The sequence below is a fragment of the Impatiens glandulifera genome, chromosome 5, assembly GCF_907164915.1.
Source record: "Impatiens glandulifera chromosome 5, dImpGla2.1, whole genome shotgun sequence".
NCBI lineage: Eukaryota > Viridiplantae > Streptophyta > Magnoliopsida > Ericales > Balsaminaceae > Impatiens > Impatiens glandulifera.
In genome coordinates this window covers 38,501,549-38,573,637 of record NC_061866.1, presented here as the reverse complement: position 1 = coordinate 38,573,637, position 72,089 = coordinate 38,501,549, and the positions used below count along the sequence as shown (strand labels likewise).

General features: G+C 32.0%; 4 protein-coding genes across 4 annotated transcripts; 3 read left to right on the top strand and 1 right to left on the bottom strand.

Annotated features, from left to right (window-relative positions):
* Positions 1–15,248: 15,248 nt before the first annotated feature.
* LOC124940739 (protein PTST, chloroplastic) lies at positions 15,249–21,911 on the top strand. Its single transcript, XM_047481274.1, has 9 exons — positions 15,249–15,346; positions 16,489–16,531; positions 17,480–17,774; positions 18,418–18,507; positions 18,777–18,845; positions 18,912–19,017; positions 20,803–20,891; positions 21,117–21,229; positions 21,597–21,911. Exons 2-9 carry the CDS (start codon positions 16,515–16,517, stop codon positions 21,697–21,699), a joined length of 882 nt encoding a protein of 293 aa, XP_047337230.1. The 5' UTR covers positions 15,249–15,346; positions 16,489–16,514; the 3' UTR covers positions 21,700–21,911.
* A 9,848-nt stretch (positions 21,912–31,759) lies between these two features.
* LOC124938433 (trafficking protein particle complex subunit 3-like) lies at positions 31,760–36,167 on the top strand. Its single transcript, XM_047478873.1, has 6 exons — positions 31,760–31,910; positions 32,946–33,036; positions 33,202–33,299; positions 33,404–33,503; positions 34,566–34,748; positions 35,869–36,167. Exons 2-6 carry the CDS (start codon positions 32,977–32,979, stop codon positions 35,989–35,991), a joined length of 564 nt encoding a protein of 187 aa, XP_047334829.1. The 5' UTR covers positions 31,760–31,910; positions 32,946–32,976; the 3' UTR covers positions 35,992–36,167.
* A 3,316-nt stretch (positions 36,168–39,483) lies between these two features.
* On the top strand, positions 39,484–41,895 carry LOC124938359 (pirin-like protein). The gene is made up of 7 exons (XM_047478782.1): positions 39,484–39,718; positions 39,796–39,845; positions 39,921–39,959; positions 40,036–40,064; positions 40,156–40,218; positions 40,344–40,447; positions 41,403–41,895. Exons 1-7 carry the CDS (start codon positions 39,516–39,518, stop codon positions 41,890–41,892), a joined length of 978 nt encoding a protein of 325 aa, XP_047334738.1. The 5' UTR covers positions 39,484–39,515; the 3' UTR covers positions 41,893–41,895.
* A 12,818-nt stretch (positions 41,896–54,713) lies between these two features.
* Positions 54,714–62,582, bottom strand: LOC124940397 (transcription factor bHLH128-like). Its single transcript, XM_047480910.1, has 6 exons — positions 62,125–62,582; positions 55,607–55,935; positions 55,381–55,527; positions 55,245–55,310; positions 55,093–55,161; positions 54,714–54,992 (listed from the first exon to the last, which is right to left on the bottom strand). Exons 1-6 carry the CDS (start codon positions 62,474–62,476, stop codon positions 54,948–54,950), a joined length of 1,008 nt encoding a protein of 335 aa, XP_047336866.1. The 5' UTR covers positions 62,477–62,582; the 3' UTR covers positions 54,714–54,947.
* Positions 62,583–72,089: the final 9,507 nt, after the last annotated feature.

Below are 72,089 nucleotides of genomic sequence, written 5' to 3'. Positions count from 1 at the left end.
CCTCACAAAATCCAATACCATTCATGAGGTACAATGCCGAACTGGCCTGCTGATACCGAGAAGCCAGCTTCGACAGATACGAAGGCGTATCAGAAAGATTAAGGAAGAGTATGCCGAGGAGGGATCGGTGTCTACCGTAGCACCGTTAGTATTAGAAAAGCTCGAAAAGGGCAAATTGGAGTTACACCAAGAGATAGCGCGGTTAGAAGCAATCTGCGTTCAGAAACAAGTTCCAGTGTATACCGCTCCGGTCGTCGAAGATTTTCAGATGGACTGGGCATCAACTTCAAGGGAAGACACCGCGACGCCAAGGGACTTTGAGACTCCGATGACAGATGATGATGAGGTACCAAGAACTGATGAGGTACCGTCTCCAAGAACCGATGAGGTACCGACCCCGAGAACTGATGAGGTACCGACTTCAAAGACTGTTGAGGTACAATCTTTAGAGGATATCGAGGTACCGATCCGAGAAAATGCGGCACTGGCCTTGGAGGAGACGGTCACATCAGCTGCTCCTACTGAGGTTGTTGAAATACTGGACTCCGATGTTGAGAGAACCGACCCTAATCAGACCGAGCAGTCCGCTCCCCCTCCTCCACCGGCAACCACCGTCTTCGTTCCTCCTAAGGAATGGATTGATGACCTATTTCAAAAATTTGAAGTGGTTGTTTCAAAGCGGATTGAGGACCGACTCCGGCAATTTGAAGCATCAACATCAGAGAAGATTGATGACCGAATAACTGAACACAACGTCTCCAAGCTTCAACCGCTCAAGGACAGATGCGAGAACGCATTCGATTCGGCCAAGCAGTTCGCCGATGTGACAAAGGACGTTGTGGATTACCATCAAAAGCGCCTGGAGCAACTTACCACCGGACTATGGGAAGAATCCGGTGAGCGAGCAAATTGTGCTCAACATATTGTAGCTCTGGAGGGTCTCACTTCGGAATTAAAGAAGGATTTCGAACGGGTCGACCCAACAATTGAACGAGTCTCGGCACTGGAAAAGAAGAACGAAGATCTCGAGGCCGAGGTAAAGGCACTTACTGCACAGATGGCCGAGATCCTGAAAGCTAAGGAAGCCGCGGATGCCGCGGCTATAGAGGCCGATGCTCTGGTTGCTAAGAGAGTCCAGGAAAGGCTGGACGCCGAGGTTGGCAGAGACAAAGAGGCGCCACGAGCGACTCAGCTGACCGAAGACGAAATAGAGGCCGAGAGAATACAAAGGGCTGAAATCATGTATCCAGGGTTTGCTGAGAAAGTGGCAAGACAGGTTGCGGCGGATGCCGAACGATTAGAAACGGAGCAACAAAGGCTGACGGGCTTTGCAAAAGAAAATGAGAAAAAGAAGAAGGCAGCCGCTTCCGTTTCAGCACCAGCAACTTCCGTCTCCGCACCGGCAGCCTCGGCTTCGGCATCCAAGAAAAGAAAGCGGCCGGCTAGTAAGAAAGTTCGAATTCTCGAGACGCTCAACACAATCTCTGAACCGGCAGAAACGGACCCCTCGCAGCAAGAAGACCTAATCGAGGAAGAGGTTGTAGAACAGTTGCGGTCTCGATCAAAAAGGCCACAATCCTCTCAACCGCAACCGCCACCACCACCGAAGAGAAAGAAGAGCGCCTACGAATTCACGGACTCAGAATAGGGACTCTCCTTCCTTTCTTACTTGTCTTAAGTTTTTAGGCTTTGTCTTTTTCGGTTCGCTATAAATATATATAAAGTTATTTTTGAATACCGGCCTTATTTTGCATTACTACTTGATTTTGATAATTTTAAATAAAATAATCAAAAAGGGAGAAATTGTTAGATAAACGATAGAGATTCTTACCAAACCTCTCCCTCAAAATTTTTGAAAATTCTCTAAGTCTTTTTCAAAAATCGGCCAAACAAAACAACCGGCCTACGGTTGCAAACTTACAAAATTTTGATAATTTTAAATAAAATAATCAAAAAGGGAGAAATTGTTAGATAAATTCATACCGGTTCAAATAAACCTAACTTAAACAAACTTCCTATGCAGGAACGAGGAACCGGACCGGATGAATAAGAAAACCAAGTGAAGTAACCGAACCGGTCAAGCTATCAAACCGATCAAGCACATTCGGTACGTGACCGAACAGAGGAAGGATCGGCCAAAGCCTAAAAGCCAGATCCATCAAATAGCCGATCAATCCTCAAGACAAACATAACCGGAATAAGCCCGGTCACCTCACTATCAAAAGATACTCGGCCAAGTCAAGTGGCCAACCTAGGCCAAATCAAGAGGCCGACAAGTACAAGAAGACACTTTGGGTATCTGTTGAGAACGATACCAAAGGAGCAGACTGAATACTTCCATATCCATGCAAGTCTGAGGAAAGACTGCAGGCTGCAGAAAATAGTACTACCGGATCCTTCTACTTCGGGATAAGCCAGAGAGGAGATCTTCAAAGTACAGACAACTGTCCAAGCAGACAGTGCCTACATTGAGTAAAAGACAAACCCGGCAGGTTTGCTTTACAGACCGGCAGGTCTGAAACAGGATGCCAGGTCTGAGATTGACTGTCAGGTCTGAGGAGAAGACCGGCAGGTCTGAAACACTGAATCACTGCACCACTGACCAGCCAATCAGATTCAAGGAAGTGAAATATGACCGTTGGCATATTTCACCTATAAAAGGAGGCAGTTGCAGAAGAGTAAATGCGCGACATTAAGAGACATTAAGCCAGACAAGTGAAGCGTTGAGAGCATTTACTACAAGTAATAACAGTGTGGTATTCTAAGAAAGCCTAAGTGCTAAATTCTAAGTGTGTTCTACAATTTCGGTGTGAATTGTAAGAGTGTTATCGAGCAGAAAATAAGTCTCGATCGGATTGTATTTGTATTCCTTAGTGAATATCCTTCTCGCGGTTTCGAGAGGAAGGGGTGACGTAGGAGTTTTATCTCCGAACATCCATAAAATCTGTTGTGTCATTTACTTTCTGTTGGCTTCATTACATAACCGACTAACCTAACAACATCGCTCAAAACCGAATCTCTACTTACCATACCGAATATCCAGATAACCGAAACCGACCCACCATTCTTCAAATCTCCATCATCCGAAACCGACTTCGCCTATCATACACGTGTACCGCTTCAACCTGAAAGCAAACCTCTTCCGCGCTTGAACCTAGTTCAAGGGTTTGTGACAGGTTGTGTAGTATTGAAACCCCGGTGTTAATCTCTAACCGGATTAACCACCACCCTACGAGTGAGAACCGCTAACCGGTCCAACCCCCGGTCCACCAGCGGCGACCTAGATCCTAACAATAAGATGTCGATGAAATTGGTGATTAGTTTTCCTAGGGATAAGAGAGTTGTGTGAATGTGTGAGCAATTATGATGAGTGGTTGGTTTGACAAAATATAAGAGACCAATGAAAATGTGATGTCCACGAGATAGATATGTTAATTGAGATAGATAGGTGGTTGGTGTGACAAGAGATAAAAAATGTGTGAAAGTAACGAAGTCACGCGATGAGAGGTCAATTCGAATTGGTGGTGGTTAAAAGAAATATTTATATATATTTTTTTTATTTTACTTTTTTATCTATACTATAATAATATATATATATTATACTTTTTAAAATAATTATGTTTTTCTTCATTTATTAATTTTTATATTTATATGTAGATATAATATAATAATGTAAGATCATAAAATATATAAAATTGATTTTTATATTTTTATATATTTTCTTCTTATTTTTTCACTTATTTTTATTACATTTGTCATATTTCACTAAAATTGATTGATAAGAGATATTATTAATATAATTACTTAGTTTAAAATTATAGTTCATTATAAATTTAACTTTATTTATAAGAGTTTTAAACTAGGATGTCACACCTAACAATAAAAAAAGTATGGCCTTTAGATTAATTTTTAATAAAAGTGTTTAATTCTCTAATTAGAGATAATATATATTAATTAAATGATATTTGTTTTTTTACCTATGTACAAGTAATATAATTTCTTGAGTTTGTGGCCAATGTTTTGAAAAGTATTTTATCCTTAAATTAAAAACAATAAGTTTGAGGTTAATGTTATTTCATTTACAAATAATTGATATAATTCTAAACTACATAGTTATTTAGGGTTAAAAATATATTTTATACTTACATCAAGTAGTATAAAATGGGAGATGGTCCCGAAGGAAATTCTTAACCTAATTAGGTCGGCCTCTGCCGTCTTCTTCTCATATTTGTTTTCTCTCTTGCTCGGCCGCCGCCCTCCTTCTCATATCTGTTTTTCTCTCTTGCCCATTCTTCCCATTTCAAAGACGATTAAGATTCCGGTGATTCAATCATCTATGGTGGTCAAGGATTTCAAGACGACGACCTTCGGTTCTAATCCAAAGAAGATGTCTTTGATGGTTTATATAGGGTCAGACTGTATTAATTTTTCTAGTTGTTGCATTTTTTAGCGTCTGTTATTACTCTCTTTTCTTCAATGTCTTCTGTATGTCTAGAGCGTAGATCATATAACAAGATCTTTCTAGTCACAATAGAAATAGAGTCATAAAAGATCAGGTAGATGTAATGTCAATGAACGGAGATTTGGTGATGGAGGAACACAAGAGAAGAAGCAAAGAGTTAGATTAGAAATTAGTTTTCTCTTTGTATAAGATAAATGTGTTACTTATTGCTGTAAAATGATTGATATTGAGATGAAATGAAATGAGTTGGTATTGAATTGAAATGTGTTCTTTAATGCTTTGTTATTGTTTTGGATGAATGATGTAATAATTCAACTTATATTTGTTCTTTTGTATGGATTGCAAGTTTAATATTGAATCAGGGTTGTATGAAGTAGATGGAAATTGTGTTCTTTAAGGCTTTGTTATTGATTTGGATGAATGGTGTAGTAGCCTTAAACAACCTGAATGTGTTATGTTTATTTTATTTTTTATTTTTAATTTAAGGTCATTTTCAGAACATGACAATTTTTTTTAATTTATTATTTCTTTAGTATAATTTTTTTATATTTCTTTTCCTGCACAAGTGACAGACAAAGCATGGTTATGTTTATTTTCATTCATTCCCCCAAGTATTATTGATAAATAATATATTTTGGCATAAAAAATTAATATCAACCATATATTAGATTTTGAAAATAAACAAAAACTATATATATATATATATATTATATTTTAATATTAAATTTTAAAATTTATTTAGGTAATAATTTGTTTATTTAATTAAATTTTTTTATTAAATAAATAAATTAAAAAAAGTATTATTATTTTAATTATAAAAGAACCGTTTAATATAATTATAAATAAAAAAATAGATATAATATTATAATTATGAGAGAAATCTAGCGTGAGAGAGTCAATCACACAGGAATATGATTCATGTCTCTCTATTTAGAGAGAAATGAATGATTCCTAGTATTTCCTAGTATTCTGTAATGTGATGGTAATGTGCTGGATCTTTCTCATTTCTGAATAAAAAAAACCACGTACTAAATTTCAATGGAATAAATGTCAATTAATTTTTATAAGTTGATTAAAGCTGATTTCAATTTTAAAATATTTGAGATATTGAATTTTATTTAAATAAAACAGTTTTTCAAAAAAAAATTGGTTCTAATTTGAATTTCAAATATTTGTGGTTTTAACTTTATAATTGTGTAAATTTAATATTATTAAATCTAAACAAATTTGGACTCAAAACAAATTGTTTTTGATGTGCAACAAATTCTAGAATTTCTGAAAAAGTAAAAAAAAAAATGTTAGTTTACTTATTTTTGATAGTATTGAGATTTTCAATTAACAATGCATCCTTTTTCCTCATATGATTTCTTTTGTATTTGTAAATGGATGGAGATGTCAATTGAGATTGCGATATGGTGGTTGATTTATTAAAGTAGGGTAAAAGAGGTCGCGATAAGAGTAAAAATGTTGAAATAAATTTGTGATTGATTTATTGAAATTGGTTGTTGATTTATTGAAGTGGGGTAAAAGAGGTCACGATAAAAGTAAAAATGATGAGATGAGGGGTGTGATATGTGGTTGATTTGTCGGAAAAGAGGTGAAAGTGTGAGGTCACGAAATGGAGATGTCGATTAAAATTGAAATTTGTTGTTGATTTATTGAAGTGAGGGTAAAAGAGGTCGCGAAAAGAGTGTAGATGATAAGACGAGAGGTTGGATAATAAATGAGATATTAGTTGTTAAAAAAATATATGAATGAGATATTGATTGATCGAAGTGTAAAAGTGTGTGAGGTCACGCAGTTAGAGCTCAACTAAGATTGATGGGTGATTTACTGAGGGGATAAAGAGTTATATGAAAATAATGTGAGTTAGAAGATGATAGTAGATTGGAGGATTGATTAGTGGTTGGTTTTTGATGAGGGATAAGAGGTATGTGAAAGTGTGTGAGGTCACAAAATGAGATGTCGATTTGGGGGATTTTGTGGTTTGTTTTCCGAAATGGGAATAAATATAAGAGGTTGTTAAAAAATTAGATATTAGTGGTTAAAAATATATGAATGAGATGTTGATCGAACGAAGTGGTCAATTGTGAATGGTTGTTAATTTGTTAAAGTGGGGTAAAGAGGTCGCGATAAGAGTAAAAATGATGAGATGCGATGTGAGATTTGTGGTTGATTTCTCGGGATAAGAGGTCGGTAATAAAAGAAGATATCGATGGTTAAAAATATATAAATGAGATGTTGATTGACCAAAGTGTAAAAGTCGATGAGATCACGAGATTAGAGATCAAAATTATGATTAATGGTTGATTTGCCAAGGGGATAAAGAATCATATGAAAAAGTGTAAGTCACAAGATGAGAGGTCAATTGAAAATTGGTGTTTGGTTTAATGATTGATAAGAGGTGTGTGAAAGTGTGTGACGTCACAAAATGAGACGTCGATTGGAATTTGGTTGTTGGTTTATCGAAGTGGGGATAAAAAATAAGTCACAATAATATATAAGAGGACGGTAACAAATGAGATATTGTGGTTAAAATATATGAATGAGATGTTGATTGATCGAAGTATAAAAATGTGTGAGGTCATGTGATTACAGGTCGATTGTGATTGATGAGTGGTTTGTCATTGGGATAAAAAGACATATAAAAATGTGTGATGAGGTCGATTTGGGGGATTAGTGGTTGGTTTGACGAGGGATAAGAGGTGTGTGAAAGTATGTGAGGTCACAATATAAGATGTCGATGGGATTTGGTGGTTGATTTGCCGAAGTGGGGTAAAAATGGTCGATAATATAAAAGAGGATGGTAACAAATGAGATAATAGTTATTAAAATATATGAATGAGAGGTCACAATAATGGTTAAAATGATGACATGAGAGGTCACAATAATGGTTAAAATGATGACATGAGAGGTGGGATTTGTAGTAAATTTGTCAGGATAAGAGGCCGATAATAAATGAAATATTGGTGGTTAAAAATATATGAATGAAATTTTGTTTGACCAAAGTGTAAAAATGTGTGAGCTCATGATATTAAAAGTTGATTGAGATTGTTGGTTGGTCTGTCGAGAGAGATAAAAGGCGTGTGAAAAAAGTGTGAGATCACGTGGTGAGATGTCGATCGAAATTGTTGGTTGGTTTAGTGAAGATAACCGTGTGTGTAAAAATATGTGAGGTCATAATATAAGATTTGAATTATGTGACTTGAGGTGTATAAATACTTTAGTTCATCATAAATATTTTATGACCCTTATTATGGGCATGAATTATTAATATTAAATTCCAGATAGTCTTTATATATGCCTAAGCTTGCACGAGTGTAACCTCTTTAAAGTTCATAATTCACGTAAATTTTGGTGTCATACACATTCTTCAACTTTATGTCTCTTTAAATTGCATCTAGAATGGTGATTTCACTTTATAGCAAGGTTTTAAAAACCATTTCGGTCAATATTTCGTTTTTTTTTCAAATTTGGTATGACCGTTCTAACCGGATGAACCACTAGTCAAACCGATTTTTAATTTTTAATACTTTGTACATATTTCACTAAGTTAATAAAAACCGAGCTAGTGTTAATTGAAACTTTTGGAGTTATGCTCTTGAAAGTCCCAAATCTTAAGGTCCCATCCTCATTAAAGATGATTATATGATTAAAGATATTCACGTGTTAAGCTAAATCTAAACCTTCGTGCATCTTTAGCTCATATAACATATGCTTCAGATACAACTTGGTCATCAACGATCTAGACATAGGGGTGTTCAATATTTGGTATGAACTGAATATCTGATTGAATTCGAATAAATCAAATTTGAATTTCATTTCGGTTTTCGAATCGAATTTCTAACCAATTCGAATTCAAATACGGTTTTTGAATTAGTTTCGTGTTAGGGTTTCAACTCAAAAATCAAACCGAAAACCGAATTCAATTTTATTATTTATTTTATTATATATTATTTATAATAAATAATTCCTCCATCATCTCATCTATATTCTTTTAACCTAATTTCCTAGCTGTCCACCTCATTTATATTTTCTAAACTTAATCCTCAACCGACACCTCATCTATATTCTCCTTTAACCTAATAAATAATCTCTAGCATCCCTCATCTCTATTCTTTTAACCTAATTCTTCAGTCGTCACCTTCCTCTTTTATCTTTATTCTCATATGAAAGAGACTCCAGTTGCCCACCTCCCGTCCAACCGCCACCTCAGAAATGAGACTATTGAAAATCTCATCATCTCTTCCCTTTGGAGCCTATCTCACTATTTTTGGAGCTTCTTCTATGTCAAGACTCTTAAGTCTTGATCTATCTCCGCCGTTCAACACCTATTTTGAACTCAAGATCTATCTCCGTCGTCTAATATCTATCTTCACCGTTTAACATCTTAATTCAAATTTTGTTTTGAAATTTAATATTTTAAGAAAAAAGGAAAACAATTTCGGTTCGAATTTGAATTATTCGAAATTAAAACTGAATTCAGTTCGAATTTGAATTATTCGAAATTAAAACTGAACTTGGTTCGAATTCGAATAATTTTTTGAAAATCGAACCGAATATCAAATTCCAATTCAGTTTAGTTTTATTAGAAATTATTCGAATTCAGTTTGGTTTTTAAATTGGCTAAAAAATAAAAATTTGAAAAATCCGAATAGAGAAACTCGAATAACCTAAAAACCGAACCGATGAACACCCTTTGACATAAACTGACCTTCTAACCTTTTTCCATATCTCAACTGGAGATTGTAGATTCATCACATGATACATGATTTCATCTACCAAACAGATTTATATGATCCTCGATGACCGTTGTTACAACTCTTCCCAATCTCCGTCCTCTGTTCTTATTGACTTTTCAGCACGCAATGCTTTCAATATTCTTTGTTGTCAACAAATCTTTAACTCTTGTTTTCCACAAACCAAAAGTATCTGTTCCATTGAATTTTCTAACTTCAAACCTGGTACTAAAAGACATCTCAACAAACTCCAATAAAAATCAAACAAGTTCAAAACCAAAGCTAAACATAGCTTCAAGAACTTGTTGAAATCTGGAATCAAATAAGGCTTTTGCTTATTTTGACAAATAAATAGGACATAAATCAACGAAGGCCCTAAGTTTTTTGATTTGTTTCTCTCTCATGCCGCTAAAATCTTCTCTCTCATTTTAAAAAAAAAGTATATCTTCATATCTCTATTTTTCTACAGATTAAAAAATCAGATATGAAAATCTTCTTATTTCCGTCAAATTCTGATACATTTCCAGTAACAAAGAGAAACCAACAACTTTTTTTTCAGCTTTTCACCGATTAACAAAGAAGAGACTTACTTCTTGTTACCGATGTTGAAATTCGTCTTCGTCTAAAAGCTTCGACAAGTCAAGCAAACTTCACCTCTCTTCTCCACCACCGTTGTCGATCTTATCTAAGAATCATAACTCGAATGCAGAACACAACATTTTCCTCTCAATTAGTTTAGGTTATATCTCAACGACGTTCTGATACAAAATGTTGATTCGAGTAACCATGTAAGCTAATAACAATATAGAAAGTAAAAGAAAGAACACAAGATATAACGAGGTCAGCCAAACTACCTACATCATCGGGAGTCTTGTCAAATATACTCCCTCCGTTCCATTCAAAGCTTTACACTTTTCCATTTTGGGCGTCCCACTCAACGCTTACCTTTCCAAAAATGAAAATCATGATCCCTACTTACTTATTACAACTATCCTCACTTTTTACTTATATTACACCATATGTCACTCAATTAACACACACTAATCCTACACAACTCTATTAACACGTCCCATCTATACCCTGTAACTCATTCACTCAATTAAAATTCTCTAATTCTTCCATTATGAAACCCTAATTCTATTCTCTACCTCTCTTTGTCTCTCTATTCTCTCGACGTTGTCTCTCTCTTCTCACAATAGTCGACCCTCCACCTCTTGCCTCTCTATCCGATTATGTCCTTCCTATTGTTCGATTTTCGGATAGAAATGAGCCGTAATCGGTAGATTTTTTGAAGGATTCATGGGTCCCTGAATCGATGCCAGATTTTTGGGAGCTGGTGTGGCCGGATTCGACTCTAAAAGGGTTCGAAAGGCTATTTTCACCATCGGTGGACTCCTTGGTGGCCGAAATGTTGCCACCGGAGGTCGAGAAGACGAAGAACGAGACAGCGTCTGAAATGGAGAGGAGAGCCGAGTTTTTTGCTATGCTTTCTATTCTCTGCCCTCTTGCAATGACACTTCCTAAATTTCAACAGGTGCTATTGTTTTTATTTTTATTTTTATTTTTGGCGATGCATCTATTATTTATGGTTACTTAAATTTGAATGAAATTGTACAAATTAAAGCATTTAGTCACCACATATTAAAATGTTAGGAGACTTAGACTTCAAATACTTTATGATGATCATTTTCTAATAGTTGGAACCCTTAATTACATTAGAAGTTAGGCCATGTTTACTGCATAAACAAACTCCCTACTATGGAGATGTTTAGTAGTAGTAAACATACAAAAACTGACCTAAATATCTCTATCTTCATCAACAAAAACTGACATATTCTTCCTTTCAACACAAAAACTGACATATTCTTCCCGCCAACACAAAAACTAACATATTCTTCCCGCCAACACAAAAACTAACATATTCTTCCCGCTAACACAAAAACTAACATATTCTTCCATTCAACACAAAAACTAACATTTGCCACCTTTAATAGTCTCCTTCTAGTTGATTCATCTCTATTATCAACTCCTCAAGTCCATCAGCTTCATTTAATTCCACCAAGTAATCTATACACTCATTCACTAAGTACTTATCCACTACTAGAACATGTGGTAAAGTGCATGCCTTGAGTTGAGCTTCTTTTTTCATATGTGGGGTCTTGTAGTTGTTATGCCCTTTTGTCTTGAGTCTTTCAACCATGCATCCTTATAGGCTTAGAAAGACAAAGTTTAATGTTGTGTGTGATAAATCCTCAAAGTTTGATTCCACTACCCTTAGCAATGCATCAACTGTATATGATGATGTCTTAACCTGCAATGATTGTAATGCTCTAAACCATCTCAAATCATTAATGTTAGTGTCTAGGCTGTTTGGTGGTTGAAATTCAAGATGAATGTTAAACCCATCACTACTGGCAACATGTCTAAATTCTATATCATTATTTGCTATGTGAGATTTAACATTGTCCTTTTAAATTGTGATATCCTTACTTGTAAAATTTGTCCATTTAACCTTTATTGCTGGGATAACTTGTAATAATATCACCAAATAAGACTTGTTATAATTACTCTATGATGACATTTAATGTCTGAGAGGATTGAAATTTGTTACCTTGTTGATCAAACATTGTTTTGTGATCTCTCTAGTGACTGATTATAGTGTTTTTATTTCCATTGTACCTGTTGGCTTATTTTTTTATTTTCTTTGAACTTGTACATATTGTATGAATGGAAATATCCCAATCTTACCATTAATCCCATATACGGGCCTTGTCACTACACAAAGGAACATAACCTTGGTTATGAACCTTTTGCTTTGACAAGTCATATATGGTTCTTCTTCCCAGGGACAAGATAATATCTCTCATTGATTCTTGTAAGATTGAACCACTTCTCATCAATATGAACTGTTAGTTGTATACTTTTAAACTTGATGATTTTCTGATCATTATCAACTTTTAATGATAATAGGCCAAACTTCAGTTTATTGTACCAATTTTTATCAGTTAATGTTGACTTGATTGTATTTGTATGAGTCTTGATCAGTCCCTCTTTGAACCACCTCCCAATAGTACTTTTGCTCACCTCCATCTCCTTGGCTATGCTTCTAAATATTCCTCTTTTTGATACTTGAACTTGTTTTGTTTTTTCTAGGTCAAATGCTATTCTATTTTATTGTGTTCTAACTATTTTCCTATTGATGACATTAATGAGATTACCTGATTGAATTTGAATCACTACTATCTTCCATATAACACTAAATACTTGACGGCTGTAGTCGAACTTTCTTGCTGCCTCTGTGAGTTTTCCTTTAGGTGGTGCACCATTAATGCAACTCTCAAGAATATACTGTGCAACAAAATTTCTTTGAGCATCACTAATGTTAAGTTTTTTATTTGACATTGTTTAGGTGGTTGAATGTGTAGTAAATGTCTTGTAATGGAGTATTTAAAGCATTGTAGAAGGAGAGGAATATTGTACTGTTGTAAATTTTGATGTAAAAGTTGGAGGGAAATATTGTACTATTGTAAATTTCCCTCACTGACCATTTTCTGTAAACAACACTATAACAGTCTGATTTTAATTACAGAAGTTAATTGCCTTTATTTACTTTTTATAAGCATACAAGACTTAGGGGTATTGCAGTATTTTTTTTTTTATCTTTTCTTACACATTCCAACTACCCACTACACATATAATACATTATTTCTTAATCAATGTGAAAATAGTAACTGTAAAGCTTTGAATGGAACGGAGGGAGTATTATTCCACTTTTAGGGTTAAACCTTGTGGTTGTATTACATGGTATTTATAGAGTAGTACATTAGGTCACAAAGACTAAACTACTCTAGGTACAATCCATTAACTCTAAACTTAATTAACATGTGTATATAAGCCACATACACAACATATAGGAGCTCTACTTCACTCGCCCATTTGATTGCACATTCACCTTCTTCTAAAAACAACTCTATCATCCCTATTATGCTATGTGGATCAAAAGCACACTCTTATTGAGATAAATATTATAATTTGTTAATTATAATTTTATACTAAACAATTTGTGAGTTAATCTGTGCAGATTATAAAGTTTAAAGATAATTAATTAGTATAATAAGTTTAATACCTTACTTAAATAGAAAGTAATATTTTGAGGACTAATTTATATTTTGTTGTAACTGAAACAAGAATCGGGCAAATGACCCTTGTTATGTATCAAACATTGGTGTTAATTACCTCTTACTTTTCCTCAATAATATTTTTGACTTTCTACCATTCTTGATCTTGATTCATCAAATCCATCAAGTCTTATTATGGTATTAGAGCACAAGGGGAGACAATCTACAAAAGATTTACCAATCTACAATCCGTTCGATTATGATAACAACGATCTTCTAGACGAACCGAAAGAAGATCTGAGCCCTAATTCTAAGGTACATCACTTAACTATTAAAGAATCTGATTCAAGAATTCATCAAGACTCAAGTGTCGACGAATAACTAGTGGAGGATCAAAACCCTAACACAGCTGTAGAAGAAATTGTTCAAGATCCATCTCCTCTTTGCTTTCAAATGGAAGAAAAAAAGCATGATCGTACTGATCCTCTATATCTACATGGAGGAGAATCTTTTTCAACGGTTCTTACATCGACTAGTCTTACAAGGCTTAACTACTTTTAGTGGAGCACGAGCGTTCAATTAGGACTTCTAGCCAAGATGAATACATGTTTTATAGATGATTCTTGTAAGATGTCGAGTGATAACAAAGAAGCTATACTTTGGAGGATGGTCGACGCAACTGTAAGAACTTAGATTATGAATACTATTCATAAGAAGAATAAAGTTCATTTTCAGAGCACTCTTACTTCACAACAATTATGGGACGAAATCAAAGCACGTTATGAAGGAAATAATGGGCCAACGCAGTATCAATTGAGGAAGAACATCTACACAATTCAATAATGTAACTTATACCTAGAAGAGTACTATTCGAAAACTAGGCTTCATGGACTTCTGCATTTACAACCACACAAAAACTTCACTTGTGATAGAAGTAACATAGACACATGATGGGCCTTGGTGATTCATTTGAGAACATCAAGGATTCTATATTCATGATGGGCCCTCTACCAATTGTTTACAAAGCCTTCACCATGCTACTAAATGTTGAGAAAAAAGATAGATTAATATTCAAAATTATAGCATCATTTGGTCATGTTCGTGAATTCAAATGAAGGACCTATGAAGAAGACAAGGAGACCTGATGATGGAAGGAAGAATAACAAGAATACATTGTGTAATCACTGTAGGATGAGAGGGCATAGCAAAGAACAATGTTTTATAATTTTGGGTTATCCTGAATGGTGGAAAATCTAAAGAAAAGAAATGCAGTATATGCAACAAACACTCTATTTTCTAATGATGAAGATGCACTAGTTGAAATCTATGAATGAGAATTTAAAGCAATTCAGAGGTTGTTTAAAGAAATGAGGATAAATGTAAATGGAGCAGAAACTTCAAATAGAGCATGAACTTCAAATGGAGTGGGAAAATTAAAAGGAAAGAGCATAAACTGTAAAGCAGGTAAGTGTAATAACTCTTATATTTTATAGATATTGAATTAAGCATGAGTCTAACCTAAATTATTTAGATTAAATTATTTAGAGAAAAAAAAAGAATACGTGGCTGATAGTCTCAGGTGTTAGGTGTTAGTAGTCACATATGCAATAATAAGAATCTTTAAAAAAATAATACATAATAATATATAATATACATTATCTAAAATTAATATTTAGTGATCAAACCGAACAAATAAATATTTGAAAAAACTAAAACCAAACCATTACTAATTTAAAGAAAAGAAATAAGCCCTTGAAATTTGCTATAGTTCCAAATAAACTAATAAATTTAAAAGAATAAGATAATTAAAAATTGTGCAAAAGAAAAAGAATTTTATATTTTGATTAGAAATTCACCTGATCTGTTTTCGGAAGTTCTCTTTTCTCAATTATTATTATTATTTCTGGATTTCCAAACTCTTATGGGGAACCTGAATTGAAGTGGTGAGTCCTCTTCATACTAAATCTCCGCAGTCTCTCTCTCTAGCAAAACCGCTAAGAGCAATTACTGTGTTGTAATTGCCTGTTGTAAGTTATCAAAACATGTTTGCATTTTCACTCACTAACTTCTTCTTTCATATATATATATACTTGCATTTGATGTTCTCTCTTTTCTGTTTTCTTCTGTTTCGATTGTCATAATTGATAGTTTTCCTTTCCCTGAAATACCACCCATGTGTTCGATTAAATGTCTCAGTGATAGTTTCTTTTGTTTTGGCTCACATTGGAGGGTTATTTACTGGGTAATCTGGATTGTGCTGTGCTGGTCTCCTTTTCATGCTTTAGTTAGTGGTTGGAGACATGTTCTAACTAAAACCCAAAACCCACATTTCTTTCTCTTGACAAATTGTATTCTGATGAGAACTGAATTCAAAACAAGGCCTTATTTTTGTAAAGGTTTTCATGGGTTGAAATCTTACTAGTATCAAAATAATAAAAGAAAGTTTGATAGAGCCATTTTCTTTTCTTCTGCAAAGATGCCCTTTTTGAAGACTTTTTGTTGAAGAAGGGACATCATTCTTGTTAAATTTCTTTATGCTTGACTCTTATCTCCAACCAATAAACTTAGGCCTTATTTGTTTTTGTGAGTGAGAGGGAGTTTTAGTTATTTTTTCAGCTAGAAAAAGCACCATCATTAATACTTTTTCTTTACCTCTATCTTCCCATTTGATCCTGTCTTTTTCTTTAAAATGAAGGAAAAGCAAGTTCTGGTTGGAATCCATTGAGTTTCAACTAAAAGTGGATACCTGTAGCAAAAAAAAACTAGGGAGTGGATTCCAAACAAGGCCTTAGTCTTGGGTTCATTCTTGACTCTAAACTAAAATAAACATCTCTAGACATTCTTAGATTATCATCGAAATGCTGTTAAAGTTGGTTTATCATTTTGATGTCAATTTAATAACTCTCTAATTGGTTGTATCTCCTTTCTTTACTTCGATTATTCTGTTTCCTTGTTGCTTTAGTAGATTGTTGATGCTGCAATGCCCATTTTGTTGTCTCCCTTATTTTAGTTGTCCTGTTTGTTTAGGCTGGTGCTCTGTTTCCACAAATATTTTGAAACTGGACTTGTTATCCGTTTTATTTTGCTAATGACTTACAGTTTAACAAGGTATAATCGCGCTGCAACTTGGATTTAATGTTTCAACGTCTTGTTTGTCAATTTCTTGCAGGATCTTGCTGGAATATTGAATCTCGTATGATGGGTATGGCAAGGTAAACATTTCACAACTATGGTAAAACTTGGATTTAAACTCTACAATACTATTGCTTTTCTTCCTCATGTATTCTTCAAAAGTTCCTTTAAAGATTGAAGAATATACTCTCTTTATTTATTTATTTTTTTGTGGAAAGGCAAAAACCTTGTATTAATAATGAAAAAGATTTACAGATTTTTTAATTAGATACTGAACAAGCTAAGCTCAGTTCTCAATTTCAAAAGCCAAAATATACATCATAAATTTCATCAATTGAATACAAAAGTATCAGAATTAGCCTAATCAGCTACATCGCTAACTGCATGTGTCATCCATAACATCTTATCAGGATCCAATCCCCATTCTTTGCACAACTATAGTCGTTAAAAATGGAATAATAGAAGCAAAACGAAATGCCACAGAATGAAAATGATCCCTTCTATTGACTTTTGACTTTTCAAATGTTTGGTCTTGAACCAACAATCAAGTATTTAATCTTCTCAATCCAACACTATGACACAAAAGAAAGGTTATGGTTTAGAAGGGCCAATCAGTAAATTAGAAGTATTAGATATTATTATTAGTTAGGACAGTTATGTTAAGTCTGTTAAGTTATCTTCTTTGTTAGTAATTATTTTTTGCTCAGATTCTTTATTAGGATTAGGTTAATAATTTTAATTCTTTAAATAAAATAATTTTCTTTGGGACATAATACACGTTTTTACTATTTTCACACTCATATTTACTTATATTTGAACAGTGGTTCAAACAGGCTTTTACCACCCATATTAGTTCCTTGAGAAATAAATAAGAGGTAAAATAAAAGGAGTGAGAAACATTAAGAGAAGATGTAAAAATAAATTGTTCATCTTATTTATGATATTAATATCTACTACTTACTTGGACTTCGCATTTCCTGAATTTCGTAGATTTAGTCCAATGAGCTAACTTTTGTTTATCATCGCAGCTGTGTGGACAACCAATTGTTTAGGTTGCCATGCCAAACGAGGAAGATAGATCTGGAAAGGATCCACCAACTTTATATTAGAGCTGCACTTAGAGTGAGGATAAAATATCAAAAATCAAATTATCTAAAGATAGCTTCAAGTGCAAAAAAAACTTTGAATCATTCGTCTTGGCAAACGTTTTCATTGCCTATAAATATTGATGAGGAGCCTTTATCATCAGCTTCACATGAATATTCTGATGACGAAGATGTTTTTGGAACTTCTGCAGAAGCGCAGCCATTGAGTAGTGATGAGGTGACCATGAACTTACTTTCACTATGAAAGATCTACAAATCTAATTTATATTGGTACAAATACTCATTACACATGTGCGATATTGATACAAAAGTGTAGATAAATCAATCTAGGTCTTAATTGATAATCTTAAATGATTGTAAATTGATTATGGATCAGTATTTACCATAATTGGTTAGGTTGATTGATTGTTACATTTTAGATACTTTGTTACTAGCTTAGAGATTATACCATGTATATATGTACTCAAAGTGATGAAACAATATTGGGAAAATATGTTATTTAGTATAGTTAGACTATATTATTTCCTCTTTTTGAAAAAATAAATAAAGTTGTATTTTTTTTTCTTTCTAATGTTAAAGAAGTTCAAAACTAAACTCCAGAGTCCAGACCGAATATGAATGATATTTTCCTATTCGGTTTCATTAATATCCTTAATCTTACTATAATTAATCAATTTAGCACTGGATATTTAACGATGTTTAACTTCTCAGTTAGTTTTCGCAAGTTTCTTCTTCTTTTGTGTCAAGTGATTGTCAATTACCTGGGATGAACACTGTTGTTGTCTGTTAAATATTGTCATGTACATTTAAGGGGATTGTAATTAGGTCTTCAAAGCTGATAGCCATGTTAATAAAAACAGTTGAAGGCTCTACTCTCTGATACTGAAAGACAAAAGCTTATCAGGAAACTCAGTGAAGCCAATCAACAAAATAGGTTTCTAAAGCGTCAGGTATACTTCACGATCCCCCTTCCTTACAGCTGCTTGAATACCAATTTTGGCACTATCTTTTACCACCATGCTTACCAGAAGCTTCTTGGTTATTTGTTGAGCTTTAATAGTTGTTATATATTAACTCATTCCAAATGTGTTGATATATGAAGCATTCCACATTTCCTGAAGATCTTATTTTAAATAGTTAAATCTGTGTTTCTCAGAAAGAAGTGTTCTTTGAAAATTGAAACTGAGTATGTTTTGTTTGTTGTATTTGGCCCTCTCAGTTGTATGAGAAAGAGGAGGAGTTGGTTAACTTCAAAAGTGAACTTGCTACAATGGAACTAGAGATGCAGGTAAAAAAATTGTTTATGCTACGCTATTAATTCATCAGTTTGATCTTGATAATTTTGACTTGCAAGGCCTTGGTAATGTTGGCTAAAGAAATCACTAATTTAGAATTCCCACGAGGTTCAAGAAAAATTAACGGGAGATATATTCAGTCTCACCTTCTCTCTCGTCTACAAGGTATGCTTGTTGTAAGTTTATGCTCCAAATTGTAGATGAGTAGTTGAATACTTTAAAGATTGGTAATCTCATAGGCTTCACCCGACAAATAATACTCAAATTATGTAACTCCCATATGAGAAATTCAAAAGAGATTTCTAAATGTATAAAAAAAGATGCAAGTTCATTTTGCTTCCTGAACTTTCATCACAAGCTCTTTTGCTTACTTTGAAAAATGGTGCAAATTATTTTCCTTGTCAGTTCTTGGTTAACTCTATTAAGATTTTGAATCATCTAGACACAATTTATACAGTTCCTTAATCTCAATCATTCGCTAAAATATTTTTTTCTTTCTAAAATGCATATCAGACATCAACAGATTTTACAAAAAGTGACGATTATAAGTAATTTGAGTTGTTTTTAAAGTGTAGTATGGAAAACGAGTTTGTAATGATTTAAGGAATCAAAACAAGATTTTGCTGCAAGTTTATGAATTAAAATGAGATTCTTTCCATAAAAGAAAAGGTACTTTTGAAGGCAAGAATCAATCAGCATTTCAATTGAAAATTAATTTCCTCAATATTCGTACTACAATCAATTTTCTGCATGTTTCTCGTTTGGGACGTTTGAAGCTACTCGGCAAGCTTCGAAAGTGACTTCCTTTTGCCTTGCTCTGAGTGACATGTTTTTTTGGTCTCCTCGTGTCTTTTTGCTTCACCGCATTTGTTTCCTAGCTCCCTTCTCTTTGATTTTTTTTTTTCTTTTGGGAAAATGTTGACCATTTTATTAAGAAAATTAAACCCAAGTCTTTACACGACAAAGTAAAGAAATTGGAAATACAACTCATTTCCAAACATTCAAACTAACAACAATTGAAAAACATCGTTCTTTTGAACCACTAACCGAACAAAAACTCACTTTCTTTTCTTCTATCTTCTTATGATTCTTCATAATTTTATCACTTTCCACCCCCATGTTTTGAAATGTATTTGGAAATTGGAACACCTTTCCACGTGTGGATCATTGCCATGCCACTTTGGTTTATATCCCTCCAAGTTTCATCTTTACTTCTTTTATTTCTAGAGAACACCTGGGCATTCTTTCTCTCCAAATCATCGTAGAAGAAACTCTTAGCCTTAGTCTTTTTGACAATTCATTCATTAATTTCATTCCCATCTCCTTTGGTGCCCCTCCAATCATCATGCCACCTTTAACATGATTCCAAATGTTTCAAGAGAATGAGTTAGCAGATGATTCAACGTTTCATCCAAATTAGACAAGAAGCATATGACATATTCACAAACTTTCTCAATTTGTTATGAAATGCAAGTCAAAGGACAAAATGATGTCTTGGGGTAATTTTAGTGGGCTAAACTATTTTCCACAAACTGACTTATGTGCTTTTATCTCTAATCACATCCCATGCTTGACTTGTGTGAAATGCGTTTTCCTTCTCAACTTTCCACTTTCAAGTGTCCTCTCTATTTCTATCTGTCACTCTCAAGATTCTAGTTCCTTCATTAGTAGCCTGAAGAATGTTATGCCATTGCTCATTCCAGATGTTAGCAATCCTACTCTCCCTACATCTGTATTAGATTCAAATCTCTAAATTCCAGCTTCAGAATGAGAGAAATCTCCTCAAACCATGGATCATGCCAAAACAAGGCATTTCTCCCATTCCCAATTTCAAATTCAATAAGCTCCATTCTTGACATACTTTTAAATAGAATTGACCTTCTCCCATGGTAAAGTATTTTTTCCTTTTAAGTACCTGAAATCTATCTTTTGATACTATTCGTCTTGAAGGTATACAAGAAAAACTAAAGGATCAGATAAAGGGTGTTGAGGCTGCAGAATCCAAAGAGGTATCCTTATTTTGGTTCGGCATGGCTGAGGTGAGCATTTTTATGGTCGGCCATATCACTCTAATATATCATTTTTCTGGGCATTTTACTTCGTCTTATTTTGTTTGAAGCTTCTTGCTCTATTACTTAATATGACATTTCTGGTATAAGCTTATATCTGAAATGTCAATTAGCTTGTTTTGGAAATCGAGGTTCATAATGTTGTGATTTAGCTTGATTTGTATTGGTGTTTGTTTGTTTGTGGCTTTGCTGTAGAGTGTACAAGTAATGGGCAGTTTCAATAGCTGGAATCAAGGAGAGTACCTCTCACCCGAATATAATGGTACTTTCTCAAAATTCATGGCAACGTTAATGCTTAGACCTGGAAGGTACCTTTCTCACTTTTACTTAAGTTTGCGAAATTCCATGGACAAAACTGGATAGTTTTTCTTTTCGTGAGGAAAGTAAAAGCCGTTTAACCGACACACGAGTGTAGACTAAGTTAACTTATTCTATAGAAAACTCGTAACCAACTTCATATAAAATTTGTTAACTAGTTGTATTCAGATAGATTATTTGAGGATGGTCTGCTTCATGATTTCACTTGACTAGTATTTTTTTTTTAATTGTGGTTTCCATATCATTGTATGATTGTTTGAGGAATGTGTGGAGGGTAGTTATTGATTTTAATGTCTTTTGTTGGGGTCTCATTATAACATTTAAGATGTTTTTGTTTGTCTGTCTGATGGTGAACAGATATGAAATCAAGTTCTTGGTGGATGGAGAGTGGCGATTATCACCGGAGCTCCCCACTGTCGGTGACGGACTAACTGAAAACAACTTGCTGATTGTTGGATAGTTGCGACAATTTCAGAATAATTTCAAATAAGATTCTTCTTAGTATTGTAGCATGCTTCTACATATGCATCTTAATTTGTATATTATTATTCAGATATTATGTGGTTAGTGACTTTATGCTTTTGATTAGTGGGCTAGGAATTTAATTAATATTTATTTGTATTTTTATTCAATGTTATATTTTATTAATAATAAAGTTGTTAAAATAGTTAATGATGGGAATGAAAAGAAAATCTTCAGCTATATTCAACTAAGATGTTTCATTTCAAGAATTGTTCACTTTAGATTCTATTCTATACTCTCTTCAAACTGAATGGGAAATCGCATTCTTATTCATGACCCATTTTTTGGTCATGATCATGAGTAGTCATGATCATGAAAAAAGCTTTATGACCAAGATTTTGGTCATTGTCCTTATCCATGACCAACAAAATCTTAATCATTAATTAAAAAATATTATTTTTATTTTTAAATTTAAAAAATAATAAATAATTTTTAAATATAATAATAATATTTAATTTCTAATTTTTATACATAACAATGTTTTTTAATTTAGTATCCATAATAATTTAGTATTAATTATGGATAATTGTAAACAAAGGAGGATAATTAGTAAAAATGGAGAAAATTGTGATTTTTTTTGTGCTCCGAAATATAGCAAGAGTGGTCTCTATTTATAGATCTCGAAAAATTATGAATTTTGATATATATATATTTTTTTAAATTATAAATAATATTAAAATCGGGTTTTAAAGATAAGAGATAAAGAAAATCTAGATGCTAACAAATGTCAGCATTTGATTGGATAACCTTGGTTGTTATTTTTGTCATAACTTGACAAAAACCAAGACCCAATTACATGATCTTGATTTTGGTCATGGAATAACCAAATATTTGGTCATGATAAATTGCCATGATTAATCATAACCAACATCATGACCCATTTTTAGGTCATGGATAAGGATAGTCTAACTATCTATCAATAAAAATATTTTTTTTATATTAGGGTTGAACAATGTTTTTTTTTTAAAATTAACAAGGCCTTCGTCATTTTGTTTTAGTTAATTATTCACGTTTATAAATGAAATAATATTTGAATTTATTTTTTAAAATTAAATTTTAATTTATTAAATGTGGTTTTGATGACTAAAAAATATGTGATATAAGAAAAAATATTTGAATAGAGATAAATTTAATATTTATTTTTTACAAAATTTTAGAACGACATAACTTTGTGTACTGTCTATCAAATTTGATGTATTTTTTATGGGATTGTCGCCTTACTGCCACCTTTTCCTTCTCAGGGTGAGTGTGCTTAAGAAGGAACGAGTGTTTAAATTTAATATTTTTTTTTAGATATAATCCCATTTAATAAAACATATAAGATATTTAGATAAATTTACATCTTTTAAACTTAAAATGTTGTAGTTTAGTGGTTCAAGATACAAACATAAAATTTTTATTTGGTTATGAGTTTAAATCTCACCAAAAATAATGTTTTTTAATCAAATTTTAATACTAGATCTAGAACAACAACAAAACATGAATTTTTTTTTCTATTTGGGCTAGAGCAGCCTAAAATTCGGAGCCGGAACTCTTTATACGCACTTAATGCGATTTGAATCCTTTAAAAATGTGTAATGCTTATGAATAGTTGAAAAAAAAATGGAGAGAATTTTTATTTTAAATGTGATAAGTTAATTAAGAAAATAAAAATACTTTAAGATGAACCTTCACTAGTTTAGAAAAACCTTAAATAACTAAAATTATAATAGTTGAATCACACAACAAGTTATGGTCAGGCGGGTTAAGTGCGAAATTAACAGTAGGAGAAGCGAAACTTAACTTTAAAAAAATTAACAAAATAACTCATACCTAAGTAAACCTTAGTAATAAAATAAAATTAATCGGGGAATTTGATGAAATAACCCTCGTAAGAGGGTTATTACCATATATAGCATGCATTTACTAATTTTTTCATTTTTAACCTGCAAAAGGTCACTTTTTCCCTTTATTTTTTTAAAAAAAATTGATTTTCTTTTCCGTCGTTTCTCTTTCCTTCTCCTTTCCCTCCCTCTCTCTCTTTTCAACTTCCCCTACCCCCTGAAGACGACGACGACGAAAAAAACTCCCGAAACATCGACGACGTCCTCTCCCCCAAACCCCGACGAGCCCCCGACGACAAATAAGAGCCTCCGACGAGAATCAGAACTCCAGAACGACGAAGGTGAGTTTATCTTCCATGTTTTCCCGTTTCTATCCGAGTTTTCCCGTTCTATATCGTTTATATTCCATGCATGCTATAATGGAAGAATGGTTTAGGGTTTATTGTTTAGGTTTAGGTATGGGTTTAGGTTTATTGGCTGAATGAATGATTTTGGGTTTAAAATGCTTCTGTCGAAGGCTGTTGCAGGCTGTCAATGGTGACGATGCATTTTCGCAGCCGACTGTGCATCGGCGGGAGATGCATCTGTCGCAGGCGACGATGCATCTGTCGCAGGCAGAATATACTATTCGTCTACGACAGATGCATCTCCCGCCTGCGACAAATGCACTGTCGTCTGCGACAGATGCACCGTCGTCTGCGACAGATGCACCGTCGTCTGCGACAGATGCACCGTCGTCTGCGACAGATGCACCGTCGTCTGCGACAGATGCACCGTCGTCTGCGACAGATGCACCGTCGTCTGCGACAGATGCACCGTCGTCTGCGACAAATGTCTTATTTCCTTTAAAGAAGTGGTATTACTTTCATTATTCTGACTTAATGTTTTTTGCAGATGGCACCAACCAAATGCAAACCAAAACGGTAATTGAGAACTTTCCTGGACGTGTTTCATGGAAATCTACTTGCACCTGCTTGTTAAAGACCAAGGACAAGTTTAATCACTTTGGTCTTATGGAAAGGGCTATGAAGAGTCAATTTCAGTATCTATTGAAAGCCCCAACTGTAATTTTCTCAGTAACAATAATCCACCAGATGTTGATCAGGAAAAGCAGCTCAATTCGAAGGGAATAACTTTCTTAGTCAATGGTCAGCAGCTGTACTAGGGCATGAAGGAATATGCCTTGGTAACAGGCCTAAATTTTGGAAGATTTCCTGTGATCGAAAATTGGCACGTTGAAGAATGTCCACCCTGGTCCATAAATATTTTGGTGGCAAAACAGTTGTTAGAGTGACAGAGGTTCAAACAGTTTTCCTCAAATGCTTTGAGAAGGAGGATGCATGGAAGCTTGGGCTCATTAACCTTATTTACCAGTGTCTTTTTGGATCTGATAATAGGAAGAGGGTATGTTTGAAAATCTTCAGCATGGTGGAGGACATGGAAATGTTCCTTCAATTTCCATGGAGAAAGGTGTCATTCAATTCAACCTTGAAGGGTATTGACAAGGACATGAAACATCTTCGGCAACTATATGTGGAGAAGAAGTTTACTGCAAGGGGAACTGTGATGTTGCTTATACTATTAGTGGGTTCGCCATAGCCTTCCAAGTTTGGAAATATTTGGTTATGAAGACATTTGTCCCCAAATTTGCGGATATGATCGAGGAAAAACATATATGCCCAAGGATATTACTCTTTACAGTCTCCAGAAGCAACACCAACACTAGCCAAGAAGTATCCAATGCCCTTTTCAAATGCAATGTGTTTAGCAAGATTGATGAGTCTGAGGAGGAGAAGAGGAACTACTATGGGGAAGACTTTGAAGAAATGGGAGATTACATTTATGATGATTTATTTGAAGTGGATGGTAGGAAGAGAAAAAATGAAGATGACAGTACTCCCAAACCGACGCCCAAGAGGAGAAAACCAATTAAAATCACACTAGCCAAGAGGACCGAGAAGTCATTTAGTGATGAATCTAGCCAAGACAGCTCTCGGTCTACTACTTGTGAATCTAGCCATGTCCCTTCAGCAACGAGTCCTCAAAAGAAAGAAGACAATTCTCCAACTAGCCAAGACAATCGGGTGACTCAAGCCTAGAATGATGTCAAGTTTGATGAGCTGAGAAAGGATATGAAGGAGCTGACAAGGGATGTGAAGGAGCTTAAAACTGAAATGAAGGTATTGAAAGATGATCAACTGGTTATGTTCAATCACATAATCCAATTATTGAGTGAAATAAAACAACAAAAGAAAGATATTGCTGCTGATGATGATTTAGTGGAGAAGGATTTGGAGATGAACAAAGATGCTCATGATGTTGTTGATGATGGGCTAAATGATGTTGTTGTTGATGGGCTAAATGATGTTGGGTTGAATGATGATGTTGATGATCTGCTGAATGAGAAAGAAGATGTTGCTGATGAGAATGATGTTGTTGATCGGTTGAATGAGAAAGAAGATGTTGCTGATGGGTTGGATCTCAACAAAGAATCTAATGAGAATGATGCTGCCGATGGGTTGGAGATGATAAAGAATGATGATGATGAACACAAAGATGATGCTGCTGATGATGAACACAAAGATGATGCTGTTGTTGATGAACACAAAGATGCTCATGATGTTGGGTTGGAGGATGATGTTGTTGATGGGTTGGAGATCAACACAGAAGCTGATGATGATGAAAACAAAGATTCTGTTGTTGTTGATGGTTTGGAGATCAACAAAGAAGCTGTTGTTGATGAACACAAAGATGCTACTGTTGTTGATGGGTTGGAGATCAACACAAAAGCTGATGATAATGAAAACAAAGATGATGCTGATGTTGATGGTTTGGAGATCAACAAAGAAGCTGATGAGAATGAAAACAAAGATGCTGCTGTTGTTGATAATGAGAATGAAAACAAAGATGCTGCTGTTGTTGATAAGAATGAGAATGAAAACAAAGATGTTGATGTTGTTGTTGAGAATGAAAACAACAAATTAGCTTATGAGACTGAGTTGGGAAATAATAAATTGTCCACGAAGAAGAAGAGGAAGGTGGTTTTGACCAAAAATAGGTCGCAACAGTTGGGCAAGAAAAGGAAGATGGATGAAGAGGCTGAGTTGGGAAAGAAGGAGGATGATGAGGCTGAGTTGGGAAAGAAGATTTATGAAGAGTCTGAGTTGAGAAAGAAGAAGGATGATGATGTATTGGTATTGACTCCAACAAGATTTCAGGGACAGAGTTTTCGGAGAAAGAAGAAGTCCACACAATTGGGGAACTACACAGATCCTAATGGAAAATCCTTTAAACTCATTGATCCAGTAACTGTCAATCCTCTTTTAGATTATGATAGTGAACTGATGGATGAGTTGAAACACTGGATGAAGCTGCAGGATGAAGACAAGATAAATCTAGTTCTTTTCTATGCTGGTCGAGATTTGTTTAACAGAATGTTGAGGTCTCAGAATTGGCTTCATGATCATGTAAGTTTTTGTTGATGAAACTGTTTTTGGGTATTGTATTAACAGCATGACAAAGAGAAATAGCAGGAATGCATTTGTCGCAGGCGACAGTGCATCTTTCGCAGACGACGATGCATCTGTCGCAGGCAAATAGTATATTTTGCCTGCGACAGATGCACTATCGCCTGCGACAGATGCACTGTCGCCTGCGACAGATGCATTTTCCGCCTACGACAGATGCAATTCTGTGCTTAATTCATTTGATGTTCTGTGCTTAATTCATTTGATGTTCTGTGCTTAATTCATTTGATGTTCTGTGTGCTTAATTCATTTTCTCGATTCTGTCGCAGGAGATAGATGCAGCATGTTACATTCTTAAAAAAAGGGTTGCCAATTTCCCCAAGACTTATCAACCGATAGATTTCTCAATATGTGACTGTAATGTCTCTACGAGGTTGTCGTTACGTTATTCAAAGTTCTCCAAAAATCCACAAACATACGAATTCGACGATGACTTGATGGAATATTTCATGGGTGATGAACGAAATTTTATGACTTCTTGGATCATTGTAGATAAGGTATATTTCCCTATGAATCTGAATATGAAGCATTGGGTCCTGTGTGAGGTGCAACTACAAGATTGGTGCATCAATGTTTATGACTGCGAACAAGAATTTATCAAAAAGAATCAGTATGACAAGTTCATGAAACCACTATGTGAAATGATTCCATATATGATTCTAAATGGAACGACCGAGTTTGACAGGATCAATTATCCTAAGTTCAGTTTAGAAGGAATGTCATATGTTGTAATACCACACCCAAGAGTCCCCAAGTGCACCAAGAGTGGAGACTGTGGTCTTTTTACAATCATGTATTTGGAGTACCTTATTGCCAAATTGGATATATCAGATGTGACAACAGAAAACATGGTTTTTTGGAAACAAAAATGGGCAGTTAGGTTATTCCACCATATAATAGACCCATAGAAAATGGACATAATTTAGCTATGTATATTTTTGAATGTAAACCATATGTATTTTTGAATGTAAACCATATGTATTTTTGAATGTAATTTAGTTAGCAATTTTATTATTTTGAATGCAAATGGTTATATAATGTAGTATAAATATAATGTAGTATATATATAATTAAGCACAGAACATAAATGCATCTGTCGCAGACGACGATGCATCTGTCGCAGACGACAGTGCATATGTCGCAGGCGATAGTGCATCTGTCGCAGACGACAATGCATATGTCGCCTGTGACAGATGCATCTTCGCCTGCGACATATGCATTCCTGCTATTTCTCTTTGTCCTACTATTAATACAATACACAATCCACATCAGATAACAACACTTAACAACAGATGATCAAAATACAGTTTGATCAAAATACAAAAACAGTTTGATCAAAATACAAAAACAATTTGATCAAAATACAAAAACAGTTTGATCAAAATACAAAAAACAGTTGCATGCCAAAGATTGGGCACTTGATTGTGAAGGTTGTGTAGATTGGGCACTTGATTGTGAAGGTCTTGCAGTAGATGGTGCAGGCATCACTGTTGAGCATGTTGCTCTGTTATGACCTAGACCGCCACATGAGCCGCACCGTCTCCGTTCTTTACGAATCTCACCTTGTGATGATCTACGTTTTGTTGTTGGTCGTCCTTTCTTAATCTTCACGGGGGTTTTAGGCAGACTCGTTTCTTGATATGTTCGGGAATGTTCCAAGCTTCATTATGATGAAAAACTGGATAACATGTCTCCGCATATGCCATGCACCACGATTCAGTTGAGTAAAACCTGAAAATTATACAGTGAACATAACATAAATTCAACATAACATAAATTGAACATAACTTATGGAACATAAATTCTCTAACCTTGCGCACAACTCATATGGAACCGATTTCCAGAAACGGGCAGCAGCCAGGGCATGCGTACAAGGAAGACCGAATATATCAAATACCCTACAAGTACAAGTTCGACCCTTCAAGTCAACTTGAAAATCAAATTCACCGTCATGCACATGGAACTGAAATCGATTAAGTGGATAAACGCTGTAGAATCTAGCATTTTCGCCTTCCTCACGTAATAACTTTTCATAATATGGAGATAAATGTTCGTTGTGGTTGGTTGATTTTTCTCTTCTATGATAAAATCAATCTTGTATTGTGAATCTTAAATAGTCAGCTAATGTTGTTATGAGATATTTCCTAGCTTCTCTGCACTGACTATTAAAACTCTCAGCGTAATTACTTGTCATTTGATTGTATCGCGAACCGGGGAAAAAAGCACGACTCCATCTCTCCACTCCAATTTGTTCCAAATATTCAGCAATCCTAGGGTCTTTAGTTCCGATCTTGTCAAAATGCTTCTGAAACGTGGACTCGGTGTATGCGCGAGAAGCCAAATCAAACTCAACATGGCAGTTATCAGTTTTAAATTTGGCCATTATATTCATTTTGATGTGGTATGTGCATGCACCGTGATGTGCTTCTGGAAAAACCGCGGACAAGGCGTTGGCAATACTTGGGTGTCTATCGGATATGAAGACGAGATCCGGGACTGATCCAATTGCCAACCTTAGTTATTGCATGAAATATGTCCAAGAGTTATTATTCTCCGAATCAACGACACCAAAAGCAACGGGATATAGTTGCTCGTTCGCATCCAATGCTATCGCAACCAGTAGTTGACCTCCAAATTCGTGCTTAAGGAAGCTGGCATCGATGCACAATACAGGACGACAACATCCTATGAAATCCCTAATTGAAACCCCTAGAGACATGAACATATACCTGAAGTGTCCTTCCTCATCTGTCTGGATGTCAGTTATGGTACCTGGGTTCTTCTTTTGCAACATGAACAGGTAGGATGGTAATTTACCATAGGAATCCTCCACAGTTCCTCGCACCGTCATTAAGGCATTTTCCCTTGACCTTCAAGCCTTATTATATGTCAAAGTTAACCCATAGCTTGTATGCATGTCTTCCATTATTTTTTAGGCATGTGGTCATGGTGATGGTCCATGTATTTACGTTTGATACACTCCGCAATTACCCATGATGGTGCTTGCCTCACATTGTCTTGTCTCGTCAAAATTGAGCATGTGTGTTCTTTTACAAACTTTCTGATCTCAAACATCTCCGAGAATTTTCCTTTCTTAGCACGTAATTTCCACTTGCAGTTCTCAGCCATACATTTTACAAACCAAATATTTTTTGTTGACTTCACCACTTTAAGGATAAAATGATTAGACATCGCATGTCTATGAAACCTCAATTGTATTTCTTTTTTGTTATCAAAAAACGTACCCACTTCCAATGAATTTTCAATTAATGGAGCAAGTGTTTCGATCTCGAGTGGTTCATATGAGAAGTAGTGCTTGGTTCCCTCAGTATGGCTGAATGTTTTCCTAACATGTGAAGTGCTTGGTTGACTTGGGAAGACATTTTCCTACTCAAAAATATCTTGCTCCTCACATACATCTCTCTGCTCAAAAACATCTTGCTGCTCAAATATATCTCGATGCTCAAACACATCTTGCTGCTCAGATACATCTTGTTACCTTGGGAATACATCTTGCTGCTCAAATACATCGCGCTGCTCACATACATCTCGCTGCCTTGGGAAGATATCTTGCTGCTCAAATATGTCATTTTCTGGTATTTCACTTTGTTGAGTTGAAGGTATTGACTTCTCTACTAAAGAGACACATAGCGGGGCGCGATGATTGGGCAGTGAAGACGAGAGTTCTTGTAAATAGAACGCCACATCGCTATCTCCAATGATTGTTGTAGGAGGAGAATTCATCATTAACATATTATACTTCACCTTGAACACTAAGTCATATCTTAATTTGTCCACACCAATAGAATTATAGACAATTGAAGCTAATTCTTCATATATAGCATTTCGGGGTACATTCACACCACGACACGAACTTGAGACAAAAAAACTAACACCACCATCATCAGTTTTCCAGTCTCCATCAAAGAGGAGAAAAACACCAACATTCATGTGATCTGCAATTGATAAAAATTCACAGAAGTTAGTGCCAGTGTCCAGTCAGTGTTAATTGCAAGGAGGAAAATGCAAGGAGGAAAATGCATTTGTCGCAGGCGACGATGCATCTGTCGCAGGCGACAGTGCATCTGTCGCAGGCGGGAGATGCATTTCCCGTCTGCGACAGATGCATCGTCGCCTGCGACAGATGCACTGTCGCCTTCGTCACCTTCGTCAAATGTATATTTCACCGTAAAACAAATCAGGCAAGCTCTAAAACCATTCTTCCATGACCTAACCTACAACCTAGACTCTAAACGACGAAACCCTAAACATTCATCCATTTTCGCGATAAAACGACGAAGGTAGCGACTAACCTGAATGTTGAAGACGTTCCGGTTTTGTTGATGAAGGACGTTGATGATGAAGGAATGACGTTGATGATGAAGAACGTTGATGAGATCAAACTGATGAAGGGGAAAGTTGATGAAACTGATGAAGGACGTTGGTTGGTGGAGAGGAGGGAAATGGGGGACAAGAAACTGAAAGACACTAACATTTCAATTATTATTTTTTTTTAATTAAAGGGCAAAATTGAAAAAATAAAAAAATTAGTAAAGACATATAAATATATGGTGATAACCATTTTATTTTATGAGGGTTATTTCATCAAATTTCCCAATTAATCCAGATATGTCAGCTTGAACTGAAAAAGAAGATAGAAATTAAAAAAAGCCCTACTTACAAGGATACTCATTTCTCTGTCTGATCGGCTGATTCTGGCTCTCGATCGATCCTAAATCTGTTTTGAGCCTCTTCCTCGCGAATTGCTAAAGTAGAAGAAGAAGAAGAAACGACTCCAGGTTCGTATCTTTATCCCCGTTACGAGAAGTTGAATTTGATGTATAAATGATCGCAATAGATTGATGAATTTTCTACCCTCCAGTATCTGTTCATTCGTGATAAAAATCAACACTGAAGCTTATATGGAGTTTAAAACATCATCTTTACTTACTCTTGATAAATTGGAAATCAACCCACATGGTCTTCGAACTGATTCTGATTTTAAAGCCTTTTTGTTTGAATTGTTTCTAACTAGTCCTTATCTGGTAGATCTATAAATAAACATGAACAATGGTTCAGTCTTCAGTCTCCTAAGTAAGTTTATGGGTTATCTCTAGATATTTGAGGATTCACTATTAGTGTTTTTCCATGTGATGAGTGAACCCCCTTTCATGAGATTGTGTATGAAAAGGATCCACAATGAACTCCATCTAGTGCATATTGCTTTTAGCCTATTGAGAAATGTGTTGCTTCTTAAAGTTCTATATTTTTTTGTACTGTGTCTTTAAGTGTATGTTTGCCCAAATTGAATCAACTGGACCACCCCATCTACTGTGATCCAATCTATTATAGAAAGAATTATCTTAATTGAATGAAATCAGAAAGAATGATAACATGTTGGCATTTTTAGGTTCTTTTCGGTTTCCTTTTTATTCATTAACCTCTCAATTTTGCTAATTGAAAAGCTAAAATAGTGAAGCAGAATTTGTGAGCTTTGACTAATATGAGTTTGGTTTTAGAACAAGTCTTAAACCAATTGCCATAACATAAAAAAAAACACCCACCTAGCGCAACTCAATTGATAAGAGCCTTGAACTCGTTCTAAAGTTCGATTCTCACTGAGAACACCTTGATTGAAGTGGGGGGTTATGACGGTAGGACGTTGTGCTAACTTAGTCCAGGTTTCTCCCTTCTAAAAAAAGGAAGAAAAGAACCCTTGTGAGTTAAATTTTGAAACATGATCAAGCTCTAAAATTGATCAATAGAGTAGGCTGAAATGCTCAATGCTATCATGAAATTGATCTAATTGGTATTGCTCACCCCTATTTCTGCAGTTTAGAATTCTCTTCGGAAGTAGGCTCTTCAATGCCTCCCCCTGCTGCACCTAGATCTGGAGATGCCATTTTTGCTAGTGTTGAGCGTGTGGTAAGATTTAAGATCACTAGACAACATCACAACTTCTGTTTGTTGTTTGTTATATCGGATTTTGTTTATTTGAGCATCTTTCATTTTGAAGATTGACCTCCAATTCAAAATGATACTCACATTCCTTTAATTTATGATATGAACTGGTGTTTATCAACATTGCAGAATGCTGAGCTCTTCACTCTTACATATGGAGCAATTGTGCGCCAGCTGCTCACTGATCTGGAGGAGGTTGAAGAAGTCAACAAGCAGCTCGATCAGATGTAAGTCTTTATCTTTTTTCTCTTGTTATTTGTGTGTAATACTGAATGAACATATATCGCTATTTATGTGCCTATGAACATCTCTCAACTTCTTTATGTTGCAGGGGATATAATATGGGGATTCGTCTCATTGATGAGTTTCTAGCAAAATCAAATATCTCCAGATGTGTCGACTTCAAGGAAACAGCTGAAATGATTGCCAAGGTATGGTGTTCCTGTTTCCTCTTTTGAAATGTTAAAAGTTTGTTTTTATAGAGTTGTTGTGCGTCTTCTACTTCAAACAATACTGAGCCTATTTGAAATCTGGGATTTTGCTAGAATCGTGTCACAATCACGATCTCATTGAAAAAAATTCAAATTGAAAGTGATTTTTTTCGTTTGGTATATGTTTTTATTTTTTATAATGAGATTTCTTTTACTTTATTTGGTATTCAGATTTTTTTTTCTCGACCATGATCCAAATTATAGTTTGATTTTTTGCTTCAATTGGTATATAGACTTTTTTTTCTTGAACTTGATGTGATCCATATTCATTTTTAAATCATTGTGATTTTTTTAAAACATAACAATTATGTAAGTTTTTCAAATAATGATCTAACTGGAAAAATATGTATAACAAAACAACCCAATAATGTTTTACCAAGTCTTGAACATGTGAGGTAAACGTTGGTCATCTCAATCATCAAGCTAAGTTGAACTTCCTTTTACTTCTTCCCAAGGAAATCAATGCTGCCTTTGACTTTTCCCAGTTTTGTTTTAAGTATAAATAATGGACCTTGGTTGTCTTACTTTTTTCAAAAAATAAATGGACCTTGGTTGAGTTAAATTGTGCTTTCTTTTGAGCTAATGTTATGCTTAATAGTATTCATGTAAGAATATGGTTTTACATTGTTCAGTCAAGTGTTGGCTATAATAAAAATTCGGCAAGGGCATATGAAACTTTTTGACGATGTTTGTTTGCTGGATAAGATCCCTAGTTTGAATTTGTTATATGTGGAACCCATTTTTCCAGTATTTGATTAAAATTAAAGGTTAGTACTAGTTTTGTATTTTTTTCTTCTAAATATTCTAATTTTCATAATGAGTCTTATATATTTTTTTTCTTAAGCATCTATGCTTTAAATTTACTTTAAAGTTTATCAAGAAGATTTCTTACACAATTACTATGTTTGTGTGAAAAGAAATTGATATTTGTTTGGGTCATCTTGCCTTTGTCTTAAAGTGGGATTTTTTTGTTGCTGCTAACAATGGTTATTGTTATATTAGGTTGGTTTCAAAATGTTCTTGGGGATTACTGCATCGGTTACAAACTGGGATGCTGATGGCACATGTTGTAGTCTTGTTTTGGAGGACAACCCTTTGGTGAATTTTGTTGAACTTCCTGATTCATGCCAAGGTCTCCATTATTGCAACATCTTAAGTGGAGTTATTAGAGGAGCTCTAGAGATGGTAAGCAAACATGTCTACCTTTTCAAAACACATTATCTATTGGTTTCTTAGTGAGCCTATTTGAAAACTAATATTTTGTCACAATCACCGAATCTCATTGGAAAATCGTCAAATTAAAATTGAAAATGATTTTTTCTTTCCCTTTAAAAGATTTTTTTTTTCATTGGGTAAATAGTTTTCATCTCGATTATGATCAAATTATTTTTTGGATCATTATTCAGATGATTTTCTACATAATTATGATTTTTGACAAACATAATAAATGTAAATTTTTCGTGACGATGCTATCATGCCTTGGTGGCATTATTTGTGTTTCCGAGAAACATGCTATGTGTATGTGTAACATACTATATACTTTACTAATTACCATACTACCCTTATACTATATCTTACTATTACCGGTAACACTATGTTCACCCCTTGACAAGCATAAACTCTCTTCTTTTTGCGAAGAAAAAATCTCCCGGAAGCTTGAATACCGTCGTTTCTATCCTATCTTGTATGATGACAACCCACTTAGAAACACTTAGATGGAGTTGGATCTGGGTCTGGATGATTAAATTTCGCCTTGGAAACACTTTTCTTTTTGTTTATTTTGTGAAGTATCTCAGCGGGATATCGATTTAGATGAGATAGAGTCTCAAAACATAACTTAACTAGACATATATTCATATATAAATTTTTAGACGTTTTCTCATCCAAACTTAGACACGTACTAAATATAGTTCAAAAAAAAGGGAATTGGATCTTTTTTTTCAATTGCTCTGACGTACAGGGTATCGTACCAACATAAAGATCTACTATATGTAGAAGAATTGTAGATGAGACGAAATGACCTATGTCTTATAATCTAGATTCAAACACTTTTTCATTTATTACTCCAAATAATACATATTCTTCCAATCCAACATATATCCTACTGTTACCTTACACTATACTCACCCTCCCTTCGCAGTTTGCACTGCCTTAGCAAGCATTGTTTTATTTTATTTCGAAGATGAAAAAAAACACTCTTGCCAGCTTGAATATCAGTAGTCATTTCTATCCTTGTCTAGGCTATCTTGTTATCTCTGTTTCTGTATTTATGTACATATTTTCTTGATTACCCGATTATCACAAGGTTTCCATGAAGACTGAAGTGACCTGGCTACGAGATATGCTAAGAGGAGATGATGCGTTTGAACTACAGCTTAAATTTCTGAAGCAGATCCCAGAGGAGTACCCTTACAAAGATGATGAGTAATTTCTCGACATTCTTCATAATCAGGTGACTTTTTCCTTTCGGCCTTTTATTGTTATTGTTATTTTATTGTTTTTCCTTGTTCAACTTAAGCTTCTATATTGTTGTTTATCTCATATGAATGAATGAATTGTCACATACTTTTAGTTATGTTTTTTAGTTTACTAATGGCATTTCAAGTCTTGCACAAAATTTTATCTTACAACCTGGTTTAGATCTTTTATGAAGATAATTTTGCTTTATTTTGTTAAATATTTACTATCAATGAGTACCGACTTATTTTGTGGGGACGATCTTTAGGCATTTTTTTACTTTGCTTTGATTTTTCTTATTATTGTTTCGAAGGGGATGTATGTTCTCCACTCTTCATCCTTTGCTTCATTTTGTTGGGTTTTAATAGGGTATATAAGTTGTTCGGTTGTTTTTTTTACTGAATGCATATTCAAACTGTTGACAATGGTTTCAAAAATCTCAAACTGTCAGTTACGGTTATATTGATTAATTCGGTTAGAAAGTTGTTTCGGACAGTTAAAAAAATAAGCGGGGACATCTGAAATACAAATATTGTCCATTAATGGAAATAATGCACTCTACTAAAATATGAATTATAAGTGTTCTTTCAAAAAAAAAAATATTGTAATGATTCTAGTCTCCTAAAATATGTATTATAAATGTTCTTAACCAATTTTATTTATTTTAGTAAAACTCTTGAGATTTTTTTTTACTTCCATTTGAACTAGACACAAAGAATTTACTCCCATATATATATTATTTTAAGGATTTATTCGCATTTATAAATTTGTAAAACAAAGAATCTATTTGAAATTAAAAGAGTTTACTATAAAATAAAATTAGTTATATATTATTATTATTATTATTTATATATATATATATATATATAATTAATTTTAAAAATAATAATAAACCAATAATATTAAAATAAGTTATATTTATAAAATTAATTAAATGAATAATAATTATTTGAATGAATAATAATTATTTATTTTAATATATAAATATAAATTAATTTTACTTTTGTAAAATAGTAAAATTAAAATAGTTTATAAATTAATAATTTAATATGATAAAAGTTAATTAATTAATAATTTCTAAAACATAAATTGAAATTTTAATTAACTTTTATTTGAATACTTTGATAGTATGGTTTGACCTTAAATTAAAAATAAATAAATTTTTAATAGTAACAATAATAAAATATTTAATTATTAGGTTAATATATTATTTCATTGTTAAATTTTGAAACATATAAATAAATATAAGATCGGTTCAGCCGCTATTTTTATATATCTCGATTTTTGGTTAATAATATATAACAAAATAGTAAGAAGGTGTGACACGTTTATTCAGTCTGACCTGCTATTCAAATTATTTAAATTATAAATATATGCATATTAAGTAATTGGAATTCAAACTGGATTAAATTATTACTCATGAGTCTAACTAACTATTCTTAAATGTTTTCAATCTGAGTGTATTATAAATGATTTTAGTTCAAAATATATTTAATGATGTTAATTAATGCTAATATTTAGGACAGACAGTTTTTGATTAACACGAAAACACTATTCGAACTGAACACGAAAAAAATTCAGATTAGAGTAATGTATATTTTAATTCCGGTCGAAATTACTTGTTTAACCTGATTAAGAAAATAGGATTTGTGTATGTAGATTTTTTGTTTAATTTATTTTTATTTTAAGTTGATGTCATTTTAATCTGAAATAAACATATTTGATATTAATTAAATCAGATGGAGTGGTTGAGTTCAATTTGAATTATGTCTATTAGGTTTGAGTTAATTACTAATTTATTTTTCAAGTTACTTTTATTGAGGAAAAAATATTAAATAAGCAAAGTAAAATAAATAAATAAAATAGTCAGTGTATTATTATAAATTATTTTAAAGACAAAAATTAAATTTTAATAATAAGTAAGTAAATAAATAAAAATTATGTTATAATTTTATGATATTATTTTATATTGAACACCTATAATAATGTTAGAATTACAATAAGATAAAATTTGCCCAAAATAGAAACGTGGCAATTGACAATTACATAAATGAAAATTTATTATTTTAGTATTCATCTACGTACTACATTGACTATCTCATTTGATTTAATTCTCTTTTTATAATCTTAGTTTCACACCACATATATATATAATTTAGGGATTTTTATTTCTTTTTAGCATGATTCTTCATGATGCATTCAAATTAGTTTTTATGAAATATATATTTATTTTATCACTTTGCCTAAAAATTAATAAAATAATTATTTAGCATAAAACATTTATCAACCAATTAAATTTTCTATAATATCGTTCAAAAATTTGTAAAAAATTATTTATTTTATATACATTTCACATTAAAAAAAATATTTATTTTATACACATTAAAAAATATATTATATATATATTTTTTTTAATTTAAAAAACTAATACAAACACTCACAATCCTTGGCTTTAATCAATCTTCTGAGTTTATAATAAAAATCAAACTTCAAATTTTTTTGTCTTAATCAAATTCTTAAGTAAACTTTTTATACTACAAACCAATATATTAACTTTAACAATTTTAAAAAATAATTATAATAAAATAATATTTGTAGAAGAAAAAATATTAATTTACCAATTTATGATAATTCAAATTATAAAAATCTTGAAATTAAAAAGTTAAAATATAAAATTTAAAAATATCATTTACTTTACTCATTTCTTAAAAAATAATATCACTTTTTACTTTCATAATTTTTATCCATTTATAATTAACTTACTTTATCAATATATGATAATTCAAAATATAATAATCTTAAAAGATAAAAAGTTAAAGTATCAATTTGAAAAAGAAAAATATTGTATTAGTCTGATAAATAAAATTATGTTTATTTAGAAATCAGATTATGTTAATTTTTGGGCTGGTTAGGATTGGGGGTTTAAGTTATAACTTGAGTTATTTAAAAATAATAATTAATAATAAGATTATTTATTTTTTAATAAAATATTTAAAATGTATTAATATATGATGATAAAATAAAAAATTAATAATTTTAATATTTTAATTAATAAATTAAATAATATTAATAATGTTAATTAAGTTGAATTATTTAAATAATACAAATATAACATCTTTAGGTTATTCATGAAATTTTATTTATTTTTTCAATTTAAAAATATAAATTATAATAATAATAAATTATTACAAAGCACTGGCGTCAGATATATGTCACCTTTCTATATTAAAAAACTATATATAATAAATTGATTACATAATAATTGCGCATGGTTGTGTAACACCTAATTTAATAATATAAAATCGATTCAAAAAAAATTAAATAATCTGTATTAAAAAAATAGATTTATGATCTGGTCTATAGTTGACTACAATTTAAAACGAGAAAGGGCATTATTGTAATTTAGTCATCTCTCCTTATCAAATTTGTATAAATAGGGAAGAAATGATAAAACAGAGGATTCACAATTATAAAAACGTAATTATCCGTTTGCATATGAGATCTTTACTAGTTCATAGATTATTGTTCAGTTTCTGTAATAATCAAGCAATCAAGAAGAGAGGAATCATCATGTCTTCTTCTTCATCTTCAAGCAGTCAAACTTCCGATTTCGATAAGCCGAGATTAGTTGTGAAGAAGGTTCTAGCGAAGGCTCAAAGCGAAGGAAATGGAGCTGTTGTTAGGAGAAGCATTGGACGGTAAATTTCTCTAGATCTTATTAACATTTGTGTCTGAAATGATTTGTAATTTGAATTTTTGAATTTCTGAATTTCAGACCAGAATTGAAGTCATTGGATCCGTTTCTATTGTTAGATGAATTTACAGGTATGTATGTTGTTGAATGAATTTGAGATCTGTTGTTCTAGCGAATGATATGATTCATTATCTCTGTTGTTACAGTTTCTGCTCCTGCTGGATTTCCTGATCATCCACATCGAGGTGTGAATTTCTTTTGTATAACCGTTTTTAGGTTTCAATTGTTCAATCTGTCTCATCTTTCTTGTTACTTTTGCAGGTTTTGAGACTGTTACATATATGTTGCAGGTATTGTGATGAACACATTTGAAATAGTTAGAGTAGATTAGATTATGAACAAAAGAAGAGATTGAGATTGAGATTGTTGGATATATAACAGGGGGCTTTTACTCATCAAGATTTTGCTGGACATAAGGGTACAATAAGAACTGGAGATGTTCAGGTGCATATATATATCATGAGTGATGAATTTCATCTTCTTTTGATCATAGATTATGTTAGGTTTTTGTGGGTGATGGAATTGAAGATTTGACCTAATATTTTTGTTTGTTTGTTTGATGATGATAGTGGATGACAGCAGGTAGAGGTATAATTCATTCAGAGATGCCTGCAGGTCAAGGTGCTCAAAAAGGACTTCAATTGTGGATTAATCTTGCCTCCAAGGATAAAATGTAATTTCTTTCAATCTTTCTCAATCTTTTACTAATTTTATGTTACCATATTTTAAAACTAGATCTAAATATAGACAAGATCCATACACAAATTTTAAATTTTATATGGGGCCAATAACTTCAAATAAATTATTCTTCAATCAAATAATTTAACTAATCATTTAGAATTTCAAATATAAAAGTATTGTTTAGAAGATATTTAAGTTTTATTTTTAATTTTAAATGGGAGTGGAGTAATGATTATGGGTTATGCTAATTTTTTAAAATTAAAAAATAATAACTTTTATTTTGTTGCTTATCTTTGACTACAATCAATCATATAATAATTCTAATCTTTTATCAAATAACTATAAAAGGTAATGAGCTATATTTTTGTTAATCTCCTTGAAAATGTCTCTATAGTTAAAAACTGAAAATAGTTTTTTTTTTTTTGTTTAGTATATTTCTTTTTCTAGATCATGATTTTAATTAATTTTTGGATCATAATTTAGATTTTTTTTTCATTTTAGTAAAACAAATTCTTGTATATATTAATTATCTAAATGACAGTATTATTTATTTATTTAATTTGATATCATAAAACCAATCACTTATTATTACTTGCTACATAAGAAAACTCCAAGAGCATAGGAGAAAAATGTGTTCATTCTCAAGGGCGAATTTATCTGTGTTGTAGCTCGAGTGACCCAAAATGTTTTTAAATGTATATAATTAAGCGATCTAATTAGATTTTGTTTTCTTGTTTATATTATTATCATTGTAGTTTATATATATTTTTTGAAAAGTTTTAACCCGAGTAGATTTTAAATCTTAACTCTGTCAATTATCTTAAAAATTTAGATCGACCCAAGTCATGTAAATCTATATATAGATAGAGGAAAGAAACATTTCATTGTAATACAAGTAATGTAAGAGTAATAAGTATATAGATTTATTTGTGTGTTTTGATGTGCAGGATTGAACCTAATTATCAAGAATTACTAAAAGAAGAGATATCAAAAGCAGAAAAAGATGGAGTTTCAGTAAAGGTGATAGCAGGTGAATCAATGGGAGTAAAGTCACCAGTTTACACAAGAACACCCACAATGTACCTTGATTTCACCATCAAACCAGGTTCCCACCTCCATCAAACTATTCCAGAGTCATGGAACTCCTTCATCTACATAATCGAAGGTGACGAGGGCGTTTTCGGTATATCCAAATCCGCCCCCGTCTCTGCCCACCATGTTTTGGTGCTGGGTCCCGGCCAGGGTCTCAGTGTCTGGAACAAGTCGGCTGACCACGAGTTGAGATTCGTGCTCATCGCGGGTCAGCCAATCAACGAGCCCATAGCTCAGTATGGTCCTTTTGTGATGAACACTCAAGCTGAAATTGAACAGGCTTTTCAAGACTATCGACATGCTAAGAATGGGTTTGAGAAGGCCAGATCTTGGAATTCTAAGTAGTGTGTATGGTCAGATTTGTTTATGGTTTAAAATGTTTTTTTAAATAAAATAAAAGAATAATACATTTTGGCCTCATAGAAAGTATTGAAAAGATTTCATATGTCAAATAGAAAGAAAAGCTTCTAGAAAGCCAGAACTTGTTGGATTCTATTTACTTGTGCTGATGTAATTTTCTAATTTAATTTTCTTTATTGTAAACTGTGTTTTTAATAGTACTATTATATATATATATATATATAAATAAATAATAATATCATATTTATAGTAATTTGAACTAAAGATGACCTAAACTAAAATAAACATGTCTTTATATGTCCTTTGAATTTTATAAACTCCGCATACATTTTCTCAATTTACACATCTCTTACTCTTAGTAAGATACATATCAATAAAACAAAATATAATAAATTTTCAATCTTTACATAGTATTCTCTCTTTTGAAGACCATCCTAAAAGATGATTTATTTCAACAAAACATTTTCTTTGGGTCTATTACAAATTACAATGACTTGCAACTAAGGATGAGAATGGAGGCAAGAAGTGCATTTATTTCTCGCCGCGTTCTTTCGATTTCATAGAATCTCAGTGGTATTGGTTATACCATATGTTTTAAAGAAAAAAAATTATGATAAAATTATATAAGAAAATATTGTTATATAATATATATTAAAATTCATATTATTATTATAAATAAATAAACGTAATATTTTTTAAATGTGAAGAACACAAACAAATAAATATATTAGTGGTGTTATATATTTAATTGTGTTTATTATTGTTGGAGAAGAAATCATGATTGAATCAGTGCAAAGACACAATTTTGGATCTAAAATTAATCACATGGCAGATTATAATTGTAATCTTTAATTGCAACATCTTATGTTTCTTTTTTGATTAACAAACAAAATAGTTTAATTATAATAAAGAAAAAAAATACAACCTTATCAGTTCAGTTTTTTTTTTAATTGTCTGATGAACATGAACAAATCTTCTGATTTAGTTTTTTTTTTCTCATTTTTCTTGTTATTACTTTAAAATGATCTTCAAACATTGAAAATGTGAGAAAATAAAGATTTTGACATTTTCAATGTAATAACAATAAAAAATCAACATAAATAAATATCTTTAGGGTATAATACCATTAATTATAATAAGAGCCACAAAGTTAAAAAAAATAGAAAAATAAACAATTACAAATATGGAAAGAATATTGTTGCTTAACCAGTAACTTGATTTAAGGTGTCCAATTTAATTATGTACCAGAAATATTTTATTTATGCCTACAAAATGTATATGGAAAAAAATATTAACAGTTTTTATTTTATTTTAATCCAAGTCATTTCCTAGGTGTCTTTCAAATTAAGTGAAAACAAGTCAAGATTCCCATAATTGACCCCAGTTGGTCTTCTCAACTGAGAGCACTAAAGACTATCTATAGGTATTAAATTTTTTCATTTAATATCTTGCCACACTAGCTTAACACCTATTTTAACACTCACTTTTTAGCATGTTCTACAGCAGAGTGTTATTCAAGGTATCAAAATTATTTTTTCATTTTCTCTCACTTCCATATCATTTAAACATATACACACATAATTTCATTTTTTTAAACCACAAACAATATTATTCATCACTTAATAAATCAAACATACAAAATGGAAATAACCATTTAGTAAAGCTTTGTTGTCCTTCGTGCTCCAAGGATCGTATGATTTTCGGGTTGATTGTTGGGTTGGAGCAAGAAAAGTGGTTGGGGGTATTCCCATCAACATCCCCTAGAGATATTTGTGTACAAAATTTGGGAATATTAGTTGAACCACTACTGAAACAGAGTGTGTTTAAATCATTTGGTTGTTCACTGTTTGGATAGTTGGTATGAGCGACATTAAAGTTATTTTCAGAGATAGGTGGATAGCCATAAGGCATATAAGGATAGTTATACGGGTATTGCATGACAAAGTTGGTTGGCATCATATATTGTTGTGGAAAATTAGGATGGATTCCGGTATTCATGGGATCTTTCGGACGTTCAATGTTTTGGTTCGAAGGTTGTATATTTGGGTTTTGAGCTTGATTTGGAAAGTAATTTATAAAGAAGTTGTAGTTTTGTGAAGGATCCATGAAAGAGTTTGAAGATTTCAAAAGAAAAGTGATACAAACAAGGATGATAATATGGTGGAAAATTTCAGAAATTTTTTGGTGTCCAATTGACACAAACCAAGTCTCTATTTATAGATCTCGAAAAATAAAAAATAATGATATATATATATATTTTTTATTTTGATCAATTATTATGCAAAAGTAGTATTTAAAAAAGAAAACAAAACAAAAAATAACCCACCAGCGCTGCCACTTGGCGCGCTGTCATTGGGCCACATCAGCTGGAAATAAAATTTGCGCCGGTATTAAAATTTGATACCCATTTGTACCCTGCTGCACCATTTAGTCCCCCATTTAACACATTATTTAACTCTTACTGTGGGTGGTCTAGGGGCTTGTTCTCTTTGAGTTTTTAAAAAAAATCAACCAAAATCAATTTTCAAATCAATCATTTTTCAACAATCACATCACTCATTTTATTAACCAAAATACTAAAATACTCTCTATTTTAAATTATTATTTTATATTTTATTTATATATACCAATACCCTTTAAGTCTTTTTATCAAAAATAATCACCACCTCCTCAAAATCATCACCAATCATTATTTTTTTTCTCCCTCTAGGTTTTTAAAAAAACCTGAATCCGAACAAGGCCTAACTAATTTTATTTTAATAGTTTTATAAGTATTAATTCTGACCATTTGAGAGTCTTAGGAGGTTTTAGAAGTTTAAGAGTTATTTTTTTAGTATAAATAGAATAACTGTATTTGCAGAAATAAGATGAAATGAAATAAAAAAAACTCTTCCCTTTTTAATCTTATTATCCTAAGTTTGTGAGAGAATACGTTAATTGCCCACTAACATTTCTAACAAAGTGATATCAGAGCAAGAATGTCTTTGATATTCCAATATTCGTGTCTTACAAGGACAACTATGATAGTTGGTCTATCCGAATAAAGTCGTTACTCGGTTCCCAAGGTGCATGGGAAATCGTAAGTAGTGGAATTGTCGAACCCGATGAGGATACGACTTTGGGCCTGATTCAAGCGTTCGAGAAGAACAAAAAGAAGGATCAGTATGCCCTTTCTATCATCCATCAGTGTCTGGATGATGCTACTTTTGAGAAAGTAGTAAATGCCTCAACGTCGAAGGAGGCATGAGAAATTATAGGTAAAAAAGGTGCGGCTTCAGATTTTACGGGAAGAATTTGAAGCTCTTCATCAACAAGCATCGGAGTCTATTTCAGACTATTTCACACGGATCTTATATATCATCAACTAGATGAAGCGAAATGGTGAAAGCATAGAAGACGTTCGAGTAATCGAGAAAATTTTATGTTCTCTACATCAAAGATTTGACCATGTAGTGGTTGCAATTGAAGAGAATATACATTTGGAGAAACTCTCAATCGACGAATTAAATTGATCGTTATGGGTGCACGAAGAACGGATGAACAAACACAAGAAGGAACCTTTGGAGAAAGCCTTCTAATCAAGCATTCATTTGGAGAAAAGGGGAGCGTAGTTCATTGAGGCCGCAATCAAGGTTATTCTCGTGGTGGCGGTCAAGGACGTGGCAAAAATACACACGTCGAGAGAGCAAATGTTTAAAGGCCTCGAGGATATCTGTGAGGTAGTGGTAGAGGAAGAGAAAGAGGATGCGAACGAGGTTAAGAAAGTGACAGATATGAGAAGGGATACGAAAAGTCACGCGTTGAGTGTTACATTTGTCACAAATTGGGTCATTATGCTCGTAACTACTAATATGTTGAGGGTGCAAAAGTAGAAGTTAGTTTGACATAAGAGAAAGAAACGGAGGAGTCGACGTTGTTATTGGCGCTAAATCAAAAATTTATTGGAGGAGAAATTCAATGGTATCTTGAAAACGGTGTGAGTAACCACATGTGTGGCGACAAGTCGAAATTTGTTGAGATTGAAGAAAAGACAACAAAAAATATCACGTTTGGAGATGCTTTGAAAATCGAGATTGAAGGCAAATGTACCATTTTGATTTGGTTGAAGGATGATACACACAAGTTTATTTCCGATGTATATTATGTCCTTAAATTTTAAAGTAATATTTTGAGTTTGGAGCAACTCATGGAAAGAAGCTACCAGATTTTAATAAAGCATTGTAATCTTTAACTACAAGACGAAAGCGTTGTCCTAATTGCGAAGGTGACGATGTCGAAGAATAAGATGTTTTCGTTCCTTATTCAAATTGAATGGACAAATTGCTTGCAAGTGTGTGTGACAGATACAACATGGTGTTGGAACATGAGGATGGGACATCTCAATTTCAGTGGCCTAAAAAGAATGTCCGAAAAGAAAATGATGAAGGGATGTCTTTGATCAATCATCCAGATAAACTTTGTGACGCGTGTCTTCTAGGAAAACATGCAAGAGAAAGATTTTTGAAGGAAGCAATGTCAAGAGCAACGAAGTCGCTTGAATTAATTTATGCCAGTGTGTGTGGATCGATCAAACTATCGTCTTATGGTAAAATTAATTATTTCTTATTTTTTATCGACAATTTTAACTGGAAGACTTGGGTTTATTTCTTGAAAGAAAAATCTAAGAGTTTTGATACTTTTAAGAATTTCAAAACTTTGGTGGAGAAAGAGTCTGACTATATGATTCAGGCGTTGAGAATCGATAGAGGTGGAGATTTTACTTTTAATGCCTTTAACTGTTTTTGTGAAGAAAATGACATTTAGGCATTTTCTCACAGCTCCAAAATCCCCATAGCAAAATGGAGTGTTTGAAAGGAAGAACCAGTCAATCCTCAACATGGCTCGGAGCATTATGAAACATAAGAAGATGCCAAAAGAATTTTGGGCGAAAGTAGTGGCTTGTGTAGTGTATCTCACCTAACACCAATTGAAGTTTAAAGCGGAAAGAAGCCAGATGTATCTCACCTAATAATTTTTTAGAGTATTGCCTAAAAGCATATGCCGGAGCAAGAGAGGACCAAACTTAATGATAGAAACGAAAGTTTGTGTTCATCAGCTATGACAGAAAATCAAAGGGTTGCAATTTCTACAACCTTGTCAACAGAAATATTGCTTTGAGTCGTGGTGTGAAGTTTGATAAAGATTCTTCTTGGAATTGGGAAGTTAATGAAGATTTTGTCAACAAGTTCTTCATATTCTTGGATGAGGACAAACAAGGAGAAGAAACATGACAGCCCACAGTTCATACGATGATACCGAACACATCTTCTAGTGCATCTTCATCAAGTGGAAGCCATAATGAAAAATCACGAAGGATGAGAACTATCCAAGAACTTTACGAGAATACAGAGGTAGTGAATGATGTCTTTATGCTGTATCTTTTAGCATAAACAACTCCTTTGAGTTTTGAAGAGGCTAGTAAGGAGAAGAAATGGAGACAAGTCATGAAAGATGAGATTCGAGCCATTGAAAGAAATGATACATGAGAACTCACTTCTCTTCCAGCGGGTCAGAATTCCATTGGTGTCAAGTGGATATTCAAAGAGAAAAAAATTCCAAAGGTGTTGTCGAAAAATATAAAGTGAGATTAGCCGTCAAAGGGTATGCACAACGACACATAGTGGACTATGATGAGTATTTGCTCCAGTTCCTCGTCTAGAAACAATTATATTTTTTGTTTCACTAGCGGCACAAAGAAATTGGAAAATATTCGAGTTGGACATAAAGTCAATATTTCTTAACGGTTTCCTTAAGGAGGATGTTTTTTTGGAGCAACCAGAAGGCTATATAATGAAATGGTAAGAAGGAAATGTGTTAAAGTTGAAGAGGGTTTTGTACGGTCTCAAACCAGCGCCTCGAACATTGTATAGTCGGATTAATGTTTATTTTCGTGAGAAAGAATTTGAAAGATGTCCACATGAGTATGCACTTTATGTGAAAATGGATAAAAATGGAGATTGTTTGTTCATTTTCCTCTACGTGGATGATCTTATTTTCACTGGAAATAATTCGAGTCTCTTTGAAGATTTGAAGAATGATATTATGGCCCGAGAATTTGAGATGACAAATATTGGCTTAATGTCATTTAACCTTAGATTAGAAGTGCATCAATCGGATGATGGAATCTTTGTTAGGCAAAAAGAATATGTGAATGAAGTTCTAGATAGATTCAATATGTCGAATAGTAAATCGATGGCTACCCTATGGAGGTTGAAGCAAAATTGAGCAAGAATGAAAAAGGAGAAAAGGTGGATCCCACACTATTCAAAAGTCTCGTTGGATGTCTAAGGTATTTGACATGTACTAGACCATATATTCTTTTTAGTGTGAGAATTATTAATCGATTCATGGAGGTGACACGACGGAGCACATGAAGGCGACATAGTGGATTTTAAGATATTTGAAAGGTAATGTTGATTTTGGACTTCTTTATTCATTTTCCAATGAATTTCAACTTATTGGATATTTTGATAGTGATTTTGCTAGTGATATAGATGATCGGAAGAGCACAACTAAATTTTTATTTTTTATGGGGTCTAATGCAATTTCGTGGAGTTCGAAGAAACAAACAATAGACTCATTATCATCTTGTGAAGCTGAATATGCCGCAGTGATAACATGTGCTTTTCACGCAATATGGCTAAGAAGAAAGTTGAAGAAGATAGGTTTGTCAAAAAATGAAGCGACCACAACTTTTGTCGACAACAAGTCTGCTCAAACTTTAGCAATGAATCATTTTTCATGATCGAAGTAAACACATCGATACGCACTATCACTTCATCTGAGAGAGTATTACGAAAAGGATATTAGACTTGAATATGTGAAATGTTGATAAATTGTATATATTTTTACGAAGCCTCTTGGAGAAGCCTCTTGGAGTGAAAGTTTTCAGCAGAATGAGAAGTATGTTTGGAATCACAAAGAAAAATTAATTTTATAGGGGAGTGTTGAAAATAAAATTAATTAAGAAATTGAAAAGTCACCTAAAAGTTTAAATGTTTAGTTAATATTAGAAGTTATTATCTTTTGTTTAATAAGTTTCTTAATAAGCATTAATTCTAACCGTTTAAAAGTCACAGATATTTTAGAAGTTTAAGTGTTTTTTTCTAGTATAAATAGAATAATTGTATTTGAATAAAGAAGATGAAATGAAATAAAAACTATCTTCCCCTTTTTAATCTTATTATCCTGACTTTGTGAGAGAATTCATCGATTGTCCACTAACATTTCTAACATAAACCGGTTGCAAACAATGTTAAGTAATAGACAGTTTTCAGTCCAAATTGGTAATTAAAGTGTGAAGACATATCCCTACTTCTAGCATAGCAGTAACAAATTGTGGATATCCTAAGCCTCCCTGAGTTCCTAAGTTTGAGCTCGTTAGGCGGCAAGTTCTGCCTGTCCGGTTAACTAGCTAAGTGTGTTTACGGGTTATGTGCTTAATCTGCGGGGATTAACCGCACTCCGAGGAGAAGCGTGTTGGGAATTTTGAAGCAAAAAACAATTTTATATTTTAATCAATCGATATCAGATGGGTAAATGCACATATTATTCATATTTATAATAGGAAATCAAGCACAATAAAACAACACCAGATTTACGTGGAAAACCCTTTCAACCTAGAGGGTAAAATATCACGGGGCCAACCGATAAATTTTACTATAAACAATAAACTGATACAAACAAATTTTCAACTTTAAAACATAAAGTTGAGGTATACAAATAGAGAAAGCCAATTTCATTTAGACCCAAGCAAGTCTAGATATAAGACAACAAGAAATTAGAACCTGAATGTGATAAAGGTAAGGAGATCTCTACTTCCTCCCTCTTTTCTTCTTCTTCTATTTCTTCTCTTCTTAATAGAATTGTTCTCATAATATAATGTTATATCACTCTAGAAGTGATAGAATGAATAACATCTTTGTTCTTATTCGTGTGGATTTTCTTTAGATTCATCTACTGGTTTTCTATTACATCTCTTAGCCAATGAATTCTCACATTAATATGCTTAGTTGTGGAATGATATGTAGCATTCTTGCTCAAATCTATGACACTTTGGCTATCACAGAAAACAATTGAATCTTCTTGTTGCACACGAAGTTCTAGGAGAAATATCACACACAATAACTCCTTGTCAGGTTTAGTTGCTGCAATGTATTATGCTTCTATTGTTGACAAAGAAACACATTTATACGACTTGGATTTCCATGGCATAGCTCCCCTTGCAAAAATAAACACATAACTAGAAGTGGATTTTCTATGATCCAGATGTCCAACCATATTAGTATTTGTGTAACCTTCTAACATAGTTTCACCGTTTCCAAAACTTAAACACAAATTGGAAGTGCCTCTTAGATATCTAACAATCTACTTGACTACTTCCCAATTCATTTTCCTGAATTATAGAGGAATCTATTTACCACACCGATTACATGCGCTATATCTAACATAGTGCAAACCATTTCATACATTAAACTCCCTAAAGCCGAGGAGTATGACACACTCGCCATTTCATTCTTTTCTTTATCTATTGATGGACACATCTTCTTGCTCAATTTCAAATGGCTAGGAAGTGGACAACTTACTTCATTTGCTCCTTACATGTTGAATCTCTCAATCACCCTTTCAATGTACTTCTCTTGTGACAACCAAAGTCTTTTGACATTTCTGTCACGAGTAATATGCATGCCCAATATCCGACGTTCATGTCAAATATCTTGGACATCTCATTCTTTAACATAACTATTATCTAAGAATCATGTCCTATAATCAACATATCACCATCATAAAATAAAAGGATTAGAAAATTTCCATTAGAAATTTTTTTGAAGTAAACACATGGATCTACCTTGGTTCTCGGGTACCCATGACTCATTATAAAATAGTCAAATTTCTTGTACCACTATCTCGGAGCTTGTTTCAAACAATATATACTCTTCTTCAATTTGCAAACCATGTTCTCTTTTTCTTTCACTTTAAATCCCTATAATTGCACCATGTAGATCTCTTCTTCCAAATTACCATGAAGAAATGCAGTTTTACATCAAGTTTCTTAAGCTCAAGGTCTAATTTAGCTACCAGACCTAACATTGTACGAATGGAAGTCATCTTTATCACTAGTGAGAAAATCTCCTCAAAGTCGATGTCCTGTTTCTGTCCAAAACCCTTTATAACCAGTCGGGATTTGTACTTCATAATTTTTCTATTTTCATCTTTATTTAGCTTGAACACCCATTTTCTCAATGTCTTTCGGCCCTTAGGAAGCTCCACCAGCTCATATGTGTCCATTTCTTGCAATGACTTCATCTCATCTTTCATTGCATTCAGCCACTTATCTTTTTATTTATGAACTTGTGCCTCCTGAAAACTTTTTGGCTCTCCTTCTTATATCAATAAGATATACTCTAAAGAATGGTACATTTTAGAAGGTTGGTACTCTCTTTCAGACTTTTTTAATGGGAGCTCTTCTGGCTCCTCTTGATGATGTTTCTCCCCCTATTCAAGAGCATCATAAACAATCTCATCATCATTACTATTATTCATGTCATAGATTTCCTTAGTGGCTTATTCATTATGTTCATCTTCATTTGTTACTGTTCATTGTACATGTGAAGAAATTGGTATGAGTTCTATGGACTCATCAACTCTCTTTGACTTCTCATTGATTTTTGGATTTATCCCGTTCTGATTTTTGAAGAACACAACATCTCTACACCTAACAATTCTCTTCTTTTTTAGGTCCCATAATCTGTACCCAAATTCCTCATTTCCATATCCAAGGAAAATATATGGAATTGCTTTATCCAACTTGGATCTTTGTTCCTTTGAAATATGCACATATGCTTTGCATCCAAACACCCTTAGATGCGAGTATGAAATATTTTTCTTAGACCATTCTCTTTCTGGTATTTCAAACATCAAAGGAACAGAGGGTGACCTGTTTATGAGATAACAAGTTGTGCGAACCGCTTCTCCCCAAAACTATTTTGGAAACTTTGTCATCTGCATCATGCATCACACCTTTTCTACAATGGTGCGATTCATTCTCTCAGCCACTCCATTGTGATGTGGAGTTCCATGCACTTTCTTCTCATGTCGAATTCTATATTTTACACAATATGGTTTAAACTCTTTCGAGGTATAGTCTTCCCCGTTATCTGAGCGAAGACATTTCAACTTATTGTCTGTCTCTCTTTCTACCATGACATGGAACTCTTAAAAGTAATTAAATACCTGGTATTTTGTTCTCATAAAATAAACTCACACATTTTTAGATGCATCATCAATAAATGTTAGAAAATATTGATTTTCACCCAACCCAATGACTCCCCCTTAAAAGGATCACACACATCAGAATAAACCAATTCCAACACATTATGTATTCTTTCTAATGTTTGACTAAAAAAGACTTTGTCTTGCTTACCAAATGAGCAGTATTTGCATAGATCCAAAACCTTGTCTTTGGTTGAGGGGATGTGAAGCTTCCTCACCAGAATTCGTAGCCCTTTCTCACTCATGTGGTCGAGACGTTGATTCCATAGATATAGAGAGCTTTCAGCTTGTACTGTATTCAGTCCATTCTTGAGTATCTTCACATGGGTTCGATGTAGGGAGTGCCACGACTTCCCTTTTGCTATAATCAATGATACTTTGTTGAACTTATATTCTCCACCACCAAGGTAATTCTTGAATTCATCTTTGTCTAATGCATCATCTGATATCAAGTTTAGACGCAAATCAGGAATATGTCGCACATCTTTCAGTGTTAACTGATGTCCCAACTCTGTCTACAAACAAATATCACCAATACCAACAATGTTCGAGTGACTAGTATTACCCATCTTCATTGTACCAAGATCTTCAGCCTTGTAAGTCGTGAAGAACTCTCTATTTGGTGTAGCATGATAACAAGAACCTGTATCAACTATCCACTCAACTCCTTGGTGACCTTCTACATGTAGATATTGTTCATTTTCACAAGAAAGAATCACTACATCATCTGTCATTACTATGGTTGTTGTATTTTTGTTCTCATCATCTTTCTTCTTATTTTTGCCTTCATTTTGTCGTCTTTTTCAGGCTCTACAATTTTTCTTCATGTGATCTTATTTACCACAGTGATAACACGGTCTTCCCTTAGATATTGATCTGCCTTTGAACTTGTTATGGCCTCTTGATTGTTGTCGATATTCAACTATTTCCCTATTCTCTATGGCTAGGGCATATGCACTATTTGTATTAGTTGACTTCCTTCTTGTCTCCTCATTGAACAAGTTGCTAGTTACTATACTCATAGTAAGCACACCATTTAGAGCTGCATTATTGACTATCACAACCAATGTCTCCCAATTGTCGGACAATGATCCCAAGAGCAATAAGGTTTGTAGCTCATCTTCTAAGGCCATCTCCATCACTGACAATTGATTAATCAAATTTTGGAACTCATTTAAATTCTTAACAACACATGTACCTTCTCTGAATTTCAGATTTACTAACTTTCAAATCAAAAACATTTTGTTACATGTTGTTTTCTGCTCATACAATGACTTCAGCTTCTTCCACAATTCATGAGCACTCTTCTCACTTGCTACATGGTGGTATACACCATCATCAAGCCACTATCTGATTGTGCCAACTACTTTTCGATTCAATTTTGTCCAAGACTCTGACGTCATCTGACGGGTTCACAAGTATTTGAACTATCCCCGTTGGGTAGAAAGTTTTTGACTCTAATCAAAAGTGCAATGCACTAAAGCAATCATTGTCAGACATGTCTTTTAGCTTCGCACTATTTCCTTCAACCGGCTCATACAAATCTTTACAGTAAAGGATATCCTCCATTTTGGATTTCAAAATTTGCCAGTTATTATTTGTCAACCTGATCATTATGTTATTACCTTCCATCTCAACCTACAAAACACTCTTCAAAATATAAACCTAACAGCTCTAATACCACTTGTTGGGAACTTTGAAGCGAATAATATTTTTATATTATAATCAATCGATATGAGATGGGTAAATGCACAGGTTATCCATATATAAAATAGGAAATAAATCATAATAAAATAACACCAAATTTACGTGGAAAACCCTCTCAATTTGGAGGGTAAAAATCCACGGAGTTAACCGACAAATTTCACTATAAACAAGAAACTGATACAAATGTGCTTCTCAACATTAACACATAAAGTTGAGGTATGAAAACAAAGAAAATCAATTTCATTCAGACTCAATCAAGTCTAGATATAAGACAACAATAAATTAAAACATGAAAGTAATAAAGGTAAGGAGATCTTTATTGCCTCCTTCTCTTCTTCTTCCTCTGTTTCTTCTCTTCTTAGTAGAATTGTTCTCTCAGTAGAATGATATCTCACTCTAGAAGTGATAGAATGAATAACATCTTAGGGTTTTCTTGTTTAATTAAGTGTCTAATTGGGTTGGACCCACAAGGCCAAATAAAACGAAACCCAACATAAAAAAAAAAAAAGTGTGTGGAGACATATTTTTATGTTACTATTTTTTCTGATTTGTTGAGCCAAATTACAAGATTAAAGAATCTTATTATCTTCTTCCACATGCATTTTTTCATAAGTTTTGAACCATAATCCACGTTGAATTGAATGAAGTTTCCGCTTATAGAGAATAACATATATAATCTCATATATGGACATGTCATGAGATGAAAAAAATTAAATGAAGTTATTTGAAATAGTATAATATGGTTTGCATAAGATAAGATGATCATCCATATGATCATCAAATTGAAATCCCCATACAAAAGAACAAAAACAATGAGAATGAATCAATCTGATCAGAGTTATGATCATCATGATGAAGATCATTTACTTGAAAGAAAGATGAATGAGCTAGCATAGAGAAGAAGGATTTATGTATACATACAAGCACAATCCTTCCTTTTCCATTGACAATATGCATCTTTTAACTTCAATATCCATTCTCACTTGTCTTCATCTTCCATATACCAAATATCCTCGTGAAACTCACTTGCATCCACAAGTGCAATTCTCCATATCGTGTTGAAGTTTCTACAACAAAAAATATCAACTTAACAATTTACTAATCACTCGTATCATTCAAATCATCAACAAAATACTATATTCGAGAAAAAAATTATATGAAAATAACCTCAACTTGGGTTTGGAGGCCTTTGATATGTTGTACTGCCAAATCCAGCATATCTGAATAGCTTGTTTGCTGTCATCACCACCATTATTTACAATTCTTAGATCAAACTAATCCATTTATCAATTCCATGCAACATGCACTATATAACATACCTTATCCATGTTAGGAACAAGTTCTTGAAGTTTCTTAAGTTTCCCACTTATTCTCATCCTCCTTTCCTATTAAAAAGATTTACATATCCATATAATTGTGAACTTAATTAATAAAGACTTGTTTAAATCCACTCACTCTTTCAGCAATGCTCCGAGGATGAGTAGCACAACCTCGACTCGCCCGAATTTTGCAAGGAACTGAATCTTGAGGGATATTATTAATGTTTAATAACTTGTCCATTCCAACTATCTCCATACCTCCTTGTGTTAGCCCAAATTGAAGCTAAATGAAACAACACTTGTATTTTGATTTATCGAATCGGTTTAGTAAAGGAAAGAATAGTTATTTGATGAATACCTACCTGTGATTCCATGGAGTTCATGATGTCCTCATTGATATTATTCTTGGATCGTTTGTTTGGATGAGAAAACACGATAGTGCCGGAATCCTCCCAACTTGTCCCTACCCCGAAATTCGACGTGCCATTATAAGAATCGGTTGTTGGTTTTCTACGGTCATTGGTTGTCTCGTCACGCTCCTCTTCGGAGATGTGGGAAAGAGATGATTCTTGTCTAGTGAAGCTTAGTTGAGAGTTGAGTCTTGATATTCCACGTCCATTACTACTACTATTACCGTTTTCTTGAATGCTTTTCGTGTTAAAATTGCCTATTCCTCTTGTGATTGGGAAACCTGAATTCAATCGTTTAAAATCTTTAGTTCTTCACTAAAATTTCAACATGGAATCAAAGTGAATATGTGATGTTACTAAGAAAAATTGTACCACCTTTGTTGCCTCCACCAATTACTTGAGTAGCCTTTGGTAGAATAAAAATGGATAATTATAGGGTATTGATGTTTTAAAAAAACTTTATATGTTATTTCTCATTCAAGAGGACAAATTGAGAAAGAGAAGTAGAATCAAAATTATTTGTTTTAAAATTTATTTACAAGGGAATGAAATATTCATTAAATCAATGTTAATAATGACTCCATGACTTACTTTTCTAGAAGGTATTAAATATTTTTTAATAATTTATTTAATCGCAAAAATTGCAACTAAATAGCGAAAACTCATCAACAAGAAATGTTAGTAAAAGTTAGAGATGAATTGTCATAAATTCTACAAGTAAAAAACATAACCAAGAGAAAAGAAAAAAAATATTCTGCACTAAAAAATCCCTTTCTAATTAGAGAGATTAGAAGAATTGGATAACCAATAATTTTGGGTCATCTTCTACAGTTTTCTTCCCCACATTTTCAAGCATAATTAGTTCTGCTACAAATTTTATAAGTTTCTATTTATACTATTATGTTTACCATCATTAATACTTTTTTCTTTTAGATAGGTAAAGATAGTCAAATAGGCTTTGTTCGGATTTAGGTTATTGTAATAATCTAGAGGGGGAAAATATATAATGATTGGTGATGATTTTGAGGAGGTGAGAATATTTTTTGTAAAATTACTTAAACCTTGTTCGGTTATGGATTTTTTTTTAAACTAAGAGAGAAAAAAATTGATTGATGGGCGATGATTTTGAAGAGGTAATGATTATTTTTGGTAAAAAGACTTTTTGATATATATAAATAAAATATAAAATAATAATTTAAATTAAAGGATATTTTAGTATTTTGATTAATGAAATAAGTGATGTGATTGTTGAGAAGTGATTGATTGGAAAATTGATTTGGTTTGGGCTTTTTAAATAACCCAAAGAGAACAAAGCCTTAAAGGATATTGATATATAATAATAAAATAATAATTAGTAATTTAAAATAGAGAATATTTTAGTATTTTGGGTAATGAATTGAGTGATGTAATTGATGAGGGGAGGAATGAAAAGATGTTTAAGTGAGTTGGGTTATTTAACCCAACCGAACAAGGCCTGGCCTGACTATATGTGCCTACATTATAGTGTAACTAGGTTAAATGTTTAGTTACTAATGATCTAATCAATTTATTTCTTTTGTGTGGTTGATTTTATTCATGTCAAAACAAAAGTGAAACAGACATTCTTTTTTTTAAATATGTTTGTGGGTTATGTGTTTAACCTCTTGTGATCATTTACATTACTTATATGTGTAAGAGAGCTCGACTCCTTTACTTTGTTGTTCGTCTTCCTAAAGAAGCACGGTTAAACTTAGTGCTTAATTATTTCATTTAAAACAAATTAATTACCTCCACTAGATTATGGTTAAATATTACTCCTAGTCAAAAAAGACCTAAACTGTCATTGCCATATTTGCCAAGACCCATGGAGTAGGTAGTCTGAGGCACGTGGAGTGGACGAGATGAGATAGATGGTGGGGTTGGTAGAATGGTGGTTGAGAAGTTGTAAGAATTGAAGATCTTTAAATTTAAAAACCAATTATTTAAGTTAAATTATTAATTAAAAACATTTGAGGTTATTTGATGTGGGGTTTTCTAAATAAAACATCAAATAAAAATATCAAATAACTTACTAATTTTTTAAATAAAATTTAAATATTAAATAATAATATAAATATTTTAATAATTTAACTCTATTAATCCAAAATAATTTATTATAAAAAAAGTTTTAACTTCATAAATAAAATTTATGATGGGTGATTTAATTATAAAAAAAATCTTTTTTATTACATATCACGTATCTTTTTAATAATTAAATTACTCAATTAATCAAATAATTTAATTTAAATAATCTCATCTAAAAAACAATAATTCATAACTCATGAATTCCTTAAAAATAACACAAAATCAAACATTAAAAGAAACTGAATTATAATTCTTCCTTTTTAAAATAAGCGATTTGAATTATTTAAATAATTTATATTTTTGTAATTTTTATTATATATTAATATTTTTTAAACATTTTCTATCCAATAATTTAATTTTTTATAATTAAATAGGACAGGGTATAGATTCACGGAATCTAAGCAGACGGAATATCTACGTCACCCTTGTTTGCCCACTTGTCAGATCTGACTACACTCCCTGGACCCCACCATCTTCCACTTGGATTATTTTATATTTATTATAATTTATCCTCATATAAAATCCTTTATTATTCAAATAAATACTTTAGAAGAATAAATTTTCTTAACAATTCATAAATTTATAATATTGTCAGTTTCCATAAATCATATTCCACCATGTAACCTAAACAGATCCAATACGGAATGGGTTTGTAAAATATTTGGGATGGACATAAAATAATATTATTTATTTATTTTTTTTGAATAAAACGAATATATAAAAAATAAAATTTATTATTTCTTTTAATAATTAAATAAATAAATAATAAATTATATTGAATTTTTTTAAAAAATTATAAAAAAATATCATTTTTTCCTAATTCAGAATAATACCATTTTGAGAGTATAAAATTATTTGAATAATGAAAACTAAAAAAAATATTATTTTATTTATTTATCAAATTACTCAATTTATTAATTAAAATATATTATATTTTAATTTATTATTTATTATTATATATTAATACTTGATTTGATTTTGAAACTTATGTTTGATGTTGTGTTATTTATAGTTTTTATTTTGCATTTTTTTTGTATTATTTTGGATGATATATATTTATAAATAGCTAGTTGGGTATTGACAATGAGAATTAAAAAAAATAAAAAGTATAGTTAGGTCAAGTGGATATTATGTATTATCCATAATGGAGAATAATTATAAAAGAAATATAAAATTGGGAGGAAATGGGAGACAAACAAAAGTCAGCTTTGAGATGAAAATAGCATCTCTCCTCTAATGCACGTGACTAACCAGCTACACACAATGCAAGTGGATGCTATACTATTTATTCACTATTTAATTATATATTATTAAAATAATTTTGTATAATTAATTAATTTATATATAATAAAAAAAAAAAGAATAAAATTTAAAAGAGAACGAGGAAGAAATGACGTGTCACCACATCACTAACGTAGAAAAAGATAAAGAGTGAGGAAAGAGAAGATTTTTCAACAAAATTAGATTGCGTGACATTAAAGAATAAAATATTTTAATAAATTAGATAAAAAAATAGAATTAATAAAAAAATTGAAAAATAAGAGAATAAATAAATTGAATTTTAAATAAAAATATTATTATACATAATAATTTATTAGATAAACTAGTATATGAGCTTATTACACCATAACGTAACCCCTATGTTTTTTTAAAATAAATACAATTTGTTTTATTATATTAAAATCACTTTATAATTAAAAAAATATTTTTACCAAATAAAAAATAATAGTTCAATTCCATTGGAGCTTTGTCACAAGTTTTGAGAGTTAGGAGTTAATGTAATTTCTTCAAAAAATACATGTGACATTTATTTTTTAAAATATTTCATCAGTTAATTTATTATCCTAAATAACAAAATATTATTCCCTTATTTATTATATAAAGAGAAATTTTAAATATAAAATTATTATAATAATTAATTAATTAAAAACTCAAATAACTTATTTTTCAATACGGAATTTTTTTTTAATTTTTTTTTCATAGTAACAAAAACTTTAGAATCATCACTTTTAAACTTGTTTCCCTAAATGACTCAATTATATGAACTATATTGTTTTTAAGCTAAAGACAACTTCTTCCTAGGCCAAATTAAAGAGAGAAGTGGCTCCCAATATTCTTGCCTAGCTCAACATAATGCTACAAGCATTAACCTCATTACTCAAAATCAAATTTTCCAAATTTTGAATAAATATTAAAATTATAAATGGGAAAAATTTATGAATTAGAGGTGGGTAAGTTTAAAAATCAAGTAGGGATGAGTATAATAAAATAACAAAAAAAAATTATTAATAAAACGAATAAATAATTGTATGTTTTATCATCTTTTTAAAATTATATAAGATAATAGTAAATTAAATTAAAAAAAAAAATTAGAATGTCATGTTACCTCTCTACCATAGAAACTTGTTTTTCTGAGTGGACTAAAGCTTATGTGAATCCGCCCTTAATCTATATGACTTAGCATTGTCTTTTCTCCGCCATCATAACTAAATATCTTAAATTAGTTGAGGTTAAACAAAGAGTTTTCTCCTTTGGAGAGTACTTGAAAATTTCAGATTTCTAAACTTTAAATTAAATTAGGAAGAAAGATCTTTTAAATTTGACCATATCAAACCACTTATTCCTTTTCACTATCCCCTTTACTCACTTTGCCATTAATGACCAACTCCAAAGGGAAGTTGTGCTTAATGGAGTGGGTTATTCCCAACAAACATGGCTCTTTTTGAAAAATTAGATTATTTAGGTAAAAAGATGAATTAAGAGTATAAAAAATAGAGAACGTTTTGTTATATTATGTTAATAATTTGAATACTATGATTGATAAGTGATTATAGAATGAATATTGTACATATTCAGAATAAAAATAAATCGGTATAAAATGTTGGCAAATTTGAGCTTATTTTCATATGATTTATCACAAAATTGAACAACTTTATCAATACAAAGATTATGAGTATAATCAAATATATACAATAACAATTTTTTAAAACAGAAATATTTTGATAAATTAATTAATAAATAATTTTAGTCATATAATTAATTCATATATTTGTTTATTTGATAATAAATTAATCCCAAATAACTCAAGTCAAACAAGGTTTACTAGTTGTTTTGATTTGAATGGTAATTCTAATTATAATATAGTTGGACGGTGTTTCATTTTTCACAAAGAAAAAACACAATGATTATGTTTTTAAACTTTACTTCATCTTTTTCAGTTTAAGATAAACATGTCAAAATTCAAAATATTATTAAATATCAAAACATTGGATTTCAAATAAGGCTAAATAATAATATTTATATACAAAAAATTAACTAATAGCCTAATACAATTAAATTATATATTGATAAATAAGAACAAAAAAAACGGTCTCTTTCTAGAGAATAACTTCTAACTATTTACTCTTTTTAAAGTCATTCTAAATCATTTAAGAACTGAAATATTGAATTATTTTTTCTTGTAAATGATTTTGTTCATAAATAAATGAAATTTAATTAACATGTAATTAAATTATTTTAAATGAATAATTCTGTTTTATTTTTCAATAAAAGAAACAAAAATGGATCATTCTACATAGATTCAAAACCAAACAAACCCATTGAAACAATGGTTTTTATTTTCTCTTCAAATCTGTGGATGCTTTCAAAACTGCCCCAGGTTTCTCTTACAATTATTAATATTATTATTATTATTATTTTTTAAAATGTAGATTATATATATATATATATATTAGACACCAAAAATGACTGCTTGTGAGTCACTTTTTTAAGGCTGATTTGGACTTGATTGATGTGAATCAATATCTTTTAGTAAATAATTTATATTAATTAAAATAATAAGAAAAAAGTTCTGTATAAACCATTATTTTCATTCTATTTTTTTTTTAAATGCAAATCAAATAAGTGTATTTTTAATTTATTTTTACTTAAAACACTTTAATTAAAACACAATATCAATGTGAAAGTCATGTTATCTTCATAAATTAAAAAAAATAATATTTATTTTATATTTTATCACAAACTCTAATATTCTAAAAAAAAAAAACTCCTAATTCAATGTGAATTGTTTTGATTTATTAGGTAATTACTAGCTAATATTAAAATTTTACAAATTTCTAATATAATTTAATATGACAATGAATTACCATTTTAACATTGTCTTACTGATTTATAAGTTATAATTAGTTGATTATAAATCATTTTCACTTACTATAATTTTATTATAAGATAGTCTAACATTAGAACAAAAGAACACTAAATTAACAATAATGATGATATTTTTACTTTGAAAAAAAAACTATTATTTTTTAAATATTCATATAAAAATTACTTAAGTTATTAAAAATATAGTAAAAAAATTAACATACCGTTGTTTGTTGAGCAGGAAGCAAGTTGGTTCAAAAAACCCGCCGGAGAGCTACTGTGCCTAACCAACGAAGACGTTCCTCCTCCGCCGGAGCCGGCTCCGACTCCGATCGACATCTCGTTCTGGTAATACGGCGGCGGCCTTTGTAATGGGGCGCCGTCGCCGATTCCGACCCCTAATACGGGCTCCGACGTATCGGCATGAGAAACGAAGTGGCGGTGATGGGATTGAGATCCGCCGACGGCGGATTCGACGGCGTTGGATAGGAATGAACCTGGAGCGGAGTCGTAGCGGATTAGACCACTAGGACCCATTGAACTTTGTGAAGAAGAAGATGAAGATGATGGGTACATCTTTGATCGGAGAATATGGAGGAGAGAGAGAGACGGCGGTCGGCGGTAATGGCCGCCGGTGGGAGGAGAAGGAGAGAGAGAGAGATTGAGAGAGATGTTATTGGAGGAATGAAGCAAGTTGATTTGTAAAAAAATAAATATGCTTTTTGTGACCACTTCTATGTCTGGCTCCTCTTATTATTATATTACATACTTTTCTTTCTTCATTCATTTAGGGTTAGTTTGATTTAGTTAATTCATATTTTATTCCCTATTTGTTAAAATATATTTTGATAATAGTATGTGTGTTTAACAAGCTCTAAGTGTGTTTAGTAACCCTAAAATTAGTATAAGAATTAGGGTCCATTTTAATTTTTAAGTTTCGTAAAATTTTTAATATTAAGAATTGAAATTAAAATTAAAATTTTAATAAAATTAAATATAGTGTAATTTTTTAATTCTCAATTTTATTATTTTTTTTTCATAATTATAATTTCAAATTTTATTTTATTTTTTATATTTTTTAAAAACAAAATAATCTATTATTTTATTATTTAAAACTTGATTAAAGTTTTTAATTATGGTTATTTTTTCTAGTTTAGAATGTTAAAATATTAAATTGATAACTTTTTTTTTAAAATTTTTTTATATAATAATTTAACATTTTGATATATATATATATATATATTTAATTTAAGAAGTTAACATACTCAACTCATATATATTTTGTTTTTAAATTTAAAATTTTAAAATATATTTTGTATTATATAAGGTTAACATTTTGATTTAATATTTTCTTAATAAAAATTAAAACATATAAAATTATCTTAACTTGAGTTATTTTAATTGGTTATTTCAAATCAATAATTTAATAAAATAAATAATATATATTAGAATTATTATATATTTTCAAGTATATGAATTGTGAATGAATTACAATATAGTTTTTTAAATATATTAATTTAATTATAATTTAATGTCAATTCTTATAAAAATTAGAATTAATTAGATATTTAATGTCAAATTCAATTTGGCTAGTCCATTCCCACTCTAGTGAATTGTTTTAGTTTATTTGATGATAATCACCCTACTAGAATAAATTGATAAAAAGATTTAAAGGAAAAAAAAGTTTTTTTTGTGAGACCTCTTTGAATACAACTTAGTCCTAAAATGTTTAATTGTTTTATTGTGTTATCTCAATTTATTAATAATTTTGTATTAATGCGAAGATAAAATGAAAAATAATTTATCTATATGGATAATGATAACGTGTTATCTTAGCTTATTAATAATTTTTGTATTGGTAAAAAATGATGCATGTTTAATTGTGTTTGATCCATGAATGAGAGGTAAGTTAATTATATTTATAGAAAATATTATTTAAATCTTTAATTATATTATTATAATCAAATTAAATATTTAATTTTTTAAAATTCATTTAATATTAATATTTTTATACAAATATAAGTACAATTTCAAAGTCAGATCAATTCTTTTTAAATTTTAGAAAGAATATTTTTCAAAAGGCAAGGGAGGATAGGTAAGTTAATTGTATTTATAAAAAAAATTATTAAAAAATTTAATTAATTTATTATAATTTAAATATTTAATTTATTGAGATTCTTTTAGTTTAATCTTTACATCTCTTATATATATAAAACATAAGTCGATTTCTAAAAATAGAAAAGTTTTTGAAGTAATATTTAAAGTTTTTCCACACAAAAGATTAAAATTTAAATTTTCAACTTAATGAACTAGGTACTGTTTGATGTGTTATTTAATTGAACTTAATTATTCTTTAACAAATTATTTAAATAATCAATTAAATATTTTGATAATCTTATTATATATATATATATATATATATATATATATATATATTTTTAATACATTTTTTTTTTAAACTAATAAAATATAAAGAAAGGTAGTTGGTCATTTTATACCAATCTAAACATCATGTCAAATTTTATTTGTGAGAAGTTTTTTATTCTATTCTGGTTATTATTGATATTAGTATTGTCCAAGTGACATATACGTTTAATTTTTTATTTTATTTTAATAATAAGTTGATATATATTTGCATATATTAATATATCATATATTTAATGATATATGAACCATTTTATTCAATAGTAATTTATATATTTTATAACTTATTACTTAAATATTATTATAATTTAAACACATTAAAATTTGATATTATAAATTTTAAAAATAAATAAATAGAATTGTGCCCGACAGAAAGATGTCTCCAAGTTTACCAATCCTATGAATGTTTGCATTTTACCTTCTTCGATTTAAAAAGTGTGAGAGTAATTAATTTATTGTTAATCGAAAATTCAAGTGGAAGACGAGACTTTATAAACGACTCCATAGTTTACTATCCTGTAGAGTTTGAAAGATATTATAACTTTAATGAGAAGTCGTCATAGGCCTTTTGTGGATTTTTTCGATTTTAATTCAATCAAATTTCACGACTTAAAAGTCAGTCCCTAGTTTTTATAAAACAAGGATTTTTTTTATGTATGAACGCCATTTAAGAGATTCTGACCGAGTTCAACGTTTAGTTACGTATTAGATTTTAATTTTTAAACAAGCTAGGTCCCACAATATTCGAAGGTCTCTAACTAATTAATTTATTTTTTTTTAAAAATAATAATGTTTTACGATATAATCTATCTCCCATTTTTATGTATAACCTAAACTAATGATGATTTATAATAATAAATAATGAACAGGAATAAAAGTACAATAATTAAAACCTAGAGCCTATAAATCATCACATAATATTGTCATAAAGGTCAAAAAGACTAAGGCAATTTATTGATCAAAATTAAGTTAGCCTAATGTCAAGACCTATTCAATTGGGTGATAAAAAAAACCCCAAAATGAAAGACCCTTAATGAACACCCTAGAATGTTCTAGATTTTGCTAAGCTTTTTTTTCCATGAAACTCTTTAGAATTTTCTAGGAGTTCCTAAAATTAGGTATAGATGATAAAACTCTCTAGGAGTTCCTAAGCCTATGTAGATAATAGAATTCTCTAGAAAACCTAGGTTATAAGGAGGATCTAAAAAAATCCATCCACTTGCATGAAAACAAGTCTCGGTGATAAACCAAGCAGCTCACACTTGTAATACACAAGCAATACAACTTCAAATTCTCCATGCTCTTTATCTCTCAAAGTGTTCATTCTTCTTGCAGCTTTTAAGAGGCTGACTATTTAGTATTGAGACAATCTAGCTTAGTGTCGCACGAGACAAAGAGTTATTCGGTGACCGAGTTTCTACCCGTGACAAGTGGTATCAGAGCAAAAGTGCTATCGTATACACGTTTGTGCTTCTGCATTTAAGAGAAGATTGTGCTAGAAGAGATAGATTAAGGATTTAAAGTCACGAAGGTTTCGACCGACCAACAAAAGGACAAGGGGTACAAGAGGGACAAATCCATCGAGAGAGGTGCCAACATGAAAGCGCGGGTGACCCGACTTGAGGAAGGCATGTGCGAGCACGAGGAGGCTCTCAAGGTGTTGAGCGCGGTGGCCGATAAGGTGACTGTGTTGGATGAGGCTGGTGAAAAGTTAGAGAATGAGATCATGTGGATCATTAATAATTCGAATCTGATGTTGGTATTATGTTAGGATATTCCTCAGTTAGTAAAACTTATATAGTGTATAATAAGCAAACTCTAACTGTTGAAAAAACATCCTATGTTGTGTTTGATGAGTCTGTTTAAAGTAACACCTCTATATCCATTGATTTGTGTAATAGAATGGAGGATGTCACTCTCCAATCTGATAGCGAAGATGAAGTCCAGGTCAACCGAAACATTACTTCTAACCATACGAATGAGAATGTTGAAGCACAACAAGACTAGATTGCATCTCAAAAGGTGGCTGACAGTCTGGATAATACCAAGAAAACCGGTCAGTCAAATCTTGATCAGCCAACCGGTCGGTCAGAAAATGTTTCAGGACCAAATTTCAAATGGAACAGAAACCATCCTCATGAGCTCATAATAAGTAACCCCTTTGCGCTTCTTAGGACCAGACATCAAATGTTAGATGAGTATGTGAACTCTGATTTCATCTCACAGATTGAGCCTAAGAAGGTTGACAAAGTATTGCTTGATCCAGATTGGATCCTTGCAATGCAAGAGGAACTAAACCAGTTCAAAGAAACAAAGTGTGGCATTTGGTTCCAAGACCAACTAATCAATCTGTCATTAGAACCAGATGGGTCTTTCACAACAAACTTAATGAAGATGATTTGGTTACGAGGAACAAGGCTAGATTAATGGCTCAAGGCTACAGACAGGAAGAAGGCATTGACTTTGAGGAGTCTTTTGCTCCTATCGCTAGACTTGAGGCCATTCGAATTTTTCTGGCATTTGCTGCTTTTAAAAATTTTAAGGTTTTTCAAATGGACGTTAAGAGTGTCTTTTTTAACAGAATAATTAATGAGGAGGTCTATGTTGAACAGCCTCCCGGTTTTAAAAATTCTACCTTGATGAACCATGTCTTTAGTCTAGATAAATCATTATATGGTCTTAAGCAGGTTCCTAAAGTCAGGCATGACTCTTACTAAATTTCTATTTGATCATGACTTCACAATAGGTTCTGTTGATAAGACATTGTTAAAATTTGTCAAAGATTCTCACATCTTACTTGTTCAAATATATGTTGATGACATTATTTTTTGGTCAAATAACCTCAAGTTATGTGAGAAGTTTTCTAAGATGATGATAGATAAATTAGAGATGAGCATGATGGGGGAGCTAAGCTTCTTCTTAGTCCTTCAAGTTTGTCAACTTGAAGGAGGCACCTTCGTCAACCAAGCGAAGTATACAAAGGAGCTGTTGAAGAAGTTCGGCATGGAGAGTTGCTATGCTGCCTCAACACCGATGAGCTCATCGATTAAGCTTGATAAAGATGAAGATGGTCAAATTGTTGTCATCACTACCTATCGTGGAATCATCGGTTCCCTACTCTAACTCACAACAAGCAGGCTAGATATCCTCTTCGCTGTTGGCGTTTGTGAGAGATTTCAAGCTAATCCTAAACAATCCCATTATGTAGCTACTAAAAGAATTTTGAAATATCTTAAGGAAACTCAAAATGTGGGACTGTGATATTCGAAGGGTTCCAATTTCAATTTAATAAGTTACTCTGATGCAGACTATACAGGGTGTAAGGTGGACAAGAAGAGCACTAGTGGAACATGCCAGTTCTTTGGTGATCGTCTTGTCTCCTGATATAGCAAGCAACAAACCTCCATAGAAACCTCAACGGCTGAAGTAGAGTATCTTGTCCCAGGCAGTTGCTATGGATTCAACAACAACTGGAAGATTTCGGTATTCAACCTAAGGAGTCACCCATCTTATGTGACAACACCAACGCCATAGTCATAACCTATAATCCGGTGTTGCACTCAAGGACCAAGCACATAGATATCAGACATCACTTCATTCGAGATCATGTGGCGCAGAAGTATATCCAACTCGAATATGTCTCAACCGATCAACAAGTGACTGATATCTTCACCAAGTCACTCTTAGAGACTAAGTTTTCCTACTTCAGAAACATTTTGGGTCTTGTAGACCTTAACTAATTTTTTTAAAAACATGGGATGCATAAATTTAGGGAGAACCAGTTTCTCTTAAAAATACTTTTATTGAATTTGTTTTTATAAAAAAAACTCTATGCTTGAATTTAAGGAGAAGTCTTCTCTATAAAACCGATTTTATTGCATGATTTTATAAAATATTTCTTGCATAAGTTTAGAGGGAAATGAGTTGATAAATCAACCATACGGTTTTTTCGTTTTGAACCGATCAGATCATTCGACTAAAACCATTGAAGATTGGACCAAAACCGCTTAAAGCAACTTGGAATTTAAGCCGGTCGGTTATTTACATTTTGAATAAAATACCGCTCAGTTAGTTTTTACTATAAACGGAAATAATTTTTCTCAAATAAGTAACTGATTCCTTAAATACAGGATATGCAGATAACTCATCCATTTCAGTATTTACATGAGAGTTTCGGTAGTATCATCTTCGAATCAAAATGGGACAACTGTCTTATTTTGTCATTATCTGTCTTTATATTTTTCTCACTAAAATATCAAAAAGTTATATTTCGAAATATTTGGAGGATTTTTTTTAAAATAAATTTTTAAATATTCTCAAATATCGAATAACATGAAGACACATGTCTTTCATTGTTAAAGATTATAACTTATATTTCATTATTATAATACATTAATATAATTGTTACATGAATTTTTATACTTAATGTAGTAAATAATAATGAGTTTTCTTTGGAATATACTTTTAAAATGGCGCCATATTTGTTCAACCATAGTGTTTGGGAAACATGCCTTATTAACTTGCCAGTTAATTGTCTTCCTTTGCATTAAGAGCGGTTTGAAACACGTCCGTTTTAGTCTTTTAAAAGCATCGTGCATGCCAAAAATTTCGCCTCACATTATTCTCAAGATTTTCCAAACCCTAAATCTCATTTGCCCTGCCTTCTCTCTAGAAAAACTTCTTCAACTTCTTCGTTCTTCTAGACTCTTGCAAATGGCTAAAGAAATTGCATTCTCTAATAATGTGATGCAGGTGGACTTTGAATCCATCTACAAATCTGTAATAACGGAGATGATGGAAGTTTTCTAATCTATTGAGGCTTCCGGCCTCAAGAAGTTCCTAGGGGGTCCGTTTATCAGTTACGATGAAGACGTGCGAGCTTTCTTTGATTAGGTAAAGATTATTGAAGATTATATATCGACAAAAGTGAAGGGAACAAATACTATTCTCTTAGAAGACGCGTTCGCAGAGATTCAGGAGCTTCTGACGAGTCTTAGCATTTCTGTATGAATCAATCTTTCAAGCGCTCAAGCTCTCAAGTTCTAAGAGTTTACAAGTTTATTATATTGTTAGCTTGTATTACATACCGTTCTTTCTGTGTGAGATTTCAATATTGTACGTTAAATAAAGATTGTTCTGTTTAATAGAGTGTTGTACTAGGAGTTCGAAAACATGCATTGTTTAAATCCTGGTTGTCCGACTGAGTTTGTGTAAGCGTTGTACTCAAATCAAATCTTCTAGTGAAAATCCTTCTTAAGGTTGAGAAGAAGGGGTGACGTAGGAGAGTTTTCTTTGAACATCCATAAACGAACTTTGTGTATTGTGTTCTTTTCTTTCCGAATCTTCTTACTCCTTTTTTTGACGCTTAAAGTCTAAACAAACAGTTTCGCACTTGATTCCGGTCAAGAGTTTGTGACGACTTACAAATAATAGAAACAAATATTAATTTCTAACGAATTAATATCAAACGACGGTTTTCGCGGTTAATAATACTTGGTCAATTCCCTACTATTATTGACTCCTTTCCTAACAAAATTATTCAGAAAAAATAGGAATGCAACAAAGGTAAGGAACTAAATGATGATAAAAATTCTATAGAAAATGTAGCAGGAAAAAAAGGAAGAAAGAAGGAATTTGGAAGGTTGGTTATAATGAAAGAGACAACATGTTTGGTCTTAAAAACCAAATTACCAAACTTCTAATGCATGATAAGAAGGGAGAAATCACAATCAGTAAAGAGAAAGCTCAACAAATAACAGTCCAACTCAATATTTATTATCTCTAGGACTAGAATTTACTAAAGAAAACAGAATATGAGGAGATAGTTAAATGGTTAGTTGATGCAATGAAGGAGCCGATGAAAACTCCCCAAACCAAGACCTATACTATCAAGATTAATTCAACATAGAAAGTTAATGAGGTGTGGAAGAATAAAGCAGAAAAGAAATCTGAAGGCCATGCCTACAAAAGAAAAGTCTATATGGGGATATCCAAACAAAGGTAAAGGTACTTAACTCTCATTTTGAATTCAAACTGCCTTCTAAAGTAGAGGAGAAATGTATTGAAGACTGGGAGTTTGTGGTGGTTGGAAACTTCATTGGAAAAATAGAGTATCATTCCCAACAACCAAAGAGACTATAATTAAACAGTGGGGAGAAGGCTTGAAAAAGTTTATGCAAACATACATGACCTCTATTTCCTGCAATTTAAAAAGGGCTCAAATCTGAAAGAAATTTTAGAGAAAGGGCATACTTACATATGATCAAATTGCATGAAGCTGGAAAAGTGGTAAGAAGAGATGCATCTACAGAGCACACCAAAGGAAACTGCCCAGATTTGGTTCAAGCTCTAAACATTCCAGCCCACATGTATAATGTTGAAGCAATTAATCATTTTGTAGGTACAATTGGGAAACCATTATATATGGACCCAATAACTGAAAGAGAAGAGCACTTGTCCTTTGCTAGAATTAGCATTGAAGTGTATCCTATGAGTGTCCTGCCAATGAAAATGGCAGTTGTTGACAGAAAAGGAAAGCATAATGTTATGGAGATCTCTTATTAGTAGAAACCAAAAAGGTGTTCTTTCTGTAGCACTTTCCTACACAATAAATGTGATAAATCTAAAGAAAAAGAGCAAAAAAGTCATGAAGTAGAAAAGAAAAAGAAGGAAATAGTGGAGGCTAAACTTAAAGATCAAACATTTGTAGAAGAAAACAAGAAGGATTCTAGGAAAAAGGAAAGCAGGAAGGAAAGAAAAGTAAATGGAATCAAGGTGAAGAGGAAAAGAAAATTTTCTGTAATGTAAAGGATTAAGATGAAAATGGATGATGAACCTCAAGTTGTTGTTGAGGAAACTCAAGAGGAAGACACCCAGAATTTCAAAGTTAAAATAGAGAATTCTAAAGACGATAAAGAAGATTCCAAAACCGATGTGGAGTCTGAAGCTGAAGATAAGGAAGACAATAATATAAAAATTCAAGTTGAAGATAACAAAGGTAAAAGCCTTGAAATTTTTAGAAACAATTTTTTCTATTAAATCAGAACAGGCTCGTACAAAGAGAGAATTCAAAATAAGAAACAACAATACTCATCATCCTCTTCAATACAGTCTCATTTTATCGTTAGAGGAAGAGAAAGAGGAAGGGGGAAATGCCTCTCAATGAAAATAGATGGCATTCGAAAATCCCAAGCTAGGATCGATGGTTATGTTTGAATGTAGTGTTTTCTGTTTCTAATTTTTATTTTTTTAGAATGTATGAATGCTACTAATCAATTTTTAGGGCCTTTTGATTTGATTGTCATCCTTAATCATATCTAGAGTTTGTCTAATTTTGAATTTTGAACCTCCCACTTTTAAGATTTTAATAAAATGTTTTAACCATTTACTAAAAAAATACTTAAATTAGTACGTTAGTAAAAAATAAAAGAATCGTCATAATAGAAATTATGACTTATTGAATTGACTTAACCTTGACAATTTAATCAACCTCGTTGTCATCTTTAGATTGAGTATTAATCATACAAAATCTTATTATTCATTTGTAGTTATATTGATCACTATTTTAAACGAATGATATGTAGAATGTTTGTGGAGAGGGAGAAAATCTTTCTCTCTAATAAAAATATATAATTATAATTTTATATCATTTAATTTATTTTAATTAAATTAATAAATTTTATTATATATATATTTTTTAAATTAATATTAAAAATTAGAGATATAATTTTATTTTATTTTCGTATAATTATAAATTTTAAAAAAT

Bases quoted from the DNA above. Each gene is read 5' to 3' on its own strand.
- LOC124940739 (XM_047481274.1), top strand. The intron at 18,846-18,911 runs GTAAAAAAATTG...TTGACTTGCAAG, and splicing joins CAATGGAACTAGAGATGCAG to GCCTTGGTAATGTTGGCTAA. The intron at 21,230-21,596 runs GTACCTTTCTCA...GATGGTGAACAG, and splicing joins TTAATGCTTAGACCTGGAAG to ATATGAAATCAAGTTCTTGG.
- LOC124938433 (XM_047478873.1), top strand. From the start codon at position 32,977: ATGCCTCCCCCTGCTGCACCTAGATCTGGAGATGCCATTTTTGCTAGT. The intron at 33,037-33,201 runs GTAAGATTTAAG...TCAACATTGCAG, and splicing joins TTGCTAGTGTTGAGCGTGTG to AATGCTGAGCTCTTCACTCT. The intron at 33,504-34,565 runs GTATGGTGTTCC...TTGTTATATTAG, and splicing joins CAGCTGAAATGATTGCCAAG to GTTGGTTTCAAAATGTTCTT.
- LOC124938359 (XM_047478782.1), top strand. From the start codon at position 39,516: ATGAGATCTTTACTAGTTCATAGATTATTGTTCAGTTTCTGTAATAAT. The intron at 40,065-40,155 runs GTATTGTGATGA...GATATATAACAG, and splicing joins CTGTTACATATATGTTGCAG to GGGGCTTTTACTCATCAAGA. The intron at 40,219-40,343 runs GTGCATATATAT...TGATGATGATAG, and splicing joins TAAGAACTGGAGATGTTCAG to TGGATGACAGCAGGTAGAGG.
- LOC124940397 (XM_047480910.1), bottom strand. From the start codon at position 62,476: ATGTACCCATCATCTTCATCTTCTTCTTCACAAAGTTCAATGGGTCCT. The intron at 55,311-55,380 runs GTGAGTGGATTT...TCTTTTTAATAG, and splicing joins CTCGGAGCATTGCTGAAAGA to GAAAGGAGGATGAGAATAAG. The intron at 54,993-55,092 runs GTTATTTTCATA...TTTTTGTTGTAG, and splicing joins GCCTCCAAACCCAAGTTGAG to AAACTTCAACACGATATGGA.